Genomic DNA, 72,089 nt, shown 5'->3' with positions numbered 1-72,089 from the left:
TTAATTAATCCTTATTATAAGTCTTATTATAATAATCTCATAATATAAGTTTAATACTTATCATAAGTATTTTTCATTAATAATAAAAGTATTATTAATCATAAGTTTAATTAAAAGTTTAATTAAATCATAAGTAATTAAATAATGATATAATAAATATATATCATAAGTCTTAAATTATAATAATTACTTTTTATATCATAAGTAATTTAATAATAATGAAAATCATTATTTATATTATAAGTTTTAATAATTAACCATAAGTTTTAATCAAAAGTTCATCGGGTCATATCTTGAGCCCCGGGTGTCGGTTTTCGGCGAGCGTTATATATATCTCCGCCTAATCAACCCACCCGACACTTTGGTGCACTCAATAACACTCCTAGAACAGTAAGCAAGTCGTGATGATCATCCATTACACCACTTGAAACTTAAATTCATTCAAAAACACGTTTTAATCATAACGGGTGATCCGTGGCTCGGATTTCGATGACCCGAACATACTGAAGAACTGGATAACATGCTAAAATACTTTGGTGCACTTAAGAACACTCCTAGAATAGTAACCAAGTCGTGATGATCAGCCATTACACCACTTGGAACTTAAATTCATTCAAAAACACGTTTTAATCATAACGGGTGATCCGTGGCTCGGATTTCGATGACCCGAACATACTGAAGAACTGGATAACATACTAGTACACCCTAGAGACACCAAAGATGGTCACAAAGTCTGACCAATCCTGGTTCATTTCATTTTCATATTTCAATCTTAACAAAACACCATTTTGATCATATCTAGAGCTCCGGGAATCGAATTGACATGAAACCGAATTCTAAAATTAATGTATTGGTGAGAGGAACTCATATAAACATTTCAATTTCACTTTTATAACAGTTACAATATCATAAATGAACAAAAAGGTTGCTGTCCCAATTCAATCAAACCGAAAACATATATATTTGAGCAATTCTACGCATACAATCATCAATACAATAACATGTAGCTATCATACTATCAAAATAACATCAAAATACAGAAAAATAAAGAAAAATTAAAAATCTAGGGTTAGGGTTTATACCCTAATCGAGAATTGAAAGATGTAATAGTGTAGAGAACGATGCGGTGAATCCGGAAATGATGAAAGCCCTTTGATTTTCTTGCTTGATTGTTGAAGATGATGATGAATATGGTGGTGGTAGGCGACGGCTCAAAAGGGAGGAGAGGGAGAAGGAAAAACTTGAGAGAAAATATTAGGTTTGGTGGAAAATGCTAAAGAGAGTGTAATTACAAAAATGAGGAAAGAATGAGGCTATACACCCCTCCCTTGGTGTATTTCGGCCAAGCACTGAATGGGGTAGGCCCTACATGGCCCACAATGATAAATGTGTAATTGCTTTTAGCCCGAACGCCCGATCGAAGCCCGAAACGCGAAAACGCTACTACGCGATTGATTTTTCGGAGAGATAACAAATACGCGACGAATAAAATATATAGACACTATATATAATCATATGACATTAAAATATCATATTTAAAATAATTAGGACTTAAAAATCCCAAAAGCTTGACCGTTGGTTTGAAAATCGAAACGATTCGCCGAATAGAAATCCGCGACACGTAGAAACGTATAACTTAAAATATGAATATAAATATTCACATAGGGCATAATAATTAATATATTATTACAAAAATAATAATATATGTCATAGAAATGACGTGGCACGAATAACAGTTAACGGTCGTTAAATAATTAATGGCAAAAGATAACGGAAAAAGTAGGGTCGTGACAGTACCTTCCCGTTATGAAAATTTCATCCCGAAATTTAAGCAGGTACAGGAGTTGACTCAGCATCTGGGAACAAATGCGGGTACTTCTGCTTCATCTGATCTTCACGCTCCCAAGTGAACTCGGGACCGCGTCTGGCGTTCCATCTAACCCGGACAATAGGAATTCGGCTCTGCTTAAGAGTCTTAACTTCTCGGTCCATAATTTTAACAGGTTCCTCAATAAAATGTAGTTGCTTATCAACATGAAGGTCCTCCAGAGGAATAGTCTTATCGGCCTCGGCCAAACACTTCTTTAAATTCGATACATGAAAAACATCGTGAACAGCACTGAGTTCTTGTGGCAACTTCAAACGATAAGTCACGGTCCAACTCTCTCAATAATCTCAAACGGTCCAACAAAACGAGGATTTAACTATTCTCTCTTACCAAATCGTACCACACCCTTCCAAGGTGATACTTTCAACATAACACGGCCACCGACCTGAAACTCAATATATTTCCTTCTCCTTGTGGCATAGCTCTTTTGCCGACTTCTGGCAGTTCTCAATCTTTCTTTAATCTGTACGATTTTCTTGGTAGTCTCATGAATAATTTCTGGACCTGTGAGTTGAGCATCCCCAACCTCATTCCAGCAGACAGAAGACCTACACTTCCTACCATACAGCGCTTCAAAAGGTGCGGCTTAATACTTGCATGATAGCTGTTATTATAAGAAAATTCAGCCAGTGGCAAGTACTTATCCCAACCATTACCAAAATTAATGATGCATGCTCGTAACATGTCTTCCAATGTTTGAATGGTCCTTTCACTCCGACCATCTGACAGTGGATGATAAGCAGTGTTCATATTCAATTTAGTTCCCAAAGCATCCTGTACGGACTGCCAAAACTTCGATGTAAATCGACTGTCTCGGTCCAAAATAATAGATACGGGAACACCATGTCTAGAAACAATCTCCTTCAAATATAAACGAGTAAGCTTCTCCTTCGAATCTGTTTCCTTAATTGGTAAGAAATGGGCTGACTTATTGAGTCGATCTACAATCACCCAAATGGTATCATAGCCACCCGCAACTCTCGGTAATTTCGTAATAAAATCCATAGTAATACCTTCCCACTTCCACTCGGGAATCTCAGGTTGCACCAAAAGTCCAGACGGTTTCTGATGTTCAGCTTTAACCTTAGCACAGGTCAAACACTTAGACACATACGTAGCCATATCAGCTTTCAAATTAGGCCACCAATACAGCTCCTTAAGATCATGATACATCTTTCCTGAACTAGGATGAATAGAGTACCTAGACTTATGAGCCTCATCTAAAACAAGTTGTCGCAGATCACCAAACTTCAGAACCCAAAGACATCCCGCAAAGTATCTAATACCATCTGCTCGTACCTCAAACTTCTTAGCCATGCCTCTGACGTTCTCATTTACAAAATTCTCCTCCTTTAAGTCTTCTTGTTGTGCCTCAAGAATCTGCCTAGCGAGGTTTGCTCGGATTGTCATATTTAAGGCCCTAAACCTGCGAGGTTCAGCCCTTTCTTTATGACTTAACGCATCAGCCACAGCATTGACCTTACCTGGATGATATAAGAGTTCTCAATCGTAATCATTCAATGTCTCAATCCATCTTCGTTGCCTCATATTCAACTGTTTCTGATCGAGGATATGTTGAAGACTTTTGTGATCGGTGTACACAGTACTCTTGACCCCATACAAGTAATGTCTCCAAATCTTAAGCGCAAAAACAATGGCCCCCAACTTTAAATCATGAGTTGTATAATTCTGCTCGTGAATCTTCAACTGACGTGACGCGTACGCAATAACTTTCTTTCGTTGCATCAAAACATAACCAAAGCCTTGACTCGAAGCATCACAATAAACAACAAAATCATCATTACCCTCAGGTAGTGACAATATCAGAGCGGTAGTCAACTTCTTCTTTAAAATCTGAAAAGCAGTCTCTTGTTCATTCTTCCACTCATACTTCTTCCCCTTGTGCGTTAAAGCAGTCAGAGGTTTCGCTATACGAGAGAAATCTTGAATGAACCTTCTATAGTAACCTGCCAACCCTAGAAACTGACGAATCTGAGTAGGAGTTTTCGGAATTTCCCACTTTTCAATCGCCTCAATCTTTTAGCAGGATCAACTTGTATTCCCTGTTTACTAACAATATGTCCAAGGAATTGAACTTCTCTTAACCAGAAAGCACACTTAGAGAACTTAGCGTACAATTCTTCTTTCCTCAACAGATCAAGCACTAACGTCAAATGTTCTTCGTGCTCTTCATCACTCTTGGAATAAATAAGGATGTCGTTGATGAAAACAATAACGAATTTGTCCAGATAGGGTCTACACACACGATTCATGAGGTCCATGAACACAGCAGGTGCATTTGTCAATCCGAATGGCATAACAAGGAATTCAAAGTGACCATAACGGGTGCAAAAAGCAGTTTTCAGAACATCAGATTCTTTAACGCGCAATTGATGATAACCGGAACGAAGATCGATTTTTAAATAAACAGACGAACCCTGAAGTTGATTGAACAGATCATCAATTCTAGGAAGAGGGTAACGGTTTTTAACAGTAAGTTTGTTCAATTCACGATATTCAATACACCATCAGAACGAACCACCTTCCTTCATAGCAAACAAAACAGGAGCTCCCCAAAGGGACGAACTGGGACGAATGAAATATAGTTGCAACAATGAAGGAAGAAATAAATGGAGTAGTCACATCAGTGGCATAGATATATATAAGACAATTCTCTCAAAGGAGATAACGAGGATCATAAAGGAGATAACGAGGATCATGGACTTCAAAGTAAATTTTCATTACATTTCCGAAAGGAAGACGTACGAAAGGAGTGATATTTCAATGAGAGTGAACTTCCTTATACAATGAGCGAGGAAATCTAGGATTCATCCATATTCTTAAATTTATGTGCGGGTGAAAAGAACGCGAATCACGGGTTATAAAGAATGGCCGACTCCAGGTGAGATGAATCTCCAAAAATAATTTCGTGCACCTCAAAGTATTGAATCCTAGAATTGATGTTTACGAGGGTGTTGTGGTTGATAGCGAATATTGAGAGTAGAAACTCCTCAAATGGTCTAGTGTGATATCTATCTGTGATACCAATTATAACAATAGTTGGGGTAGAAACCCACCCAGTGCCTTTCCTGAGAACAGGGTAACCACTATACGTATCACAGAAAACTGATTTATCGGTCCGCGTTTCGATCATGTCCAACCATAAGAGGGAAAAATTTCATGAGCGCAAAGACTTTCCGACAATTTATAAAACCGCCAACCAAAGTGGCGTAAGAGTTTTTATCTATGAACTTAATGGTAAGTTTCATCCTTAAACGGAGGATGAGAAGAACTGTGATCCAAACACACTGTAGAGTAATGCATAAATTTTAAATATAATCCATCAAAGAAGTTTTGAAAAAGCTTTAAACATCTGTTGTGATCCCATAAACGGAATGAAGTTCTTAGTAAATTTAGAAGTATGTACAACGTGTACCATTCTATATAAAACAAATTGACTTAGTCAAACAGCTCAATAAATGAGTGGTTTTAAAATAATTTTGAAGGTATGATTTAGTATATACTAGCCAAAATAGGTAAGGGTAAATTTATTCATTTGAATCCATACGTACATATATGATTTTATAAATTGTATATATGACAAAATATTTCATTACTTCTATTCACCCATAAATCTCGTGAGAACCGCCCAATTATACAAATGTGTAAAACTCCCGATGATAAACAGAGTATCTGTATTTCAGAGGTTACAAGTTGGAGTAAGATCGTGGAAGATCGAGTAAAGGACTTGAATCGTCGTGCGACATTTGACCAACAAATGTTACGAGGTCATGAAAACCAATGAGTTAAATGTTGTTTTGACTATTATCAGGACATAAGTCCTTGGACCAAAACTGTTCCCGAGCGAAGCTGTTGCTAACAAGCGAGTTATGAAGGATAGGGCATGAGATAGATAATCTGGTTAAAACGAGCTTCTCGTATATCAACAAATAAGATAATGAATATTTTCCCTACCCATGTAATACATCGGAATTTCTAAATGAGTAGTGTAAAAATTTTCTTTGACTCGCTTTCTATTCCTCATGTCACAATATTGAGACTTCTTTATGAATTAACATAATATAATCACGTTGGCCTGATGCCATTATATTTCACTAATTCATAGTTCCATTCCAATAGCACTACATGAGGTCAGGACACGCGATCAACCTAGAATTTCCACACAATTTCTTTAACACAATTTCTTAAACAATATGCTAAGGATAGCACAAGAGACAAAAACATCAAACGTAAGAATAGGAGTAACGATGACATAAAAATGTCTTCGAAGTACCAAGAATTTCTAAAAGTCAAGAATGACGTTTTTCGGTTCAAAAATCAAAGCACGTAGGCACAACGGCACAAAGGCACGTAATATAGCAAGAATGTTATATACCTAAACATAATAGCTGACATTGAAATGCCGAGCCTTTAGAAGTCAAGAATGACATCTCGCGTAATATAACTCAAACGTTATATACATAACCATAATAGATGACATAGAAATATCGAAAATTTCAGAAGTCAAGAATGACATCCCTCGGTTTCACTACCCGAGGTGTTCTTATATGGATAAGTACGCAAGAGTCGGAGAATACGTTTAAATCAGAATGGGAGTTCCTCCCGGATTCAGAACATAATAGAGATGTATGTATGATAAAAATATACATACCAATACGATACAAATAATCACATATAATAATATATTATAGGCCGGGTTGTAGACTAGACTCACTAATGCACCCTATTGACTCGGGTAACGACATCAATGTAGCCTAATTCCCTACAACCAGAGCTCTGATACCAACTGTGATGGCCCCGTCAAAACACTTACGGCTCTGTCACTTGGTCCCACAGCTTGATCGAACTTAAATGAATTTAATAAACGACATTGCATTCTTTTATTTCAAAAGTTTCCCAAAAAGGAAAGCATACCAAAATATGTAGTTTAAAATAACCCAACATATTAATTAACCAAAAGTTGACACAAAACATTGCCAACAAACCCACAAATTTAAATTATCGAAAAACAGAATGCAAGCTTAAGTTTCATAATTGTTTCATAAAATCTGCCCAAATGCATGCAGACTCTTCTAAACACAGCGGAAGCATCACATAAACTCAAGTACCTGTGAAAACATGCGAGTAAACTATCAACACAAAGGTTGAGTGAATTATAGGTTTAAATAATTGAATAAACTATAGACCACAAGATTTAAAATGTTAGAAAACATTAAACATTATTCCATTATCAATGAGCCACCTGGTAACCACTTAACCCTTTATTTACCCTTGCCAAACACAATAAATGATATACACTGGACAGTGTATTTACAACAAAATACGAAGTACTAAACATTCCAATTATAAATTGCTAGCGCGACTAGCTCGAAATGGGGTTGTCAAACCCGATAGATCTATCCGTAGGATTCGCGTTCACAGTAGAAACCAGTGATTACAGTTACCAGACTAGGGAATATTTTTGTCCAACTCACAATAAATAATTTAAATTTAATTGTCACTTGTGTCTAAACGTGAAATAAAATGCATGTAATCACATCTCAAAAATATACTTTGAAAAGTATGTAAAAACGGGACTATAACTCACCTTAATAGCAAACGAAGTAACCACACAAATAAGCGAACAGTAAATGAAGTAAAGTGATCAGGAATGATCACAACGCCGACCTATAAATAAAGCAGGTCGATATAAATAACTAACTTAGGTCAAGTCTTAGTATGATAGCTATTGTACATGTTGCAAGTAGACATAGAACAATACTCAACATGCATCGGTTTGATCGGAACAGCATACGGACACACACTTTCTATTTTTAGAAAGTTTCTATTTTTAGCAGGTTTCCATTTTGGAAAGTTCCTATTTTAGGAAAGTTCCTATTTTTGGAAAGTTTCTATTTTAGGAAAGTTCCTATTTTTGGAAAGTTTCTATTTTTGGAAAGTTTCGTATTTAGAAAGTTTTAACTTAGGAAAGTTTCCTTATTTAGAAAGTCAACAAAAGTCAACTGAAAGTCAAAGTCAACCGAAAGTCAACTCAAAAGTCAACCTTGGTCAAACATAGTCAACATTTATTTTAAAAGTGTAAGTTGTAATAATAATATAAGTTATAATGTTAATTAAAGTTAAATATGTATAATTATGTCATAACATAAGTTTAATTGAAGTAAAATGAATTCTTAAAGTTAACATAAGTTTAAATGATATAATTAATATAACATAAGTATTTAATTAATTAATTAAATATTAGTCATAATATAAGTATTATTAATTAATAATAAATTTTAATCATATCATAAGTATTATTAATTAATAATAAATTATTAATCATGTCATAAGTTTCTAATTATAATTATTAAATCATAAGTATTTAATAATTAAATTATAATTAAATAATAACTAAGCCTTATAATAATTAAATAATTAATTAATCCTTATTATAAGTCTTATTATAATAATCTCATAATATAAGTTTAATACTTATCATAAGTATTTTTCATTAATAATAAAAGTATTATTAATCATAAGTTTAATTAAAAGTTTAATTAAATCATAAGTAATTAAATAATGATATAATAAATATATATCATAAGTCTTAAATTATAATAATTACTTTTTATATCATAAGTAATTTAATAATAATGAAAATCATTATTTATATCATAAGTTTTAATAATTAACCATAAGTTTTAATCAAAAGTTCATCGGGTCATATCTTGAGCCCCGGGTGTCAGTTTTCGGCGAGCCTTATATATATCTCTGCCTAATCAAACCACCCGACACTTTGGTGCACTCAATAACACTCCTAGAACAGTAACCAAGTCATGATGATCAGCCATTACACCACTTGGAACTTAAGTTCATTCAAAAACACGTTTTAATCATAACGGGTGATCCGTGGCTCGGATTTCGATGACCCGAACATACTGAAGAACTGGATAACATGCTAAAATACTTTGGTGCACTCAAGAACACTCCTAGAACAGTAACCAAGTTGTGATGATCAGCCATTACACCACTTGGAACTTAAATTCATTCAAAAACACGTTTTAATCATAACGGGTGATCCGTGGCTCGAATTTCGATGACCCGAACATACTGAAGAACTGGATAACACACTAGTACACCCTAGAGACACCAAAGATGGTCACAAAGTCAGACCAATCCTGGTTCATTTCGTTTTCATATTTCAATCTTAACAAAATACCATTTTGATCATATCTAGAGCTCCGGGAATCGAATTGACATGAATCCGGAGTCTAAAGTTAATGTCTTGATGAGAGGAACTCATCTAAACACCTCAATTTCACTTTTATAACAGTTACAATATCATAAATGAACAAAAAGGCTGCTGTCCCAATTCAATCAAACCAAAAACATATATATTTGAGCAATTCTACGCATACAATCATCAATAAAATAACATGTAACTATCCTACTATCAAAATACAGAAAAATAAAGAAAAATTAAAAATCTAGGGTTAGGGTTTATACCCTAATCGAGAATTGAAAGATGTAATAGTGTAGAGAACGATGCGGTGAATCCGGAAATGATGAAAGCCCTTTGATTTGCTTGCTTGATTGTTGAAGATGATGATGAATATGGTGGTGGTAGGTGACGGCTCAAAAGGGAGGAGAGGGAGGAGGAAAAACTTGAGAGAAAATATTAGGTTTGGTGAAAAATGCTAAAGAGAGTGTAATTACAAAAATGAGGAAAGAATGAGGCTATACACCCCTCCCTTGGTGTATTTCGGCTAAAAACTGAATGAGGTGGGCCCCACATGGCCCACAATGATAAATGTGTAATTGCTTTTAGCCCGAACGCCCGATCGAAGCCCAAAACGCGAAAACGCTACTACGCGATTGATTTTTCGGAGAGATAATAAATACGCGACGAATAAAATATATAAATACTATATATAATCATATGACATTAAAATATCATATTTAAAATAATTAGGACTTAAAAATCCCAAAAGCTTGACCGTTGATTTGAAAACGAAACGATTCGCCGAATAGAAATTCGAAACGTATAACTTAAAATATGAATACAAATATTCACATAGCACATAATAATTAATATATTATTACAAAAATAATAATATAGGTCATAGAAATGACGTGGCACGAATAACAGTTAACGGTCGTTAAATAATTAACGGTAAAAGATAACGGAAAAAGTAGGGTCGTGACAATATGAATTAGCAGATACGCTAAGATATGAATTTTGTCTATACAATATTCATGCAATCAATGCAGTAAGATGTGTCTAGACTAAGAATGATAAGCAGGTAATTTTCGACAAGAAATGATAAGCAAAACTTTTTGATATGCAGACACGGTCGAAGTCCAGACTCATTAATTTATCTTAATATCTATCAGTTAGACACACTAATGCAAGACCTGGTTCGCTAAGACCACCGCTCTGATACCACATGAAGTGACCCATCCTAATCTATAAGGACGAATACAATAACATATGGTTACATTGCAAGGTATTTGACCTCTATATGATACATTTTACAAACAATGCATTCGTTTTTAAAAGACAAACTTTCATTACATCGAAAGTTGACAGGCATGCATACAATTTCGTAATATCCAACTATAAATGACCTAATCTGTCATTTACTTAATAATAATCTTTATTGAACTCAACAAATTGAATGCAACGTCTTTTAAAATATGCCATGAATGACTCCAAGTAATATCTTTAAAATGAGCAAATGCATAGCGGAAGATTTCTTTAATACATGAGAATAAACATGCTTTCAAGTGTCAACCAAAAGGTTGGTGAGTTCATTAGTTTATCATAAACAATCATTTCCATTAATTTAATAGACCACGAAATTTTCATTTCCATTTCTCATAAACATCATCCCATATCAGACATTTCGCACTGCATAGAGATAAAAATCATTCATATGGTGAACACCTGGTAACCGACCTTAACAAGATGCATATAGAATATCTCCATCATTCCGGGACTCCCTTCGGACATGATAAATTCGAAGTACTAAAGCATCCGTAACCTGGATGGGGCTTGTTGGGCCCGATAGATCTATCTTTAGGATTCGCGTCAATTAGGGTGTCTGTTCCCTAATTCTTAGATTACCAGACTAAAAAGGGGTATATTCGGTTTGATAATCCAGCCATAGAATGTAGTTTCAATTACTTGTGTCTATTTCGTAAAACAGTTATAAAAGCAGCGCATGTATTCTCAGTCCCAAAAATATATATTGCAAAAGCATTTAAAAGAAGTGTAAATGAAACTCACGATACTTTATTTCGTAGCAATTATGCATATGACGGCACTGAACAAATACAGGGTTGGCCTCGGATTCACGAACCTATATTAAGTATATATATTTATATGTTGGTCAATATCTGTCTAACAATTTAGGTCAAGTCGTAGTGTATCACAATCCTAATGCTCGAGATTATCATGCAGAAGTTAACAAAAGTCAACTTGACCCAAAATGACTTTCAAAATCTATACATGTTTATTATATAACTTAAATATAGTCATTTTATATATTTAAATATATTTATCAGATTTTATTAGAGTAAATAATACAAGTCATTTATTAATAAAAGTTTATATTAAAATTTATATATGATAAAAATATATTTTTTTTATATCTCAAGTAATAAAATTTATTAAGTTCACTTAATACCATAAAAATATAGTGGTATGTATTATTATATTACGTGTGATAGAAAATATCTTTGTATCACATATTTATTTAATAATATTGATAATAATAATAATAATAATAATAATAATAATAATAATAATAATAATAATAATAATAAATAAAAGTTGTATTATTTTGTAATAATAATTATTATTATTATTATACTACTAATAATAATAACAATATTTATATTTACTAATGATGATATAAATTTTAATTAAATGATAATTCTAATCATGATAATTTTAATAATAACGATACTTTTTAATATTAACTATAATAATAATAACGTTTTATATAAAAATAATAATTCTATTCAAAATGATAATTTTTAAAAATAATAATGCTAAAATGATAATAAAAATGATATTTTATAATAACAGTGGTATTTCTATTAAAAATGACAATTTAAATAAAAATGATGGTTTTGATATAAATGATAATTTTAATAATAATAATAATGATAAAAATAATGAAAACGATATTTTTCTCTTAAATCAAAATCTTACAATATTTTAATTTCATCATAATACTCATACTCATTATTTTCTAATCGATTTGTTTAATAGCTTTTAGTCCTCTTTTATATCGCATTTATAACAATGATAATAATAGTAATCATAATAATTAGATGATACTAATATTAGTTTTAATGATAATGATACTAATAATAATTATTATAATAATACTAATGATAATACTAATAATTATTATAATGATAATGATAATAATGATAATAATAATAATAATAATAATAATAATAATAATAATAATAATAATAATAATAATAATAATAATAATAATAATAATAATAGTAATAATAATAATAATAACCTTAGTGATAATAACGATAGTATTTAATAATAATAATAATCTATCATAAACTATTTAATGACGAAATTAAGCATACAAGCATGCATAATCATATATACTCGAGCACTAGTCAGGGATACACTATTAACATATAAAAAATAGGATATGAGTGCTCACGTATCAATATTGTGATTCAATATTGCAGGAAAGTACGTAGACGCAACGGAGATGATAAACACTAGTTTGACCTCATGAGCAATACCCCTGAACAATACCCATAACCTCCATAGCTATAACCCATAATTTCCTTAGCTCTATCCCACTTGAAAACCAGTTTTGAAATAACTTGCCCATAACCTCGTCGTAGTATTTTATGTATAATAATACTAATAATAATACTACTACTACTAATAATAATACGATTATTAATAATAATATTAATCTTAATAATAATAATAATAAATATTAATATAGATAGAGATCGAGAGATTGAGAGAAGAGGTAGATGGATTCGGCAGAAAAATGTGAGCTTTATACACAAATCCTGAAACTGACACATTCACGATCGCGGAGGTTTTGTGCTTATATGCTTCGCGATTTCGGAGCTTCTCTGTCCAGCTCATTCCCAATGATTTCAAGGCTGCCGACGGTTTATATAATAATATATATATAATATATTTAATTTATATAATTAATTATATATTATATTATATTCACGTGCATAGTTGACTTGTAAAATTAGTTCCGATGACTTGTACGTTGACGCTCGACTTATGTCTCAGTTCCGGTTTCTCGAACGCTATTTCGTACGCTTAGAAAACTAGCACTTTACGTTTCGCGATGTGTACCTTTATCAAAAATTAGACTTAATCATCGATAAATTATATTATAAAAAAATGTAACTTATATATTTGAGTGTTGTGGTCATTTGCTTCTTTAATTTATCGTCTCATTATATATACATATACATCAACACGTTTTATAACTAAGTTATTATTATATCTCATTATATTGTAAATATATATATATTTTCATTTTGAACTATATATTTGAAATATCTATTTAATAATATAATATTTAGTTTTTCAAAACTAATTATATTCAAAGCTTATTATATATTTTGAAATCGTTTAAATAATGGAAAGTATTATTTCGTAACGTTTGCATTTTAAAGCTTAAAATTGATATAACTCATTTATGCACAAAAGTTTATTAAATAAGAACATTTTAATAATTAAATTATATCATTTTATTAAAAAGGTTATAATAGTAGAAGTTGTTATATCATAAAACGTTTTAGAAAAGTAAGATTAAATATACTCATTATAGGTTTCAAGTTTTTAAATTACCGTTTGTTGGTGAAGCGTGGGATAAAGTCAAATGGTTAATATAGACGTATGAAATCAGCTTAATGTAATTTGTCGATTTACTTAACTTGTCGATATCTATTGTCTAAGATATCTATATTCCATAATTTCACTTTCGCATTAAATAATATGAAAGCTAATAATTACTGTATCAAAAGTCACAAGTAAATTATTGTAAAGCATACTTTGAAAATTAATCATGAATCTCCACTATCTCTTGTCTAGTTCTCGCTAATTGACACTTTGTTCTTACATGTAGACCACTTTACCATTTATTCCGAATATCGTTAAAAAGAAACGATTTCTTAAATCACAATGGACCTCACAACAGAGACCCGTAATCATATTACAATGTATATGATAATTCAATCATTGGATATCATCTTTTAATTCCGTCGATAAATATATTAAAACATGTATTGAAACAAATACGTTCATGTAAAGTATTATTCTTCTAATACTTTGTTAACGCTTTCAATTACTATAACTATATAGTATATATACATATCTATATACACATAAATGTTCGTGAATCATCGAGCATTGTCAAAGGGTAATTGATTACATGAATATAGTTTCAATGTTTTTGAGACTCAACATTACAGACTTTGCTTATCTTGTCGAAATCATATAAAGATTAAGTTTAAATTTGGTCAAAAATTTCCAGGTCGTCACAATATATGTTATGTGTATTTTGACATTATTAAGTTATTAAGTAATGCTAATAATCTCCTTTTCAATTGTGTAGTTTTACTAAAGCTAATGGTCAAGCTGATAATAGCGAAATCAGCCGCTCAATCACTGGAATTTTGAAGAACTATTACTGTGGAGCTTGGCCAACATGGACAAGTGTTCCTATTGTTGACAAAAATAGGATGTTTTAGTTAATTTGTGTTATTTCAGAAAATGTATTCTTGGGATCCGGCGATTGATCAGTTTGTTCATCGCATAGTTACTGCGTCAATTGCAAGACGATTGTCTGATCGTTTAAGTATGGATCGTGATCTAGCATATATGAAGGCTGAAGCTGATGGTAACCCAGTTATGGATGATGATTTATCTCCCATTCTCCTATATAACCCAACCTGTATGAAGCAAGAGCATTGGAGGGAACTTGTCACGAAACATTGGAATACAAAAGAATGGATAAAGATTTCGAATGCGAGCAAAACAAATAGGTCTAAATTTGTAGCTGGCCACCATTGCACAGGTTCTGCTAGATTTGTTGCATTTCGAGAGAGCTTTTTAAGATATTTAATATTTTGTGGTTATTGTATAACCTTACTTTAATTCTTTTATGCTAATCGTTCCTGATATAGCTTTTGTAGGAAGAAAAAATGGGCGGCCCATAATCTTCTTTAGCTTTTCTTATTGCACCATATACAAAAAAAGGGATGATAATTGAGGGGGATGGTAGCTCCTCATCTAATAATGCTTTGATAGATGATAGGGAACTCGAGGCTGTAGTAAGCTCTCTTTTATCTAATTGTAGATTTTTTTATGGATTTAAATTTACGATAATATGAAAAGGTAATGCTTAATGGTAATTATGTTCAAATTTCTATATAATAGGAATGTCTATCCGAATATATGATTGAGAGCTATGACACGGATGTTTCCACTCACCCAAAGTATGATCAAGAGTTATGGGAATGAGCTACTGGCGTAAGGAAGAGCGTATTGTTCTGGTTCATCTTCTGATCCAAGTTTCGTACGGACAGGCACACCTTCTGCTGATAGCGGAAAATCGTATGCTCAAACTCGGTTTGAAGAGGTATGTTTCTCTTTAACTTATGGGTTTTTTTTTCTTCACAAAATCTCGCTGCTGCAACTAAAATAGCCATCCAATTTCTATTGTAATTATTCGCATTCAGATTTGCTGTAAGTTCTGTTAATCTGCTGCTGTAACCTGTGTTAATCTGCTGCTGTAACTAGTGTTAATTTGCTACTATAACTAGTGATAATCTGTTGTTGTAACTAGTGTTAATTTGCTATTGTAAGTAGTGTTAATCTGCTTATGTAACTTGTGTTAATGTGCTGTAACTTGTGTCACTTATGTTAGGTTTTTTCCCTTCAGTTGCTGCTATTTGGTGTAATGTAGGGATGAGAAGTGGTCCTATTTATATGCATTAGATTGATTAAGAACTGTAACTCAAACCTTTCTCATGACGAATGATATAGATGAACAGATGTTGATGATGAGGTACAACGAACAGAAAATAAATAGATTAGATATTGATAAATGATAGATGTTAGTCCTATTTTCATGCATGAGAACTTTTTTGCTGATGGAATTTTTGATGTAATGGTCATATTTACATTTTACACAGTGGGTCACCCATGATGATATTCGGCTAATGTTTGCATATTTTTTATATTACTTCAATTATTATCATCCATTTTTTCTTCAAGTGCATCTTTGTTGACCAATCAAAGTGTAGTTTTATCTTTTATTTATAACTTTGTATTACTTTTTTGCAGGTAGAAAAAGTGAAAGAAACAATGGAGAAGATGCGTGAAGAACATGAGAAAAAAGAAGCGAGATGGAAAAACGCGAGGAGCGTCTTCGAAAAGAAGTTGAGGATAGTAAAGCTGCGACGGAAGCAGTTTGGAGAGAAATGGATGAAATGAATGAGAAGTGGGCTGAAATTTTGAAGCGTCTACCAAACCCCGATGCTTGAAATACTTATCTAATATTTGAATCTGTCTAATTGGTTTTGTTGTTTGTAAGCGTTAAGTTGTTTAGGTATCCTACTTTGTTTTTTGGCAACCAATGTGAATTACTTTGGCATTTATGATGTTTAATGAAAGAACTTGTTTTTAGGAAATTTTGATTTTATTTGCAGATTATAAAATAGGCAGGATTCCGAAAAAATGCAATTTTTTAGGAAAAACTTTTAATGAAAAAAATAAAATTAGCGACAGATTGGTGACAGAAATTCCGTCAGAAACTTTCTTACAGGGCCGTCGAAAACTGTCGCTAACATCTATCTGTAATCTTTTGGTAAAAGGATGTCCTAAATCCGTCGTAAACAAGACCGTCACAAATCCGTCCCAAAAGTCCGTCAGAAATCCATCGGTACACGGGTCTGGTAAATTAGCCGTCTTAAATCCGTCGGTAAAACTCAACGCAAATTCGAAGGAATTCCGTTGCAACAAATGTCGTCGAGAATCTGTCGCTAAAATCAGGGGCCGTCTCAAAATCTGTCGGTAAATTTTACCGAGGGCGATTTTAGGGTTCGCTCGATAATCCGTCGGAAACAACATTTGGGACGAATTACCATCAGATTGTGCCGTCGGTAAAGCTCAGTTTTTTAGTAGTGCAACTAACTACACTCGAAACGGACTTCCTTTTAAAAATCTAACCAACTCTGATTAACTTTCATACATACATAAATATACACATACAATAAAGAACCCAAACTAACTGTACCATGTGAACGGTCTAGAGCAAATGTTAAGTTCATTAGCTTATAAAGGAAAAGACCTGCCTTTGCCCCCTTCTGCCCCATTATTTTCTGCAATTTTTCTCCTCAGTTTTCACTCTGCATTACTTTTATAAAAGACGTTAAAAACGTGCATGACATTAGGTATACTATGTAATAACCAACGTATATCAAAATACGTCCGCAACAACGCGCGGGACGAATTTTTACGAGTTTCGTCTAATTCAGAATCACAAGACTCATATTTATATAACTAGATTTTTTTTATTTTTCCGATGGACGGTGAATATTTTATTTAGACTCAAAATTTATTGACAAATATATCATAGTGAAAAATTACACACTCAAAAATAAATTGATATAAATTCCTTCGGAAAATCATACTAATATGAACACTGAAATTTGCATTTCAAGGTAAGAATACTAACATTATGAACTTAAATAAAGTAGTGTTGTACCTTATTTGGAGCAATAAGAAGTTCTCATGATGTATATATTTATATGGTTTCATAAATACAACAAAACTAGTGAAATAATTCGTGAAACTACGAGTTTGTTTAAACGAAACAGTTTAATGATATGTTTTAAGTATTAAGTGAACGTAAATACTAAAGTCATTTAGTTTAATGACCCGTGAAACCACAGAGTTCGACTAAGAAACTCGTCAGCTGAACATTTCATCAAACACCTAAAATGCATATTAAACAATCCACATCTAATCATAAGAGATAATATTGGTTGTCATTGTATTTTAAAAGTGTAAATTAAAATATAAATTTAAAATTGGTTTCCTTCTACCTTGCTTTTATACATTCTCGTACTCAGTTTAAAACAATTAATAAAAATAATTCAAAATTATTTAATTTTAATAATTGAAATAATTATTAATAAGATTTAATAATAATAATTAATTAATAAAATTTAATTTTAATTCAAAATTATTTAAATTAATGACATCATCCACCATGCTTAGATTTTTTTTCTTTTGTTTTTTGATTTTTTAAATAAAGAAATTAACTTAATAATAACATCATCATTATAGAATTTTAATAGAAACTATAGATTTCAATATACATGATCCTACAACATTCTAGAAATAAAACCACGCAGACTTGCCTGAGTGGTCACCGAGTTGCCCAATGAAGCACACCACCCGTGTTCAATCCTTGGCTATGCCAAATTGTTCAAAAAGGGAGTGTGACTAGAGGGTGCGCATAATGCGCAATTCACCCGGTACCAGGTCTCGCGCTCGGGAGGCTTGATTACCCGAGGTTTTACCTTCTATGAGGGAGTCAATGTGCTCATTCATAGGAGGGTTTCCTTGTTTACACAAAAAAAAAAAAAAAAACATTCTAGAAATAAAATTACACAAACATTTTTCACATAATGCTCTCCAATAATTTTTTTTTTTTTTTTTTAACGACAGTTTATTTAAGGCTTCCAGCAAGAAGTAAAGACAATTACAACGGCTTAATTAGCCAATCATTCCACGAAATACAATCTTTACATCTACTAATTAACCAAGCATGCGAAAATGATCTAATAGAATCAAAGATCTCCTCTTTCTTCGCCCTATTCGTCGAAAATATAATATTATTTCGGAACCGCCAAATAACCCAAAACAATGTCGCCACAATTACCTCCAAACGAGACTTTGATCTGTGATCCATCACCATACTTTCAGCCCAATAGATCCAGTCAGCCCATGACTCAAAATTATTGATGTCTAAATCAATCCAAAGCCCAACTTTCCTCCAAATTTCCTTTGCCAAAATGCAATCAAAATAATAATTAATGTTAATGATTTAAGTGTTATCAACCATCATTTCAGTTAGTTTTAAGTTACTTGAAAGCAAATGTTATTTTAATTATGCTTAATGATAGATTTAAAGAGTGTGAGGTGTACACTCAAATAGGGATGGCAATGGATGTAAAAAAATCCGAGATCCGCGGATACCCGCACCTGTGATAGGTGGATAAAATCCAAAATCTTTACCCGCGGGTGGGCGATGGATGTAATTTTATACCCGCAGACGGGTCGCGGGTGGGTGATGGATGTAATAGATCCGTTGCGGGTAAAATCCGATCCGAAAATCCGTAATACCCGTTTAAATAATCCGCGAATATACCCGTTCTAAATGAGTGAAAATAACTCTAGTAATTCGTCAACGTACTTTATGATTAGTTTTAGCAACTAAATTTTAATTGTTAATTTTAAACATTCTAACTTCGCATATATTAGTAAGAAAAGTATAACTAATATTATATGTTTTCTCATTTTATTATATCATAAACATGAATATATTATTGGATGATGTTTTTTATGTCACTTTGAATTACGTAATGATATTTATTTTTGAATATTTTAATTTACATATACTTCATGAATAAGATCTGCGGGTAAACCCGTGACCCGCGAATATCCGTGAATACGGGTGATGGATCTAAAAATAAATCCATTAACCAAGATCCGTGGATTAATGAATCGTAAAAAAATCGGCGAGTGCGGGTGATGGATGCAGTGGATCCGCGCCCACGACCCACGGGTGCCATTCCTACACTCAAATTTATAATGGTATTTGTTATAATTCAGTAGGCTTATAACTACCTTTAATGGTTATAAGAATAAAGAGAGAAAAAGAGAGAAGAAGGAGAGAAGAAATATTGATATTGATATTTCAAGAGAAATGGTACACCTTAAATGGCTACCATACATGTCTATTTATAGCATAAAATATTACTATGCAAGAAATATAATAATAATAAAATTAACATCCAATCTAGATATTTTATAACACTCCCCCTTGGATGACAATTTTATTAGAGAATAACTAGTACTGCCTCGTTAAAAACCTTGCTAAAGAAAACCCATTGGGATAAAACTTTAGTTAAGGGAAAAAGAGTGCAGCATAGAGTTGACTCCCCCTCAAGTAGGCAACGTCTGAGTTGTTACATCTTCTGAACATGCCTCATGTCAATATTATGAACGTGTGTTCTGAAAATAGCAGTTGGCAGTGCTTTGGTATAAAGATCAGCAGAGTTGTTGATTGAACGTATCTCATTTTAATCTGGTTGTCTTTTACGAGATCTTGAGTATATGAGAAGAATCTGAGGTTTTCATCTGAAACTGTATCATCTAAATCTTTTATGTACAAGTTTAGCCCCTGTGATTTGTCTACAGTCTCCTTCATGGTTTGCTCAAACCCTTGTTTCAATTCCTATTCCCTTGTAGTTTTTTCTGAGCCATACCAACATACCATTCTTTTCCATCAAACTTATGACCGTTAAGACCGTCTATGGCTTTGGCGCCTCGTCAGTATTTATATTTTGTTCAGTCACTTTTGATACTCTTCTTTCATTTGTATTATGCAAGCTGCATTATCTTCATATATAGTTGTTGGTGAAGATAGTTGTTAGTCTTTAATAGCGTTCTAGTCCACAAGAATCAATAATGATTTGTGTCATTGATCTCAACCAAACACATTTTCGAGTAGTTTCATATAATGCAATCACTTCGTCATGATCTGATTATGTTGCAACAAGTGTTTATTTTAAGAACGCCATGATTTTTGTGGTACCTCCATTTAGGAATACATATCGAGTTTGAGATTTATCTTTATGAGGATTTGATGAATGACCTGCATATACATAATCAACCAAATCTTGTTTTGAAACGTTAGAATAAAATAATTTTAAATTAGCAGTTTCTCAAGGGTATCAAAATATGTGTTTATCCCATTCCAATGTCTTTTTGTAAGGGCTGAGTTGAACCTTGTCAACAAATTAACTGCAAAAAAATGTCAGGTCTTGTACAATTTGTAAGATACATAACAGTCCCAATTGCACTAATATATGGAACTTCTGATCCGTTAATATCTTCATGATCTTCACGGGGATGAAATGGATCAGTGTCAATATTGAGTGATCTAACAACCAATTGGCTTTATCTTTAAAAAAAATGTTTTAAAATCTTTTCAGTATAAGTTGTTTGATGTACAAGTAGACCATTAGGCATATGCTCAATTTTCAATCCAAGGTAATACTTGGGTTTTTCAAGATTTTTTATTTCAAAATAATTCTTTAGAAGTTGAATTATTTCATAGATTTCTTTATTTTGTTCATATGATGTTAAGAACATTGACATAACCATTTGTATAAACCCATTTAGAAATCTTTGTGATTTAATGGAATATATTCCCTTGGGTTTTACATTAGATGCTTATGATACCTTAACCCTTTAGGTATATTCATATATATCACTATTAAGTGATCCATACAGATAAGTAGTAACAACATTCATGAGATGCATTTAAATAACTACCAGGTTGATTAAGTGTCTAATAAGTAATTGTATCCATTACAGGAGGATAAGTTTTCCTCCTAATTCATTTCTGGTCTTTGTGGAAAATATTGAGTTACAAGTCTAGTTTTGCCTTGTAACTTCATTTGCACATTTCTTTTCGGATAAAAATTCATTTGTATCCTATACGTTTCACATCTTTAAAAGTGATAACGATTGATCCGAAAACTTTTCTTTTATCGAGCGATTCTAATTCAGCTCGTATTGCTCCTTTCCATTGAGCTCAATCATGTCCATTTTGTATATTCAATGACAGATTTTAGTTCCAGATCATCATCTTTATTCATGATGTCATTGTAACATTATATGAAAATATCTCATAGAGATTTTAATTTCATTTCGGTTCCATAATATTGCATAGTTTATCGCAATTTTAGTATTTACATTTATCAATATCCTCTGCAGAAGGAATATTGATTTGTGGTTCTTCTTGAACACTTTCTTTTACCTCATTATCAGCTGATTTTCTTTTTCGAGGATTTTTATCTTCGGAACCAATTGATCTTCCACGTTTGATGCGTGGCAAAGACTCAACAGTGACATTATTGCCAGCTTTTGGAATTTCAGTTCGAGCTGGAGCATTTATCGCTGGTATATATGATTTAGTCACTTTTTTTATATCTGTAAATGCATAAAGTAATTAATTTGCAAGTTCTTGCATATGCATTATTTTTGAACTTTCGTTTCACATTCTTTTGTGCGAGTTCAATATACCTTAATTGATGTTCACATCATGAAGCATCATTTTATTTTTTATTTTTTTTTCTTCCCCTAATCTAGGGAACAATGTTTTATTAAAATGACAATCAGCAAAACGTGCTGTAAAAACATCACCCATCATGGGTTCAGTATATCTTATGATTGAAGATGTTTTATATCCAAAATATATTACCATCTTTCTTTGAAGAACCATTTTATTGTGTTGTGGTGATACAATTGGAACATACACTGCACAACCAATGTTATAAGGTGGAAAATATTTGGCTCTTGGCCAAAATCAAGTAGTAAGTGAAAATATTTATGACTTCCACATGGTATAATGCGAATTAATGTCGCAGCATGTAAATTTACATGTCCACATATAAATATCGAGAGTTTTGTACTCATTATCAATTGTCTAGTTATTAGCTGCAAGCGTTTATCTATTGATTCAGCTAAACCAATTTTGTGTATACACATGAGCAACTGGATGTTCAACAACAATCCCTGTAGATATATAATGATCATTAATTGCTTGAGATGTTAACTCACCAGCATTATCAAGTCTCATCCTTTTAATGGTGTAATCAGAATAATGTGTTCTCAATTTAATAATTTGTGCAAGAAACTTTGCAAATGCCATATTACGGCTTGATAACATACAAATATGAGACCATCCGCTAGATGCGTCTATTAGAACCATGAAATATCAAAATGGTTCACATGATGGATGAATTGGTTCATATATCTTACCTTGAATTCTTTCAAGAAACATTTGTGATTCTTTTTCACAATATACTTTTCATTAATCACCATATGTGCTTTCCATTAATCACCATATGTGTTTTTTTTTTTTTTTTATCATATATCCTTTTCACCATATACGCTTTTAATCATATGCGCTGTGTTTTTCACCATATGCGCTTTTAATCATATGCGATTTTCATCATATGCGTTGTGCTTTTCATCATATTCGCTTTTTATCATATGCGCTTATCATATGCGATGCGCTTTTTATCATATGCGCTTTTTTATGTGAATAGTAAATTAATTAATTTCGTTTTACTATTCATATGAATTAATTTAGATTTACTATTTTGTTAATTGAGTAATATATATATATACATCATATACTTGTGACTCCGAAGGCTCAAATGAATTTGACCATATAGTTATACGTTGTACCTTGCACATTAATTTTCAGTAGAAGCTTTAGATGCATATTATTTTCAGTAGAAGCTTTAGATGCACTTTTTTTTAATCACCAAATACCACAAACACTTTGTTTGCGTTTGTTCATAGTCATCAATGAAAACCATTTTCTTTAATTTTATTTTATACAATAAAATTAACGCATCATTTTTCTTTTCAAAAACAATAATCTATTGTTATTGTTCACTTGTGCCATGTTTAACAACAAAAGTCAACAACCTCTGTCTTGTTTGTTGTGGCAACCAAAAACAACCTTTGCTTTTGTTACCGAGAATCCAAGACCAAAAAAAACAATTAATTTTTAATTAATCTTTTATCAAAACCATAAATGATTTTATTGATCTACGTTGATATGGCCATAAAGAATTGACGGCTGACCTACTTTTGTAAGTGTATTTCGGCTATCATCCCGAAAACGCACAACGACCTTTTTTTTTTATGAACTATTTGTTTCATATCTAGCTTAGGCAATTATTGTGAACATTTGGTCCCTATAAGAGCATTTATTTTTTAGACTTTTAGTTGATTTGTACTTGTCACAATTAGGGATAGCACCCGCGGGTCGTGGATGCGGATCCATTGGATCCATCACCCGTACCCGCGGATTTTTTTAAGAGACATCCAATTGAACCCTTGTTCGTTGAAACAATTTGACTATATTTTTACTCCCCATTATTAAACGGGCCATTTTGATGCACACTCTTAAAAAAATAATTTGTTTTTTAAGTTTTATTATTCAACCTCCTTTTTTCAACGGTCACGTTTTTAACAAAACATTTGACAAGTTTGGAAAAAAGTTTTTTATTGATTATCATCAAAAGTTTTCTATTGTCACTCTACTGGATGGAATTATGGCATACAACCAAAATTGCAACCCAACACTACATAAGAACAAAAAGGTTGTTTTAATTAACATTTGTATTATGTATATGTGTTAAACTCGGAATAATAATAACTTATTTTAGAAAATTAACATAAGACATGTTGAAATATTTTTGTCACATTTAGCTCATCAAGTCTAATACTTATCATTGATAGATTTTATCACGTCTAGGAGATGTTTACTTTTTTCTTGTATTAAGTCCTACTTTCATTTACCTTTGTTTGGAAAAAAGTTTTTTTTTTACTTTGCTTTCCCCCTTTCTGTAAAACTCATTTAAACACTTTCTTTGTTTTTTTTTTTTTAAAAAAACTTCCTTTTTTTTACGTTACCCGTAAATTATAAATATATAAAAAAAACTTTTTGTTTAAATTTTTTTTCTAGTTTTTAAAAGGCCACTTGACCAATTTTTTAATTCTTTCACAACACCTGATATCGTGATCGTGACCTTTCACCAAAGCAAGAGATATTCTTGATAAACTAAACACGGACTCGTGTTTGAAATTGTCGGCCACAAAAAAATTCATTTGATAAAAGTATATATATTTTTTTAGTTATAGAAGGAGACCACTTCATTTTCAATACTTCATTTTTGACAAAAAAACTATTCCATTTTACCATCCCTTTTTTTTTACTTTAACTTTTAAGATATACTTTTAATAAAAATACAAACTACTTTTTCTTATTTTAACTTTTAAGATTTACTTTTAATAAAAATACAAACTACTTTTTGTATTTTAACTTTTAAGATTTACTTTTAATAAAAGTACAAACTATTTTTTCTTATTTTAACTTTTAAGATTTACTTTTAATAAAAATACAAACTATTTTTTTATTTTAACTTTTAAAATTATAAATTTAAGAATAAACATTAGTATGCATGAAATAAATAATGATTAATTGCATAAGTAATCATAAATGTTAGATAACATATAAAGACCCCGTCGTATTCGTATTGATCGGAATTAATCTCGACCCATGGTACCGTGTTGTCAAATGACGTGTTGCGTACATAAAGTACCGTGTTGTCAAATGACGTGTTGCGTACAATCATGAGGTCTTATTAACATAAATATAAATGTTAGTGAAGTTAGTAAAAGTTAGATTACAGAAATATAATTCAGGTGGTATAACCGACCATATATAACTTAAATAACATAAATATAAATGTTAGTGAAGTTAGTAAAAGTTAGATTACAGAAATATAATTCAGGTGGTATAACCGACCATATATAACTTAAATAACATAAATATAAATGTTAGTGAAGTTAGTAAAAGTTAGATTACATAAATGATAGTTAGGCGACAGTGTCGACCATATATAATTTAGGTGGCAGAGCCAACCATATAATAAGAACAATACAAATGCACTAAGAACTTAATAAAAATTAGTAGTTCAAAATGTTAGTAGTCCAAAATTTGATATGTCCGAGTCTGAAAATTATTAATAATTTCATACCTTGATTAGTGACTCGTGATCGTTTGAGATATCCTTTGATTACACTAAGCTCTTCGTGCTGATAACGTGTTATAATTCAGTAGGCTTATAACTACCTTTAATGGTTATAAGAACAAAGAGAGAAAAAGAGAGAAGAAGGAGAGAAGAAATATTGATATTGATATTTCAAGAGAAATGGTACACCTTAAATGGCTACCATACATGTCTATTTATAGCATAAAATATTACTATGCAAGAAATATAATAATAATAAAATTAACATCCAATCTAGATATTTTATAACAGTATTGATTTTATGAAATTGCACGAGCAAGTTAGATATGTTAATATGAGTTTATTGTACTCCGTATAAGACACATAAATTATTTTATTATTAATTAATAAATAAAATAATAACTTGCCGTTGTTGAAAGAGAGGAAGGATTGCTTAATCCAATTAATTTTTTTTTTGTAAACAGAGAAAATTATTATTAACGTATGAATAACTATTAAATATTTTTTTTTTAACTAATAGGTCATAAGAATAATAAAAAATAACTTACCATTGAGAAAAGCTTGCTTAATCCAATTAAACTTTTGTAAAAAGACAAAATTATTATTAATAGATAATTATTAAATTTTTTTAATTAACAGATGATATGGAATGCGAATTGTAAATCGTAGTATGCCCATCTATCACATAATTATGTTTTAACACAAATTATTAATATTCATATGAATAATTATTAAAAATCTCAGGGATATTGAATGAATATTTTTAATTATATAATTTCACAAAATAATAGCGTAAAATGAATATAGGATAGCGTATATAATCAACATAAATAATATGGAGTATAATTTAGGAATCGATATGATATAGTTTTTAAGGAAATACCAGATAGATTTAAAAAATCATGGATTTGGGTGAAGTCATGAGGTAACAGCTAAAATTTTCAAGAAGCTACAGAAAGACATATTGTAAAAAAGCTTACATGTCGAGAAAAAAATATATATATATACCACATAGACTTTGATAGATACTCTTTTTAGTTAGTTATATAGTTGGATTATATGTTGGTATGAGGATAAAGCATATGAGCGATACAACTTTATTTAAGAGAACACTCTTGTACTTAATTTATTATTTAGTAGAGTACATATCTCAATATGTAAACAAAGAAAACAGTTTATACTTGTTGATAGTGTATCTCTCCATCCAGTTATTAACCGAAGCTATGTTAACGAAAGTATCACGCTTATAGAGGATTGATGACATAAGAATTGGTCACAAGAACACATATGTTGAATATAAGTCATGAGCGGGATATCCACAAACTCAAACAATGACACCCAAACGATAAAAGAGGAATACTCCCAAAGTGTGATCCTAGTATTCAGGATCAATAAGAAATCGTATCCGTTATACGAAGATATGGTAACGGAGGAACATAGTAACGAAGGGGATCACAGTTACCAATGGACAAAGACTCATCCTGAAGTCACAAGAATACATAGGCTGAAGGAGAGAAGTAAGCGGGTTGACCAACTCGCTTCTACTAACGTCCAAATGACAAAAGAGGAATGCTTCAAACTAGCTTTCTTCAACTGCAGGAGTTACAGTCGGCCAAAGGGAAAGTTCCCTTTGTCTTATCAGAGATTGTCTTGGAGACCGATCCCCACATAGAAAGCTGGTGATAGAGCTGTAAAGTAGCCCTATAAAAGGAGAGCATGATAATTGGCATTCGCTCCAAAGCGCAACAAACACACACATACAACTCACCATGAGTTACTTTCGTATCTTGATGGCGTAAAGTACGGTACCTTCGTACTACCTTCGGGGAATCGCCAACAAGCATACATTCATCATCATACACCTCAATACCACTCATCAAGTGATCAGATCTCAACCCACTCATCAAGTGATCAGATCTCAACACCATTGTTCTTTCAACAAGGGTCGCCAAGAATTGTACAAAAACTTATTATCTACACAATTGTCTAAATACAAACTAGTAGCATAGGATCTTCAATACTTTAGTGTAAACTTAAAACAACACTTATATTACAACGTCACAACAGTTATTGATTACTTTGAAAAATGTTAAAACAATTCTTATACATAACATCATAAAACATACACCAGAGTCTAATCAAGAAACCAAAATATACAATACTCCATGATTTGTTGACTATCAAGGGAGCAATAACCATCCAAAAACCGACAATTAACCCAAAAATCAAGCTAACAATGAAGCCCCAATCCACTCCATGTGGTACATGGAGCTCCACAAAGTTTGTTGCCAATGAAGCTGGACTTATTTGTAACATCCCGCGTTTTTCCGTTAAATTATTTTTAACGCCGTCTTTTTTTTTATTTTATATCCTCGGTATCTCGATTCGTATCCTCCATTAGCTACATTCTTACAATATTTTCGTTATTGGATTATAACGTCTCCCGTACTCTCGTGTAACTTAAAATAATTCGTTTGGTTAATTCCCGCACCCGATTACAAACTAGAGGGACTAGACTTGTCAAAAGACCAAACCTTTGACTAGGTCAAAGTGGTCAAACCACCTCCTCCATTCATTATCCTCTCCATTTTCTCTTTTTCTTTAATACTTCCCTATTTTTTTTAAATTCTCCATTACAAAGATTCATCATCCATTCATGATCTAGCAAACTTCAATCAAAACAAAATACATATTTGGAATCCTCTCTTCATCCTCTTCAATTTGATACCAACTTCATCTCATTTGGGTAACTTTCTAAAATCACTAATTCTATGTGTTCTTGAGATTTTTGAGTTATAAAGTTGTTAATTAGTGTCTATGGCTCATTGTGATGTCGTGTATGTAATTTGTATGCTCGATTTGTTGTTTTTGGTGTAACTAGCTTGAATATGAAAAATGCTTGCTTAATCTTGTGTTTTGGATGCTCATATGTTGTTAGATTGTTAAAGTCCATGTTTTAATTGTGTTACTAGTATCATTAGCTTCGTTTTGGTGTATAGGTTGATTAAGAAAACTTCAAGAACATGATTAGTGATTTTGTGAACTTGGATTAGGATTTGATAAGCTTTATATGAACTTTTGGTGCATCAAATGCTATGAATTGTTGTTGATAAGTGTTTGGTTGCAATCTGTGCTTGATTACCTTCAAAACGGCATATCATACATGTAAATTGGTTGCCCGAATCATGAAATGCGTTTTTAGAACTTGAAACTTTGATTATGAACGTTTAATGCGGTTTTGGGTTGTTGTAAGTGTTGAATTGCTTGATGAAATGTGTCTAGGTGTTTTCCTCGTCAAATTACCTTTCTGATGATATAAGATACATGTTCTAATTGTTTGCGGATCATAAGATGTGGTTATTTGGTTTTAGCTCGTGCATACTTGTGAAAAACAGAAAAGTGTCTGCCCAGATGGTGGCGCGGCGCGCCCCATCCCCGCGCGGCGCGCGGATTAGCCTGGCCAGATTCTGCTTCATTTGGCACATTTCACGCGAAATGTTTGACTAGCTATCGACCTCCGATTCACATGAAACTTGTTCTAATATACTTATATATGAATAATTAGCATAGAAAAATAGTCCGGGACCCGATCCGAACATGTTGTCTTTTTCGTTGACTTTGACCCGACCAAAGTTTGACTTTTTGTCAAACTTAACCAAATGATTATGCAATCTTTCTAACATGATTCTTTACTTGTATCTTGCATGAAACTTGACAATTTGATTCACATGCTTTATAATCGAGTCGTAACGAGCCATAGGACTAATTGAACATCTTTGACCGTTTGTGTTTACCGTTATTGATATAACATATATGTTTAGGTCAAGACTAGCTTTGTCTTTGCACGCGTTTACTTGTTGAAGTACTTTATTAATTCTTGCACTCAAGGTGAGATCATAGTCCCATTTTTTTCAATCACTTTTATTCTTTACATCGTGGGCTGAGAAACACATACATTTCATACTTATATACTTTTCATGCTTTTACATTGTGAACAAATACGAATACAAAGATGCATACGAGTTTGAACAAAAGTCCTCAATCCAATTATCATTAGTTCCACTTGCAGGGTGTAAGTGTAAGCGTGTAATTATGTTGTGTGGCCATACGGGTTTAACAAACCCTCATTCAGACGGTTCGCTACCGTTAGTGAATGAAATATAATTTCAACAATGTATAGTGTAAGTTCTAACACTAAATTCAAAAATTCAGAGGGAAGATTCAGTTAAGCCTTGATAATTGGGTGCTCGTGATACAAATACTATTTTGGAATGTGAACGATTTTGGTTAAGCAATTCATAAAGAACCTTGTGGTTCAATACATTTTACTTACTAAACCTATGATTTCACCAACGTTTTCGTTGACAGATTCTTCTATGTTTTTCTCAGGTTTTGAATGCTTAAGTGATACATGCTTCCGCACTCTTTTGATACTTGCTTGGATGTCGAGTATACATGCATATTTGGAGCATCTTTTTGGCTACTTTTAAATTGTGTCGCATAGGTTTCAATTGTACGTTTAACATTGTAATGTAACTAGCCGTCGAACTTCTTTTGTAAACTTGAAACACCCTTTTACATTGAAATGAATGCGACATATTTTGGTCAAACGTTGTCTTAAAGACTTATGACCATGTAATGGGACCTACGTAGTCGACGCCGTCACTTGACGATTTGTCGGGGTCGCTACATTATTGAAGCTTTGAATCCGAGTACTTGATGGAACTTTCCCTCTAGAATTTACAAACGATCAAACTTCCTAGCTAAACTAAAATTACAACCACAACCACAACAAAAGCTCGCGATATGAAAAAAAACCCCATATACTACCAAGATCAATAATACTAACTACATGCAATCTAAACCACAACATAGATACGAAAGAATGTGACCAATCTACCCAATCGAATGAGATATTAGAAATCGTCTTGATCGAAGCTTCCAAACAAAATGAAACTGAGAACCCCGAGCTCAAATATCTTAAATAAACTCGTCAAATTCATCCATCTCGACATTCTGAGCCTTTTTTTTTTTTCTGACGGCAAAAGAAATGTATATTAAAGAAGCTCCCTAGCAAGGCGCTAGGAGAGAAAAATACAACGGCTCCCCAGCATGGCGCTGAAAGAGAATTACAACGGGCTTAGAAGCCATGTGTTCCAATTAGAAACACGACCTCTATTTTTAAGCCAACGAAAAGAAAAAAGTTTAATGATATCAATTAAATTACATCTACTAATAACAATATCATTAGAAACTATGTCGTTCCGATGTCTCCAAATGATCCAAAGTGAAGTAACAATGATTGCACGAATCCGAAGCTTTGACGAGCTCAGCATTGTAGCTCCCTCGATCCACGTATCTACAATGATTGAACCTTTTTTTTTTTTTATTCTTTTGTATTTTATTTTTAATCGACGCACTAGGAAAATCATTAAATCGCAAGGGTTAATAAGACTTTATAAAGATGAATAGTTATAGTTGGACATTTATAGCATCTTTAAAACATCAGTATTTGTTAGTAAGAAAAGTTAATCTGAATTTCTCTACAAAATAAAACTCAGGAAACACATTAAGGAGGTATTACTTTTTCTTCACTCCCTTTCTTTTCTTACTAAAACAAAATTCGGAACAAGGTTTGAAAAACTTGTAATACCAAAGACAACTTCCACGGTTCCTTGTAGTTATACTCCTATAACTACTCGTAAAAAACTTGTTACCAAATTCTACAAATATCACTAATTTACGATTTAAGATCTAAGAATAAAAAGTGAGAAAGTAACATCGATTCCAGGCTTTTGTAAAAAAGAAACATTGAAACCAAATTTGCGTAACTTGCTTTCGTAAATTAGCGTAATAACAATAAATAATTATAATTATTCCGTATAAAATAAGACACAATTTCGTTTGTTATTTGCTTCTACAAACAATTCCCTCTTCTCTCTGTCTCTCTAAAACTTCCCGGATCTTCTTCTAATCATGACAGGTTTAGTATCTTTCTATCTCTCCATGTATGTATGTATTTATGTATAATTTATATATTGACATTGATGATAATGATTATGCATTTGCACCATCACACACATTACATTTTAATTTAATAAGATCTTTTTTGTTACATATAAATTAGGACTCATGCATTTTACGATGAATACTTTGTGTGGATTTTTTAATTTAAAATCAACAAATGGATTTAAACGTAATTCTTGTTAGGGTTGTCGTTAATGTGTATATATTAGTATGTTGATGTCGTTAATATACATTAATATGTTGTACATATCAATTTTTAATAGCAGTTATTGAAATGTACAAGTCTTTTAAGTATTCAAACACTCGATATAGAGGAGGAAAAACCTTATCCGTGTTTGGTCGCGTCAGTAATTTAGAAGTTACATATGGGCATATGGAGCACAAGTGAATTTGAAGTTGTACTGTAGACTTCGTAGGTTATATACTACTTTATATCAATTCTGTAGGCAGTAAATCAGTAATAAATCCGAAACAATTCAAATTTCGGACTTTAGTTTACGTACATAAGGAAATTAAGGGCTGTATATGTTCCTCCAGTTTGGATGATTTGTTGGAGGTATTACATAGGATAATGCATACAAGAACTTTATCTTTCAATGTTTTCGATTCGTACACAAGATGATCACAAAGATGTTTGAATTGTATAGCAACCTTTTAACTATTTGTTCCTCATTTCATACATCTGTTAAGGTATTTGTTTTCTTGATCACAGATAATGAAGATCAAAAGGCTATAAAAGACGAAACGCAATCAAGCCTTCCACCAATCAAAAACCTCAAACGATGGCAACGTTGGTGGTTAGTCTTCCTCAACATTGGTTTCCTCCTTTTCGGTCAAGGAACCGCAGTACTCCTTTCAAGATTTTATTACGAAAAAGGCGGAAATAGTAAGTGGGCCACCACTCTCGCTCAAAACGCCGGGTTCCCTTTTCTCTTTATACCCTTTATTCTTTTTCCTTCAATCAAAGAACCATCAACCAAATGTCCTAGGATTGTTGTCTTGTCGGTTTATTTAGGTCTTGGCGCCATTATCGCAGGTGATAGTTTATTGTTCTCTGTAGGACTTGCATACTTATCAATGTCCACTTACACACTCATTAGTGCAACTCAATTAATCTTCAGTGCCATTTTCTCATTTTTCTTAAATAACCAAAAATACACAATTTTAATAGTGAATTCCATCGTTGTTCTTACGTTATCCGCCTCTTTAGTTGGTGTCGAGCGTTCAGAAAACCATAACGTCACTCGAGGAAAATACATTCTTGGGTTCGTTTCAACAATTTGCGCTTCTGCTCTTTACGCTCTTTTACTTTCACTAACGCAAATTTCGTTCAAAAAAATCATCAAGAAAGAAACTTTTGCGGTAGTTCTTGAAATGCAAATTCATACATCAATCGTTGCATCGTGTATTTCAATTGTGGGACTTTTCGCTAGCGGTGAGTGGCGTTTATTGGAAGGTGAAGTTGATACTTTTGTTGAAGGGAGGTTGAGTTACGCAATGACGTTGATAATGACATCATTAGCGTGGCAAATGTGTACGGTTGGTGTAATAGGTTTGGTGTTTGTAGTGTCACCTTTGTTTTCGAATGTGATTTGTATTCTCGCGTTGTGTGTTTCGCCTTTGGGTGGTGCTATTGGTTTTAATTATACGATGAGTGGTGCTAAGATTATTGCGGTTCTTACGGGGATTTGGGGGTTCTTGACGTATGTGTATCAGAACATTCTTGATGATCTTGAAGAGAAAAAGAAGAATAATGTAAATACTGAAAAATCCCCTGAATGTTCTTGTTGATTTAGAGGTTTTTTGAGTTGATTTTTAGTGAATTTTTCAAGATCGACTGTTTGTTAGGTTTTTGTGAATGGGTTTATAACTTTATATGATCATAGAAACACATTGTGTATAGGTTTATAAGTTGCAATACAATACAGTAGAACTAAATAAGTTGTAAAGATTTGTTGATAGTTGACAAATTTCTTCTGTATGTTAATAATATATTTTCATATATATTCCATTTAATTATATTACTATGTTACACACAATGTTAAACTTCATTTTTCGAAGTTGTAATACCGCATATATCGATTGATGCACAGTATAATCTGAAGCAGTAAGCATGTAGAGTCATTGTACAAAGCTATAACAATAAGCAAATTGATTCTTTTAGTTACACACTTGATAAAATTGCAAGAAAACAGTTTCAAGAAGAATATTCAAATGTACCAATGTATTTGCTTATGATTTTTTATTATCAAAACACGAGAAATTTGTCAGTTTACTTCAAACACATTCCTTCAATACATAAGTTGAAATAACCCTTGCCCTCCGTTTTACGGTGTTTATCTGTTCGAATTTCAGTTTCATTGTATTCAGTTTTGAAGTTTTTAGGAGCAAAACTAAAAAACCAAAAAACTGAAACGAAATTGAAACCAAACTGAAAATAAAAATTTGAATTCAATTCGATTTCGATCAAATCGAAAAAAATACTCCGTAGTATATATATCAAGATAATCATAAAAAATCGACCTTGAAGTCTAATTTTAATTTAGGAATCGGTTTGTAGTCAATATATTAATAATTTAATATAATATTAGTTGAATTCAGTTTTGTATTCTGGCTCATTTTACTTCAAATTTAGTAAATTTTTTATTTTTATTTGTGTGTGTGTGTGTGTGATTTTGCGTTCGAATCAAACGCTAACACCGAATATTCGACACCATCAATCCATTTATATAGCAAAATGTGAAATGAATACTGAAAACTGTACAAGTTTAGGAGGATCACAATAGCAATAGCAATACAAACAACGTTTATGAACTTTAGCTTCCGTATAAATACTGAAAACTGTACAAAATATACTTCAATACATTCCTTCAAGGAATGGTTTCTATAATCCACAAAAAAAGAAAAAAATAAAATAAAATAAAAAAACACAAGTAAAATAAGATTATGCAATTATGCACTAATATTCGAGTACACAACCCTTTTTCCTTCAGTCACATTAAGGTGATCACAATCGTAATAAAAAGAATCTCGACATGCCACATCAAAATGCCATCATATATGACTATATCTTATGCAGGTAGTGGCTCCTCCATAACTGTAGTTTTGTTCATTCAATAATGAAAAGGAAATATGATGATATTGTCAAACTTTGCCATTGAATTCAACAGTAAAATAACATAATAATTAAATTAATAATTAACAAAAAAATGTAAGGTGTTGTTTGCTAGGAGTTTAAGAAGTTTACTAACTTCGGCCCATTTACCGCGAACAAACCAATTTGGGTAAAGATTAATTTAAACAAGTCATATGGGTAAAAACTGAATATACAAAAGCAACACGGTCAAATTAGTAGAAAGTAGGCCAAAAGTGTACTTTTAAATTGCTTACAGCTTACTAAATCATTTTACGCATTAATTATAATAGTAAGTATTTTAACTCTAAAAAAAGGACTAAAAGTATTTCAGGTAAGCCCGGCCGACATGTTTAACCTCTACCAAAAACCGCTCATTTTAACACATTGCCCACCCTTCAAATGTTGCTACCACTACTAAGACTAATACAAAGGCGCTGAATTACTAACAATTTTTAACTTTTGAAGACTGTGTCTAATTTTCTAGATACATGACGATGCACGTGAACTATTTAAGGCTTTTAATCAAACTGATTTGTAATAAATTCTTATTTAAATTCAGCTGAAGTAAACAAGTACATATATACCACATGATGATGATGATGATGATGATGAGAGAGAGAGAGAGAGAGAGAGAGAGAGAGACCTTTTGTTTGTGAAGCTTGAGGTTTATCAGCAACAATATCAGAAGCAACTGGTGGTTTAGTTGGTACATCAGGTAACTCCAACGTCTCATCATCTTTTGTGGAAGACGGATCGGGAACAGGGGTTTCTGGCAGATCGTCAATTGTCATCTGTAACAACAACAAATTATATACCATAAGATCAGTGGCGGATCCAGAATTTTATTTTACCGGGGGACGTAACTTTTATATAAAAAGTTTTCGTTCATAGTAATAAAAAAGATCCTTCAAACACTAGTAAAAGCTTTTAAACTATATCAATATCAATATCAATAAATAACAAAATAGTTTAAACTCATATTTTATATTTTTCTCATATTATATTTTTAAAATTTTATATGTATTTAACAGTTTTATACATATTTGTGTATATAAACATATTTTTTACGTTTTATATATTTGTATGTTAATGTTAATAATAAGCTGAATTTTCATATCTTTCAAGGAAGTTAAATTGATATTTTATAAAGCTTAAGGTTCAAACTGGATATTAAAATTGAAACAAAGGGCATATTCTTAAATATAAGTGGGGCCATTACTTCTTTCTTCTCCCCATTAAACTGCAACCACCATTTCATCCATTAATGTTTCAAGTTATTATTAACTGTGACTATCGCTGAATCCAGTTTTAATTATAATAAACTCACACATGAAAACATATAAACAGATTTTAAGCACCGGGGGCGTGTGACCCCAGTTGCACCACATTGGCTCCGCCCGTGCATAAGATGCAGATGCAATCCGTCAGCCAAAAAAATCAAAAGAGGTATACTACGAATACTTACGAGTTACGATATAGCTTCAAGAAAAAAAATTATTTCGTTATACTAATGTCTAAAGTTTTCTAAAGCCTTAATACAGGATAACCCCTTTCTAAAAGGTTCCAACTTTAGACTGACCTTTCCATTTATTACTTTCCACACAAAAGTAATAAATTATCACAACAGTCAAAATTTAAAATTTATTGCCTCACGGTTTCGAGAAATTAAGTTAGAAATATTAGTATATTACTTCTAGTTGTGCATTAGTACATCTCAATGCATGTGAAAAAGGAACATGTTACAATGATCAAATTTATCCCTTTCCTCATAAGAGAAGATCGCAAAATATAATTATGCATTTCTTACCCAAAGTGAAAATGATCATGTCATTTTCATACAACACTCTATACTTATATATCCAAAAAGTAAATAATACTACCATGCTTATCCCTAAAAACTGTAAATATTTGGTCCCCGCAGCTTTGGCTCAGTGGACATGTGGTGGTGCCTAGCACCCGGCGCCCGCCGGGCTAGAGGTCTCAGGTTCGAGCCTCGTCACCTACAAAGGATATTATTTGAAAGAAATTCCTTGAGGGTGGCCCAAAGGGAAGGTTTTACCGACCCGCTCCGGGACTAAGGTCCGGCCCGCCTGCCCCGTATGGGATGGTTTAAGGGTCGGATCCCCTGAGTGTGGTTCGGGTTTCCTGCCCGAACGCGTGTGTGTGTGCAAATGATGACTAGGCTTCGGTCCGGACTGATGCAAGCTTGCTGTTCAAAAAAAAAAACAAAAAACAAAATACCAATATTTGCCCTGTTTAACAAGTTTTATAGATAGAACTCACTTATTAGTCTATTGAGATTGCTTATGAGGGTACTTAAGACATTTCACAACTAGTTACGCACTATACACAGTGGAATGTTATAGTATATACAAATTGTACAAACACATTGAAATAACAGCGTACCTGAGCTTCTAGGCTTTCAAATTCTGCTAGAACGTCCTCTTCATCTTCGGCTGATAACTTCTCTCCCAAAATCTCGTTAATTTCCTGACCACAAACCAAAGTGTCCACAAGTTAAATATATGGTTATAAAAATAATAACAAACATACTATCAAGTATTAACCATTAGCCGATTATACAAACGAAGATAAAGGGTTTACAACTCTGACAAATATCTGTATTGAAATTGACTGACAATGCCCCTACGTTGGCTTACCAATCAAGCTGGAATACTTATGTGTATCATCTAAGATGTCCATTTTCCAAATAAAAATTTGGTAAATTCGATAATCATAAAGAAGAGAAGAATATTTTAGTAAGTCAAACTCTATCAAACTCGGCCAAAAGTCGGGATTATTCAGAAAATCGGCCAAAAGTCGGGGTTACTCAGAAAATCGGCCAAAACTCGGGGTTACTCGGAAAAATGGTCAAAATTGGTCAAAACTCAGTCAAAATCGATCAAAGTCAAAGTTAGTCAAGATCCGAGTACTCCCCGACTACTCCTAAGGTTTCCGAATACTCCCTAAAAAGTCCCGACCGAGTACTCTCTGAGTAATGATTTTTGCAACCTTGCATAGTACTTTTGTCACCTTCAATATAGCATAAAGCTCCAAAAATCATGATACACAATTATGATTGCAAATAAAACTTTAAATTCTGCTTTTATTTTTGCCATATTTATAATTTCAGTCTACTACAAATGTGTAATGGTAACTCACATCTTGGTAAGCTTTGGCTTCGGCTGTATCATCCATCAATTTTTGTACATCATCCAAGTTAATTTCGCCTTGGATTGCCTTCATTGCATTATTCCCCGCTTTCAAACTCTCAAAAACAGACTTTTGCTTACTTGCTAGTTCAATATCTGCTAACTATATCAAATTGTGTTATTTAGGGTTAAACAAACAGTAGGACGCTATATTACATTACAATAATAAATAAAGCAAAATGACTACTTACTTGTTGCTCAACGTTAATAAGCCATGCATCAACTTGTTTGAGTAAATCTTCTTGTACTTTCTTCTTCTTCAATGCTAACAATGCCCTTTCTTTCTTCTTTTCACGAAGCAAATCTTTTGCCGCTTGCTTTTCAGCTTCTATAACTTTATCAAGCTACAAAAATAATTTAACAAATTCTTTAACTAATGATGAAATATCTAGAAGAAACTCGGATAAGACAAAAATGAGAAAACGTGTAAATCAGAGTCAAGCTTACAAATATTTTGTAACAATAGCTAGTAGGCACATAGGTAAGGATGAAGAAAGGTAAACCACGTTTTTTGGAACAACCCAAAATCAATTCAAACGACAATTTTCATCATTATGTTGGTGGTATATCTTTTTTGGTTCACATAATTCCCCTAACTAGTAAAATTAAATATTGTGACCTTTTTTCTGAACGGGGGTATTAAATTCACTGACGCGGCCATTAGCCACCCACCCGATCATATCCATGAAGTCATGGGTCATGCTCACTTCCTACCCCCGTTAGGAGGAAACCCCTGAGGGAACCTTGTTAGAAATGGGCAGAACCCACCATTTGCAAGAAACACTCAGAGGACTTCATAACCAACTGCAAAGCAATTGCATTATAAAAATCCCCAATGGAGGCTCAAACTCGAGACCTACACCCAGGAAAGGGCGGTAACCACTCAGCTAAATGGAGATGGTTGTGTATTATCACCTTCATGAGTACTAAACCACCAACGAGCTCTTCATCACATTAACTGGGATGTAATCTATTTCTGGTATGATTAATCAACATGAAATATCCATAATTCATCCATAAAACTTAAGCCTTGCACCATGGAGCAACGAAGAAAACCTTCAATATTCTAAAAAAACTACAAGCATCAAGCCAAAAACACCATGTCTCGTTTATAGGTTGACTATAGCGCTTCCATATAACTTAGATTCAGTGGCATCAAACCCATGATTGACAGATTGTTTCTATAACATTGAAAGGTTGAATTCCAGACAACATAACAATTTTCTAAACCATACCAAACTTTAAAAAGTTTATATGTTTTATTACACCTTTCTTTACAGTTGACACCCACCCTACATTGAACTCGTACAATATAAGTATCGATATATCAATAGCAGAGGCGATTCTATGCTTTGACCCGTGGGGTCACGAGACACCACTAGTTTAAAAATTTTGTGTAGAAAATACCCTTTGAAATGTGTAGGACACCACTAAATTTAACTACAGGACCCTATATATTTTTCGAATTTATAGCATTTCCTTTAAACTCTATAGGATATGATACCACTAAATTTAGCTAGTCGGACTCCATATATATTTTGAAATATTATTAGTACTAAAAAAATGGGGAACCATTGAGTTTTGTTTCCGAAATCGCCACTGATCAATAGTGTGTCTCATATTTCGACAACGTTCTACATACCCATCCATGATCATAGCAAAAGCATGCATTAACAACCCTAAAGATAAAACTTCCCAAAATGAAGATCAACAAAATCACGATATAACTTCGAAAACTCATAATTCTCACTACTTTACATTCTAAGTATCCAACAAACTGCCATTCAGCTACTTATCCAGCCCACATTATTAGGAACAGTACATAATAACAAAGGTGTACATAAACATTTATATTAAAAATAATAATACCTGTAGCTGATATTGAGCAAGTTTACGTCTTTGAGTTTTAAGAGACAAAATTGCTCTGTCAACTTCAGTGATCTTTGGTTTTTTTACAAACACATTCCCCATCTCAGTTAATTAAATAAATTTTATTATACCACAATCTCAAACCTTAAAAACTGGAATCAATTGTTTGAAAATATTAGAGTTCGATTGGGGGTAATTTAGGGTTTTGAATATCTCCAGGATGCAATACAAAGTAGAGGGATTTCGATGTTAGGGTCTTCCGATTGGCAATTGATGTAATTTGGGGATAGAGAACAAGTCAAATTTTGGTTTAGAAGATGATTTTTAAATCTATGAAATGGAACCGGATCCGGATAGGAAAGATGATGGTTTTGAATTTGTGTTTTGAAAGTAGTTCATACTAATTAGTTTTAATTTTTTTTTTTTTTTTTTTTTTTTTGGCAAATAACGAAAGCTATATTAAAACAAATCACCACAACAGAGACAAGAATACAAAAGAACCACCACAAAAAGGCTCGAAGACATAAAACAAAGTTAACCTAGACAACTCGAAATGCTATCTAAATCCGAACCTGAAAGAGGACAAAATAAAATACAAGAGAACACAAACAAAACAAAACAAAACAAAACAAAACAAAACAACATAATAAGAACCAAATGTCAAACCAACAAAAACCTAAAAAAGAAACCAAGTTTGAATCATTACCACCCACATCCGCACTAGCCTTAAACGAGATGGAAGGCTCGATATCACTCCCGTCGTCATCCAAACCTCCATTCCTAAATTCATCAAAAAAAACCTCCATCATCTAAAGGTTCGCCCGCCCTCGTGCCAACGCGCTTCCCTTCAACACTCACAAAAGTAAACCCGCGTTTATCATTCCGCTTACAATTGCCCTCAATCTTATCCTTGTCACTCGAATCGTGCAACTGAAACGCCCCATCCGACACAATCTTCTTCTTATCCTTCCCTTTCCTCTTGCACGTCCCACTCGTAACACTCTTCTTACCCCCATTAAACCGAAACTTGTTAGCTTGCACGTGCCAACCCTTACAGCGACCTTTGCAATTCAAATCTGCACAAATACAATATTTACGACCCGCATTGTTACCGATAGCGACGTTAGCCAAGTTGTCAAGAATACCACTAGTGGAAGCACTACACACCATTGTTGTCAAAACCTCGTCTATTCTCCTTTTTTAGTTTTTGAACCAAAGCCATTATCACAAAGAGCATTATCAATCTCGACGAAATTGACCGAATAAGGAGAACACAAAAACCCATCGTCACCAACACTGTATATTCCCTTGTCCTGCGCACTGCCCTTATCAGCCTTATTTAAACCCCTATTTATCCCCACCAACCCGTCATCCATACTCTTCGTATGAACCAAACCATCACCTCCACAAGAAGCATCCAAGCAACCAGAAGCTTGAATAACCGCATCCACCACGTCCATTCCATCCTCCACTCCTGTGACACCCTCTCGAAAACCTGTAGTCTCATCCACACCAACCGAAGCACCAGAAAACGGGACCTCTCCGATAACCGTTTCCGGAAACGAACCAAACTTAATAGCACAATTAACACTCGCTGTCACCTCCTTCTAAAAGAAATCATCAATCAGACACCTAAAATCGACCGAATTACCAACTTCATTAACCCAAATGTCTTTGGTCAAGGTCGACACCCCTTCAAGTCTAGAAGCAATTAACTCATGAATATGTTTAACCCGCTTTGATTTTATAAACACAAACAAAGAACCAAAATTACCTAATACAGAGGAAGATTTAGCCACTTGTAGAACGTCGCCAAACATTCCGGCCACCTTACGAATATTCACGTCCGAAACATACTTGGCCGGAATTCCCCTGATCTCCACCCACAACAAACGAAAAAACTGATCAGCCATGTCTTCAAAAGGAGATACCAAGACAAACTCATTCAAATTCTTTGTTGCCTCCAAAAACCCTGTAAAACCCCTCAATCTCCGAACACACAATTACACATCCAAACAACCCCAATTTACCTATATGATCAACCGAAGCATTAGAATGAACTAACAATTCTTTCACTTTACCTTCATCCAAAGGCACAAGATCCACTATCAAAACAGACCTCTTTAAACTGCCATCAAAATCAGAATTAGGAACCAAAGAACATTGCATCTTATTTGCTGAAAAAATAGAGGACTTCCCAGTAGTCTTCCTAACCCTATTCCTTATTGGCCAACCCACTAAAATGGGTCTTCCAAACACATTCGAACCATTTAACGTCTTCACAGCACTAGCAGCGATCGATTTCTCCACATAAGAAACGAAGGAGTACCTTCTTAATTCCCAAAATTTGATATCAGAAATCGTTCCTATTTTTCCGGACACACTTTCGACCATACCTCTAGTAACCTCCTTATCTAGCCTCCCAATAAAGACAGTGGCACCATGAGACCCACCATCGAAACCAGACTCCGTCACCGGAGAGATTGTCGGAGTAGTAGTACCCTGCTCAAAACCCTCAGAATCCTCGGCACCCGTGCATGAAAAAGGAGTATGATTAGATCCAAAAGGAGTTTGAAACGAAAAGGAAGAAAAAACTTTGTCAACCGACCCCGAAGTATGCGAAATTGGTGGAAAATCAGAAAAGAAAACGCTGAAGGAGAGGTCATCTTGAAAAAAAGAGGAAAAAGGAAGGAACACTAGAGAAAAAGGGATCAAAAATGGTCGGCGACGATGAAAAAAGATGAAGATTAAAGGTGGTTTACGGTGGCAAAGAGTGAAAGAGGAAGACAATTCAAAAGAATGGATCTGCACGCATGCCGAGGTGAGAGAAGAAGAACTCGTGAGGTGCGTTCGGGGAATGTATTCATATTAATTAGTTGAAAATCAACACTTCTTCGCCATGATTAACACTACCAACCATAAATACTTACTCAATATTTTTAAATACTTTTTTAGTATTTTTTTTAATTTATAAAATTAAATAATTAATTATAAACTAGTGAAATGACACGTAGAACCACGAGTTTATTTAAATCAAACATAATGATATGTTTTAGATTTTAACTGAACGTAAATACTAAAGTTATTTAATTTAATGACCCGTGGAACCACAGATTCGACTAAAAAACTTGTCGTTATTTTTACAAACATATTGATATACTTAACTTGGTCAGAATAAATGAACTACATTTATTCTCTCACCACTTTCTTTCAATTTTCATCACAGTTCTTATTTTTCTTGTAATAAAATCACAATATTTTATTGAGACATGTATTTCCCAAAACACCAAACCCTAAACCCTAAACCCTAAACCCTAAACTCTAAATCGGGCTAAATTTTACTTCACAAAACATGAAAAAAAACGTTCATATTCTTCACGAACAATATTATCTTGAATGTTATTTTTGTCGATCGTTTTCCCGCCTAAATAATAACATTCATCACGAAGTGTCTCTTCTAAATGTTCATATTTTCGTGTGATCTTGATGCCGGAAAAAAAAATTCCAAAATAAACGAAAAAAAAAAATTTTGCTTCCCCCGCTTGATTACTTCCCCATTCATCATGCCCATATATATATATATATATATATATATATATATATATATATATATATATATATATACACACAAAATTTCACGGTTGGTCCTTGAACTTTGTTCAGAATTGCACGTATGGACCTAAAGTATTTTTTTGACACGAATGGACCTTGATGTTTGCACATGTTGTGTGGTTGGTACCTGACTCTAACGATAACTAGTCAAAGTTTGTTAAGTCACCTCACATGTCAAGCATATGACGATATTTTTGTCATTTTATCGTCTTCATCACCTCCATTTTCATCTTTCAATCTCTACTAAAAGTTATAAACCCTAAATATCCATCTTCAATAACATCTTCAATCTATTAATACTAATCAAATCAAAATATCTAAAGTCAAATTCAGATTAAAACGTACAAATTAATAAGCCTACTGCACTTCAGTTTCAAAAATACTCGATAACTCGATGCACTACAAATTAATAACCATACTCCGTTTCAAGTATGCTTATGAGATGGCAGATTCAAATAAGTTATCAAAAACTCAATTCCATCGTAGGTCAAATACCAGTAGTAATGCATCCAAGCAATTGCTTCCTTCTCATATTCCTGGGATTTAAAAACTTTGCATAAGCTTAATCACCAGATGCTTCGCCAGTGTGCATCCTTCGTACACTTGCAGCGGAAATCACAAACAAAAGCCCTAAATTCGATTCAATAATAAAAAATGCAAAAGTGAGTGTACGTATACCATATACATATTTTTATGTAGGATCCAATTCGTTAAATATATCTTTTTTCAGTTTGACCTAATATATTTTAAGCTCATTGTTCATGGCGGTCGGTGGTGGATGACGTAGACTTTCGGTTCATCTCAATTTTCCGGTTCTGTTATGATGTGATAATCAGATGATATTGTTTACAATATTGTTGGTTCCGTGACCTGGGCTTATAATTAGTATTTTTGGAAGTTAATTTAAAGTTTAATTCATTGTGTTAATTAATCTGTTACCCATTTATTCTTTCTAATCGACTGGCTGTTGAATTGAATTTAGAATAAAACTTGGTTGTATTTTGAATTTGAATTGGGGAAGAAATAGGTGTAACTTTTTCTGGGTTTGTTTATGCAGTAGGATGAAATAGGGAAGAAATATGTAAATGACATTTTTGCCCTCATGTGTCAAGCACATGATTGATTTTAGCGAAAAAAATATAAGAATCGTTAGAGTCTGGTACTAACCGCGCAACATGTGCAAACATCAGGGTCATTCATGGCAAACAATTACTTTAGGTCCATGCGTACAATTCTGAACAAAGTTCAAGGACCAACCGCACAATATTGTCTATATATATGTGTATATTGGATAAAAGGTTTTACCTGGTAAATATGATACAAATAAAGAGAACGACCACAAGCGCACCTTGCGGCCTCACAAAAAACCAAAAAAAACCAAGGTAGAATCTACATACAAAAGGAACTAGCGGAACCAAAACACCTAACACCCACCTAACCAAGAACACAACCTATAACCAGCCTGATTCGCTGCCATAAACTCGGTTGTTTCTTCTTTATCAGATCAACTTCGCTCTCTTCATCAATAAGATTATAAGCTTCTTTATTCAGGGCTTCAGACGAGTTTCGAATCTTCACTTGTGGACCATTACTTGTCCCAACTTCCGAATTCTCTTGTCATTAGTTGCGACCTTTGGCAAGACATTAATAGAATCGATGTTTTTCTTAGGTCTATAAACCAATTTTTGCTTTGGCTTGCCACACAAAAACTACCTTATGTTTGTTTTTACCTTTAGTCACCTCTTTAGCCACTTTCTTGCCAACTATTTCAAACTCATCTTCATCTTTAAAATGATTACCCCCAATACAGTCACCATTTTTGGACACTCGAAATCCATGTGCCCAAACATATCACAACATTTAGACTGTGGGGGGTTCTATTCATAATCAACTTTTTAAGTACATACGGTTTTACTCTTCCTATCAACACTCGGAATCGCCAATTTAATATTTTCCTCGAGCTCCTTATCCGACGATACTTCAATTATTGCTCGAGCAAAACTAGGCCTATCACACAACTCAAGACACATTATGCTTGTGTATGAGTACAATCTCATTGGAGAACCAATGCTCGATGCTATGACACTCAACCTGATTTTTATAAAACCTGCAAGAGGAATCTCATGAATTTTCACCCAAATCGGGACATGTGTAAAACCCTTGTTTGTTAAATGAACATCAGGAGACCATGCATTGAGTATGTAGGGATTGAACGAATAATCCACGGTCCTGATTCTAGCCCTCCTTGTAATCCAGCTTTCATAGCAAACTTAAAGAAGAAGAAACCACTAGAACTCATTATTATTTTTTCCAGATCGGATTTCTTCCATTCATTTGTAACACAGTGTGATGACCCGGATTTTTCCGACTACTTGATTATACTATTTACATGATTTAATAATTTCGGCTTGATAAGTAATGAATTTTAATAAGTCTTGAACCTCCGGAAAGAATTTTACATAAGCAGTTGACCACCCTTTTATTCTTACGATTCACGAACGTCATAACTTGTATTAATTATATATATATATGTGTGTGTGTGTGTATATATATATATATATATATATATATATATATATATTTAACTTGAAAATATGATAATTAAATATCTCATTAAGTATATTAACAAAGTATTTTATATATATATATATATATATATATATATATATATATTCATACTACTAATTTAAAGAGTTTTTGAACAATATATATGTTACTATTTAAACGACGTAATTAACTTATGTTAAAATGTATTTACATATAATGTATTACGAGTATAAATACATTCTTACAAGTATTAAATACACTTTGTAATATACCAATACATATAAAGGATAGCTATACTTGTATTTTCGTTCAATTTTCTCAAGAATTCTACTCGCATTCATACGGCATTTTTACCCGTATTATACACAGCTTCTAGAGGTATTTACTATTGGTATATACCAATAGAAATCTGCAATTATTTGTCTAATATGTCATTCATGACCTAATCAATTTAATATGTCATCCATGACATAATACATTTTAACTTATCTTAGATATTTTCACTAAAAACCAAATTTTCAAACCTATAAATAAGCACCATTTCTAACTCATTTTTACACATTCATTTTCCAAATTTTACTTCCAATTTTCACACACACTTGCAAGAACTCTCTCAAGTTTTGTTCTACTACTTCTTTCCAGCAACTTTACTTTCTAAACTTGAGGTAAAAACTCTACTTCAACTATTGTTCAATTCATATGTTTATAGGTATCTATATAAGAGTTTATAAACTAGAACATAGTTTAGTTGATTCTAAACTTGTTTGAAGAACTAATCTAATCTTTCTAAATTAACTCTAATAACACTTATTTATATGTATTATGATGTTATATTAAGTTAATATAAGAACTTATAACTTGTACATATGAAGAACACCTTGAAACTTAACATATATCGTTTAATCTCCATTCGGTAAAAAGTGGGCTGTTTTGGGTTGGGAATTAAAAACCTATCTTAGACTTTAAGTTCGAGGCTAAGACTTTGGAAATATGTTAATATATGTAAATAAGACTTCCAGTATTTTTTTCATGATTTTAGACAAAGTGGAAGTATTTTATCAAAAATCATATATTGGGTGGGTGCCGGGATTCTTCCAAATCTGTCCACGGGCAAAAAAAGAGGGTAAAACTCTGAATATTAACACATGGGCTGAACTTTTCGAATTGTTTTTGAAAAATTAACTTCTTAAGGAATCCATATCAATTTGATTCACTTTAAACGGAGTTGTAATGAATATGTGGCGAGCAAAACAAAATCTGCTAAAATTAACGTTGTATGGACGAAATTTATATTGTAAAGTGATGTGTGTAGAGGTGTATACAAAATAGTTATATTTTTACAAGGAAAATACTATTAAATACGATACAATTTTACACAAATTATTTATTTATTTATTTATAGAGTGGATATACCTAAACCTTGCTACAACACTTATAGGCAGTGTACCTAATCGTACAGTAGGGTAGTTTTTAGTAAGTCCGGTTCGTCCACAGGGAACTCGCCAAGTTTAACGCTATATTTTTAAAACTATATTTGTAAATATATAAATATATATAAGTAGTATTATTATTATAAAAGGGGGTTTTTACCGTTTAATGACCGGTTTGTCGATTTTAAAACTTTAGTCGCAGTTAAAACCTAATGTAAAAAAAAAAATTAAAAATGTAAAAGACTTAATTTAAAGCGTAAAGTAAATAACGATAATGAAATTGCGATAAATAAAAGTGCGATAAAGAAAATTGCGATAATTAAAAAGTATGATAATTGAAAGTGCAATTAAATATGAAATAAAGGAATTATGCTTATTTAAACTTCCGTAATCATGATGTTTGACGTGTTGATTTTAGTTTATTACCATGGGTTAATTGTCCTTTGTCCTGGATTATTCAATATGTCCATACGGATTTGTCCATAATAGTCCATCAGTCATAATCATAAAATGCGAAAGTCTTCGTCAAATTATTCTTATTCCCGAAGTCAAATATTCCAACTAATTGAGGACTCGAATTGTAACAAGGTCTTAATACTTTGTTTAATGAATACACCAGGTTATCGACTGCGTGTAGTCCAAGGTTTTACTACTTTGTTAACAATTACACCAATTACCCATGAATGTAATCCACCCCTGTTTCAACAAGTCTATTAACTATTAATCCAGTTCCATGTCCAGTAAAATGAACAATGATTGGTATTTATAGATATCCCGCCCACCGTACCCGATTAAGCGTATGTGGTTATTTATAGATACGTCAAATTATAACCTTTATATTAAATTAACGAGGTATCGTTAAGTTAATATAAAACCCATTAATAGCCCATAGTCTAATTTCCACAAGTGTCGTTCTTTTATCCAAACCCCAATTATGGTACAAAGCCCAATTACCCAAATTTAATATTTAGCCTAACATCACGATTACCTCGGCTTAAATAAGCATAATAATAATTTAGCTACGAGACATTAATTTAAAATGGTTGAACATAACTTACAATGATTAATAATAGCATAGCGTTACACGGACATAATTTCGACTTACACCCTTACAACATTCGCTAACATACCCTTATTATTAAAATTAAAGTTAAAATTAAAATTAAAAATTATATATATATATATATATATATATATATATATATATATATATATATATATATATATATATATATATATATATATATATATATATATATATATATATCGTAAGAGATAGATTGATAAAAGTGTAATGAAATCGATCGAATGCGTTGCCTTTTATAAGCCCCATTTCTGTTTTGATGTGCTCCGCGATCTCGAAGGAATTCTCCTTCATAGCTCCGCGATCGCGAAGTGTTAGATTCCAGCTCACCAACTTTGGCTCCTAGCTTGCCGACGGTTTATAAATATATATATAATATATATATAATTTTAAGAATTATTTATATATTATATTATATTTATGTGCATAGTTGACTTATAATTTTAACTCCGTTGCGTCGCGCGTTGAAAGTTGGTTCATGTCCCGGTTCCGGATTTTCGAATGCCTTTTCGTATAATTTAATATCTTGTACTTTGCGTATTGTAACTTGTACTTTTGTAATTTCTAGACGTTTCTCACCAATAATTTAAACCACTTGGATTGTACTTTGTACTTTTTAGCTTTTTGGTCGTTTGCGTCTTCAATTCGTCGAATCTGTCTTTTGTCTTCACCTTTTATTATTTAAACGAATATCACTTGTAAATAGAACAATTGCAACTGAAATCTTGTTTTTCTTGAGGGATAATGCTATGAAATATATGTTCATTTTTAGCATTATCAATATTCCCACACTTGAGCGTTGTTTGTCCTCAAGCAATATAGTCTTGAAAATAAAAATACTAGAATCACTTCTTTATTCTTCACACTTTGTACATCAGTGATTTCTATACGGCGGTATGAACAATGGTAGTAATGTTGTGGTTTACAGTCCCACATGACTATGAAAATTTAGATCCTTAAGGAAATTAGATCTTTATGAAAATATTTGATCTTTTGAAAATTCAATCTAGCTTTTACCCTAGATAAGTTTTCCGGAATAACCTTTCACCGGTGTTTGCAAATTGTTTTTGTGGGTTTGGTGGGTTTCAGATTTGAAAATTTTAGCTCAAAAATTGCGGTTTTGTGTCACCCACTTGCTAACCTTGTATTGGGAAAGCAACACGTCCAGTATACTTGCTCCGTATATTTCCTTTCGGTAAACTACCGTCCGGTTGTAAAGGAAAGCGTTGAACAAGCAACTGTTAAGGCAATGTCCCCTGACATGCTTTTAATTATGGTCTATAACGTGTCGGATGCAATTACTATCCTTGGTAGGAGCAATAGTAAAGCTCACCATATGGTTTTTCGGTCTGGAACAAAGTACTGTCTTCGACCATGCTATGCAACCACCGTTCTTACGGTTGACACCCGATTTGGTTCAGGTGACCTAATGAATTCCAGGTGAATTCCTAGGATTTTACGTTCAATGGTAATGAACGCATTAAAAATGGGTTTTCAGAAAATAAATCGGTTTTAATTTAATCAAAATATTTTCTCGTTCAAGCTCGAGTTTAGATATCATCGAATTCTATGAGTTTGTAATTCTCAATCTTTAAAAATCAATCTCAAGGATTGAGTAATATCAGTCTTAAAAGCTGATTTTTGATCTTTAAGGAGATTATCCTTTCTGTGGGTCTGATTCATTAGTCTTATCAAGCTAATTTGCACGGCGCTCTCTCCATTTTACGAGATAAATCCTTCTTATGGTTAGGATAAATCTGACCACTTGACGACCCTGTTTGATGCTGAGGTCCTTGGATTTCCTGCTGATTTTAGAAATGACTTTTCTAGATTTTTCGTCAACCTACAGCTGGTCTGGACGACAACTTCCTGACCTAAATCAAGAAGCGCGTGTCTTTTTCAGAAGACTTTACTTCCTTTTAATGATGGAATTGATTCATCGTGTAGATCCATCTTTTCTTTCAAATATATTATAAGAAATTGGGTAAAACGGTTAATTTTGTCCAAAACAAAAGTATGTTCAATTATTTGTACAAAAATATGTGATATATGTTCTAAATATCTTGGTAAATTTTTCCCACACTTGGCTTTTATTTTCCTTTATTTGCCTTTTTATTGTCCTCTATTCCATTTTAAATGAATTCTAACATTTTAAGTTGTTTCTCAATTTATGTCCTTTGCGAGGTAACAATAATTTCGGTGTTAACACCTAGTTTTATCGTTCATAAATACGTATAAACATGATTTTAAATTCATTTATTTGAAAATTTTGAAATCTTTTTACTAGAATTGGGTAGTCCGTATATAAGACTAGGGCTGTTCTTTATTATCAAAGAGCACTAGATTCTAATACAACTACTGCGTTACTAGTATTTTTAATGGTAACCAAGTGTATAAGTCATAAATTTTAAAAATCCGAAAGAATTTAACCCTTTCCCACACTTAAGATCTTGCAATGCCCTCATTTGCAAGAAATCAGTAACAATTTAAATTATTGAGGGTGATTAGCGTAGAAAAATGATTAAATTTTACCAAAGTTTCCAAACATATTGGCGTTTGTTTGTTGAATCATAAATGGTGCATATCATTTGTTCATTCCTGCAGTTGTTATTTCACATATATTTTGCATCTTGTCGTCAAAATTAGTTACTTTTGCTGAACTTAATGCCAGTCTTTGAAAATGCGCTGTTTTACCCTGTTTTGTACATGAGATAAACTACAAGCATATATATATATATATATATATATATATATATATATATATATATATATATATATATATATATATATATATATATATATATATATATATATATATATATATATATATATATATATATATATATATTTGAAGTTGGGTATATCACCCCACATTCAAAAATTAATAAAATCTAATAATAAAAGTTAGAAAATTATAAAAACTATTACAATACCAACATAAGTATTAAATGTAGCTACATTATGAATAATAAAATAAATAAAACTAAGGTTGATGCTGAAACCAGTAGGGGTTCCATTCATAGCCGTAAATGCTGTAGAATGCTTGAGTTGGGTTATATGTAGGGTATGGTGGTCGGCTCTCTATAGTCCAGGGAGGAAATATGGGCATTGGAGTAGGAATGTAATTTCGACTTACATGTGCACAATGACTTATGATTTAGCTTTGATGATACTGCCAATCTTGAAATGCTCGTTGTCTAGCCATTTCATACTCATGTTGAGCCATAAACCTTTCCATTTCTGTCATCTGATTTCCCCGTCCCGCATTACCTTATTATTGACCTCTTTCTACCTGTGGATGATTCCCTTGATATGGTTGTGCAACATTATTTCTTTTCAATAAAACCTTTGCACCAGCATATACCCGTATATCAATCTGATCACGAGGAAGGGGTACTTGTACTAACTCCCTTCCCCGAGTAATATCCACACCGAGGTACTCGGCAATTAAAGTCACAAAAATACTACCTCCTATAATACTATTGTTTCGCATTCCCTTTATCATTTCCGACAAATAATAACCCATACAATAAGGAATATTTACAAAGCTCTGTGGGTGTCTAATACACATCAGATAAAATAAATCTCTTTCAGTCACTTTATCTTTATTTCTACCCCTTTGTGTAATAGAGTTGGAAATGAATCTATGGATTACCCTAAGCTCAGCTCTATGTATATCAGTATAAGAATAAGGACCTCCACGAAAATGATTATAGCTAGTCATTCTACTCCACAACTCATTCTTATCAAAATCATGATCAACCCTTCTACCATTACTTATTAACTGTCTACAATCATCAGTTAATAGTTCTTCAGGTGTATAAATACACAAAGCTTCAGCCATATCTAATAAAGACATACGGCGCATCACACCTCCTAATAAAAATCTAATAAAACTTTTATCCGTTAACCTAGTTACTTCATCATTTAGTTCAATAGTACTTACTAACTCAACGCACCATTCCTTATATACAGGTCTACGTATAGTGAATAGATTAATCCAATCATTGAAAGTAGAATTACCATACATTTGTGTAATTAATTCTCTTATTGGCTCGGCCAATCCCACTGTCTCTAATGGTGCCTAATCTATCACCCTGGACACTTCAACATCTTTGGGACAAAGAATGCTCAAGTTCCTCTAATATTTTGGATAGTCTATCCAAAATCTGTCAAATCGTAAGTTAGGGTGTAGATTTGCTTCAACTGCTCGTGACAATGGAATAAAAGGGTGCGGTTGATTTTGTTTGTATTGTTCACTGAGATCTTGATCCTCGTCACTTTCATTATAAGTATTCAAGTTTTGTGGCGCGGATGAAGATTCACCTCGTTCATTCTGCTAAACACATTAAACAAAAAGGAATTTGTGCATCCAAAGATGCATTGGTATTAGCAAAATAACAATTAAAAATAACTAACATGACATGTTTAATTAGAATCAAATTTATACACATTTTCATATTTTTATCAATTCTATACTTTTTTAAATGAACAAATATGAGAATGTATACAATGTTCATAAGTATGTAACTTCTAAAACATGTCAAAAAGAGTCATTATAACAATTAAACGAGTTCCAATTGGCATTCATATCAAATTAAGCAAGTTCATTCAATTTTTTACTTAAAAAGTCAACAAATTGTCTCAAAAATCATGTTTGTAATCAAAGTTTGGATCATTTAACACATCAAACATGTTACACTACTTAATTTAGCATCAATTCATAACAAAAATCGGGCATAACTCGTTTATATCAAAAAGCCCCAATTTTACTCAAGAACACAAATCCTAGATTTCTAAAAATTTTGAAGTTTTTGGCTTCAAATCATGTTAAATAGCATCAATCTAGGTTATACATGCATAATATATCATCAATTTAACTCTAATTACACTAGAAATTAACAAAATCAAGTTAGGTAAATTTAGTTCAAGAACAAAAAAAAAAAAATCAAATTTAAGAGTGTTTGGATGTAGGAATTACCATTCTTCTTGAAAGGGATCTAGGTAGGAATCTCCACATCAATATATAGCAACAAATTTGATGAAAAATGGTGTAAAATGGCGATTTGTGTGTGTTTTTTGTGGGTTTTTCGCAAAAAAAATGATTTGGGGATGGAGACTGGTCTGTTTCGACCAGTTTATCCTTTCTGTATTTTCGTCGCTCCGCGATCTCGAAGGTGGATACCTTCCTTCTCCGCGATCTCGAAGCCCCTTTTTTTTATATAAAAACCTTATACTTTTGAAACATAAATTAATAAAATTTTAAAATTTTGTTTCTATTTATGAGTGAGGGCGTTTTGGATCGTTGTCCTAGTCCGTCTCTCAACAAAGTTTTAAAATTTGTTACTTTTTAAGCGCCGTTTTAAAAGCAAAGATTTTTGGGTTTTTTAAATGTTTTTGGCATACTTTAATTCAATAAAATTAAAAATAATGATAATAAAAGTTCTCGTCCCTCCCTTAGGTAGAGTAATTTCGGTTCAACGACCTAGTTTTCAACTCACGACGAATTTTTAGAAATCAAATTTTTAACTTAATGAAATAAAGTAAATTTTTGTTTTTAAATTCACACCAAACTTAAATTTAAAATGCATAAAATTAAAAATTCATACCAAATTTATATTATATTTTTGTTTTTATACATACAAACTTATATTAAAATAATTAATTTTTCAAATATTTACAAACTAAAATATATTGATTTTAAAAAGTTTACAATATTAATTTAATATTTATATATTAATTTTAAAAACATGGTAAAAATTAAAAATTAAAAATCTTTTTGGTCTTTTATCCCACTTTAATCAATCAAATATTATCAAAAATATACGCCTCTCTTTTCGGTAAAGTAATTTCGGTTCAACGACCTAGTTTTACTCCTGACGAATTTTTGAAATATTTTGGGTTGATTGATTAAAGATATTTATACCTTAAAAATAAACGGTAAATTTCGCAGTGATGTAATAAATTTTTGTATGATATCAATAATTTCGGTTACGCACACCTAATTTTATTGAATACCAATTTAATACTTTATAGCGAACGATTCAGCGTTTATTATCAAAAGGTTAAAAGTAATAAAAAAAACTGTACATACTTACCTTTGAGATAGAATTCTCAGAGACCTGCTTTAGCCGACTCATAAGAGAGTCGTGTGATTTGGTTTTCCATAACTACGTAAGCATAACCTCGAATCTTCAATCTCTTTTCTTCTAAACATATAAACGGTCCTTCTCTGCATAGAGTAACAAATTCGGTATTTGAATATGTTTGATTATTTGAACATTTACCTTCGTGTGACCATTTTCCGCATTTATAACATTTTTCAAGGTGTCTTGCTCTTCTTTTTGTTGCGGATTTTGATTTTCCTTTAACTAAAATGTATCTTATAATGATCTGTTCTGAGTTTATTCCTTACTTCGTCACATATGCTTCTTATTACTGACACCAGGTTACTCGGGAGTGTGTCATTATTACGTTTAGTAATCAAAGCGTGTAGCATTAGACCATGGTTCAGATAAAAGGAATTCTTCATCTCGTAAAACCTAAAAAAAATAAAAATTCAGAATGGGGGGAGAAGACTAGTTCTTTAGGGTCTGCTAGGGAAAGACCATTCGGATTCCATTCTCGGAAACTACACGAAAACAGAATATCTAACTCTAACAGAAATATAAATAACCCTAAATAGATTCGATTCTCCCCATACTTAGTTAGATTTGGTGTCGAAATTGTGATTAACTTCGTTTTCAATTGGACTATCAACAACTTGTATATCTTTGACTTTTACTGCAAGCCAATTGTTAATTTCCTCTGTAACTTTCACAAATTCAACTAACATTGCCTTTTCTTTTGGCGATAAATTGGATACTAATCGGTTACATAACTTAAAGTTTCCCTTAATCCTAGCATCGTGAATTCGTTTATAAAGTTTCTTCGTTGAACTGTTAAAAACAGGTTCATCTAATTTCGTATCATCAACGGGGTTCTTTGTGATCGGATCATCATTAAGTGTTTCTTCATCTTCCCCACACTTATGTGTTTTTATTGGTTTAACAATTTTGGTTGGTGGAGATCTAAACTTTCGGTTCACAAAGGTGATCGATTTATCACCATCCCTGAGTGTCATTCTACCTTCTCTTACATCAATGAACACCTCGGTGGTTGCTAAAAATGGACGACCTAAAATTAGAGGAATATCAAGGTTTTTCTCCATATTAATAACTATGAAGTTTGCAACAAAGGTCAAACTTCCCACGTTAACAAGTAAATTATTTGCTATTCCAACCGGGTGTTTAATGGTTAGATCAAATGATTGAACACCTATTTTGGTTGGTTTTAATTTACCCATACTTAATCTTTTGTATAAGGAAAGAGGCATAATATTTGCACTTGCTCCTAAATCTGCGAGTCCATTATATATAGCACCATCATTAAGCAAGCAAGAAATGATAAATTCGCCCAGGTCTCCTACTTTAGTAAGTCGAGTTGGTTTGTAAACCTTTTTCGGTTGTTCTTTTCTTGGTTCTTTCATTTTTATTTGAACTTCTTGTTCACATTTTTCTTCGTTTCTTGAAATGGGAGGTTTGTATAAGAATTCTTCTTCATCACTCCAATTTGAATCCTCCCTATTTTCCAATTTTGATTTTTCATATGTTGTTGATAACATATTTATGTTTTCATTTTGAGGGTTTTCTTGAGTGGTGAAATTATGATTGACTTCATTGTCAACTTCCACCGGACCATGTATGTAATGTTTAATTCTGTGACCATTAACTTTAAATTCAATCCCATTTGAATCTATTAACTCTATTGTTCCGTATGGGAAAACTCTTTTGACTATAAATGGTCCAGACCATCTTGATTTCAATTTTTCAGGAAACAGCTTGAATCGTGAATTGAAAAGAAGAACTTTGTCTCCTTCTTTAAATTCTTTTGAACTTCTGATTCTTTTATCATGCAATTTCTTCGTTCTTTCTTTATAGATTAACGAATTTTCGTATGCTTCATGTCTCAATTCTACTAATTCGTTTAGTTGACTTAACCGTAGACGTCCGGCTTCATGCAAATCAAGATTACATGTCTTCAAAGCCCAAACTGCTTTATGCTCAATTTCTACTGGAAGATGACATGCTTTTCCGTAAACGAGTCTAAAAGGTGTGGTTCCAATTGGAGTTTTGTAGGCTGTTCTAAAAGCCCAAAGTGCATCCTCCAATTTCATGGACCATTCCTTCGGATTTGATCCTACGGTTTTCTCTAGAATACGTTTTAAAGCTCGGTTGGTATTTTCAACTTGTCCACTTGTTTGTGGATGATAAGCGGTTGAGATTTTATGAGTTACTCCATATCTTTTGAGAACTTTCTCAAGTTGATTATTACAGAAACGAGTACCCCGATCACTTATTAAAGCTTTCGGTGTTCCGAACCTTGCAAAAAAACGTTTTAAAAAGTTGACTACAACTCGTGCATCGTTAGTTGGGAGAGCTTGTGCTTCCGCCCATTTAGATACATAATCAATGGCAACGAGAATGTAGAGATTATTATGAGATTTTGGAAAAGGACCCATAAATTCAATAACCCAAACGTCAAATACTTCACATACTTGAATGGCATTTTGTGGCATTTCATCACGTTGACTTATTTTTCCGGCCCTTTGACAAGCATCGCAGGATTTGCAAAGAAGGTGTGCGTCTTTGAAAATTGTAGGCCAATAGAATCCAACATCGTAAACTTTTCTTGCTGTAAGTTGAGGCCCATAATGCCCTCCTGTTGGTCCTGTATGACAATGGTTTAAGATTTGAGTAGCTTCATCTCCGAATACACATCGGCGTATTATTCCATCGGGACAACTTTTGAATAAATGTGGATCTTTCCAGAAATAGTGTTTTATATCACTAAAGAATTTCTTTCGTTTTTGGTACGAAAATCCTTTTTCAAGGAATCCACATACTAAGTAGTTTGCATAGTCTGCAAACCATGGAATTTCATTATAATATATCTTCAATAGATATTCATCATGAAAGTTGTCTTGTATGGCCGAATCATTTAGAACTTCTAATTCAAGATTTTCAAGACGAGAAAGATGATCAGCATCTTGTTTAGCATCTTGTTTCGAAAATAGATATCTAAGAGCAGAATGGTCGGTATAGACCACCGTTTTAGCTAGAACGAGATATGAACGAAATTTGTCAAAAGCAAAGACAATAGCAAGGAGTTCTTTTTCAGTAGTTGTGTAATTTGTTTGTGCTCCTTGTAACGTCTTACTAGCATAATAAATGGGTTGAAATCGTTTTTCAATCCTTTGTCCTAAAACGGCTCCCATTGCAAAATCACTTGCATTGCACATTAGTTCAAACGGTAGACTCCAATTTGGAGTTATCATGATCGGCGCATTAGTGAGTTTTTCTTTAAGAATATTAAAAAATTTAATGCATTCATCTGAAAAGATGAATGGAGCATCCTTTTCTAGGAGTTTATTCATAGGAGTGGCAATTTTAGAAAAATCTTTTATGAAACGTCGGTAAAAACCGGCATGCCCTAGAAAACTCCTAACTCCTCTAACATTGGTGGGATGTGGAAGTTTAGCAATTACATCTACTTTAGCTCTATCCACTTCAATTCCTTCCTTTGAAATTTTATTACCAAGAACGATGCCTTCTTTAACCATGAAATGGCATTTCTCCCAATTAAGTACTAGATTTGATTGTTCGCATCTAATAAGCATTCGTTCAAGATTAACTAGACATGATTCAAAAGTATCACCGAAAACTGAAAAGTCATCCATGAAAACTTCCATGCATTCTTCTATCATGTCGTGAAAAATCGCCATCATGCACCTTTGAAAGGTTGCAGGGGCGTTACAAAGTCCAAATGGCATGCGTTTGTAAGCAAAAGTACCATAAGGGCACGTGAACGTGGTTTTCTCTTGATCTTCGGGTGCTATTGGAATTTGAAAATATCCGGAAAAACCATCAAGAAAACAATAGTAACTATTTCCGGCTAATCTTTCCAACATTTGATCAATGAAAGGTAAGGGAAAGTGATCTTTTCTGGTGACGTCATTTAATTTTCTATAATCAATACAAACACGCCATCCTGTTACAGTCCTAGTAGGAATAAGCTCATTTTTTTTCATTTGTGATGACAGTCATGCCACCCTTCTTAGGTACACATTGAACTGGGCTTACCCATGGACTATCAGAGATTGGATAAATTAAACCTGCATCAAGCAGTTTAATAATTTCTTTTTTAACAACATCTTGCATATTAGGATTTAGTCTTCGTTGGCGTTGCACATACATTTTATGACCTTCTTCCATAAGGATTTTATGTGTGCAATACGAAGGACTTATTCCTTTAATGTCATGAATCTTCCATGCAATAGCTGGTTTATGAGCTTTTAGCACAGAAATGAGTTGAGATTTTTCATTTTCAGTAAGAGAAGACGATATTATTACAGGTAATTCAGATTCACCATGTAAATAAGCGTATTCCAGATGGTTTGGAAGTGGCTTTAACTCTAATGTCGGTGGTTCTTCTATCGATGATTTATATCGATATATGTCTTCCTCTTTTAGAATTTGAATTTATTCTGTTGTTGGTTCATATCCATTAGCCATAAGTGTAGCTAACATTTCAGTTTCATCAATTGGTTCAGTTCCTTCTCCTAAAGAACATTCTCTTGTTCCTTGTAATTCTGGAAATTCTTCTAACAATTCTGCATGTGAATCTATAGTTTGAATATAATAACATGTATCATCTGCAGATTGCGGTTGTTGCATGGCTCTATCAACAGAAAAGGTAACACTCTTGTCCTCTATATTTAGGGTGAGTTTCTTACCGAACACGTCTATTATTGCTTTAGCCGTGTTTAAGAATGGTCTTCCTAATATGAGAGGAACTCGAGAATCTTCTTCCATGTCCAGAATAACAAAATCTACTGGAAATACTAAAGTACCAACTTTAACTAGCATATTTTCCATTATCCCTCTAGGATATTTTACTGATCGATCGGCTAGTTGTATGCTTATTCGTGTTGGTTTCAATTCTCCAAGGTCTAGTTTAGCGTATAGTGAATACGGCATTAAATTTATACTAGCACCTAAGTCTGCCAATGCTTCTATTGAACTAAGACTACCCAGAAAATATGGAATCGTGAAACTTCCTGGATCAGATAATTTTTCTGGTATCTTATTTAACAGTACTGCAGAACAATTAGCATTCATAGTAACAGCCGAGAGTTCTTCCATTTTCTTTCTATTTGTGATTAGATCTTTCAGAAATTTAGCATATCTAGGCATTCCTGAAATCACATCAATGAAAGGAAGATTTACATTTATTTGTTTAAACATATCCAAGAATTTGGATTGCTCGGCTTCAAGTCTTTCTTTTCTCATTTACTCGGATAAGGAAGTGGTGGTTGGTATGGTTTAACATAAGATTTAGCTTTAACTGTGTTATCTTCATTAACCTTTTCAACTACCGGTTCTGTTTCCTTATCTTGCTCAGGCTGTGGTTCTTGTGGAGTAGGAATAGCTTCATCAGAAATTACAGGTATTTCAGGTGGTTTAAGTGTAATACCACTTCTTGTGGTAATGGCTTTAGCTGTTTCATTCCGGAGGTTAGCATTTATATCGCTAGGTAGACTTCCCGATTTTCTTTCACCTATCAACCTTGCTAGGTTGCTCACTTCTTGTTCCAAATTTTGAATAGAAGCTTGTTGATTTCTAAATGCTTGAGCATTTTGTTCATTGGTTTGTTTTTGAGATGTGAAAAATTGAGTTTGAGATTCAACTAGCTTCGACATCATATCTTCTAAATTTGGCTTTTTATCATCGGTTTGTGGTGGTTTGTTTTGAAAAATAGGTCTTTGCTGATTGTAAGTATTATTGGATACTTGTTGATTGCTAGGACTTTGTTGGTTGTTGTATGGAACATTTCGATTATAATTCTGGTTTTGATTGTAGATTGGTCTTGGCGGTTGATAATTATTCTGATAATTATTTCCAGGCCTTTGGTTTAGATATGAAACATTCTCTCTTTGTTCCATTGTTTGTTCAATACTGAGACAATCTTTTGTTAAATACGGTCCTCCACACTGCTCACAACTAATTCGTATTGAGTGAATATCCTTAGTCATCATTTCCATTCGTCTCTCGACAACATCTATCTTTGCAGAAATGGAATCAAAGTCATGGATAGAATCGGCTTTAGCCGCTTTAGATGATCTAATGATATCTTTTTCTTGGTGCCACTCATGTGAGTGGGAAGCAGTGTTATCAATAATTTTATAAGCGTCAGTTGCGGTTTTCTTCATAATGGAACCACCAGCTGCTATATCGATGTCTTTTCTTGTAGTGATGTCGCATCCTTGGTAGAATATTTGTACTATTTGACAAGTGTCTAAACCATGTTGCGGACATCCTCTCAATAACTTTCCAAATCTTGTCCATGCTTCATATAGAGTTTCATTTGCCTTTTGCGTGAACGTAACAATTTCTCCTTGAAGTCTCACGGCTTTAGATGCCGGAAAGAATTGTTTAAGAAAATTTTCAACTAAAACGTCCCATGTATCAATCGCCCCTTCAGGTAACGATTCCAACCAATCTTTGGCTTCTCCCTTTAAAGTCCAGGGAAATAACATGAGATATATCTGTTCATCCTCAACTTCTCAGATTTTGAATAAAGTACAGATCCTATTAAAAGTTCAAAGATGTTCGTTTGGATCTTCCTTCGGCGCACCACTAAATTGGCATTGATTAGTTACCATGTGTAGGATTTGTCTTTTGATTTTATAATCTGGCGCATTAATGTCAGGTTGAGTAATTGGGTGACCTTGGCCAGTGCGTTTAGCTCTCATTCGGTCTTCCATACTTAGAGGTTCCAGATTTTCAATGATTGAATTTGTTGAATCTGAATCACTAGAGGATTCTGATTTAATGGGTTGTTCCTCGACAATCTCTGTTTGAATGATTGGTGGTTCTGGAGAAAAGATTAGTGTTTGAGGATCTCCGAATTGTCCCTGAATATCCTCTGGATTCTCAATTGTGAGGTCGGGTTCAAAAAATGGATTATCGGAAATTTGAATTGGAGTACTTGGTTGACTTGATGATGATTCTAAAGAAAAATCAACGGTGACAATATTGGCTAGATGTCTTGATCGAGTTACAGGTGGTGAACGTATAAAAGGTGGTGAACGTTTTGTTCGGTGCATTCACTGAATAACCTATTAGTTATAAAAAAATTAAAAATTATATAAGTTATCAAATTAATAGACTTTTCTGCTTTTGTCCACGTTTCGAATAGCCAATAGATGCAGCAGGGAGCCAGAACCCTTTAAATCGGAAGCTCACAACTCAGCCACTAACAAATCCAACTATTACTACGAAGCAGAAAATTTGGACGTCTATCAATTTAACCACTTAAAATAAATTTTCGTTGAAATTTAAAGAAATTTTAGAGAAGAAATAGAAAATTTTATGTCCTAAAAACTAGAGCGGCGAAAAATAAAAAAGAAAAAAAAATGTGTCGAAAAACGTCGAAAAATAAAAGGTCGAAAAATAATAAAAAGAATGTAGCGCGTCGAAACTTAAAAGTCTAAAAACTAAAAATTAAAAGTTACGTCTAAAGGTATTAAAGCTTAAAAAAATACTATATCTAAAATGGAAATAACTTAAAAAGGTACTAAAATATAAAAACGGCGTCGCAAAATTCTAAAACACCTAAATCTTAGTCTAAAGAAAAAGTACTTAAGGGATTTTACGGCAAATCCTAAAAATCTAGAAATAAAAATAACTACGGCAAAAACTATGACTTAAAACTAATTACGAGCGAAAAATAACAAAAATAAGCTTTAACGATTAAAAAGATACGAAATATAAAAATAAACTTAAAGTTGTAAAAAGTTCAATTTTTATAAAAATATTATTTTTATATTATTTATTTTATAAAAGTATTAATTTTATAATTTATTAAAACTAATTAAAAAAAATACAAATTAAATAAATAACTTAAAACTAAATAATTAAATAAGTAACCCTAATTAGGGTTTTAATTAATAATAATAATAATAATTACACCGTAATTAATGCTGAATTGAGTCAAACCAGACGTGTCAGAATAGGCTACGCGATCTCGTAGCTTTTTGCCTTGTCTCCTCCGAGATCGCGGAGCTCAATAGTACCGGACAACGTATTGGGCTAAAACAGTTCGGCCCAATTCGAAATTTAATTAAAAATAGTTTTGGGCTTCGTATTAATCTGGCCCAGTTCGATTTTTATTATTATTTTTTTCTGTTTTTTATATATAAAATATTTATATAAATTGAATAAAAACTTATAATTAAAAACTAAAATGGAAATAAAAATACTTTATAATTTTATATATTTTGAACAAATTCTTAAAAATAGATATATTTTGTTTTTCTTTTTATATATTTTTTTTAAAATTAAAACGTATTTTTACAAAAGTAAATTAATTTTTTTTATTTATATATAGCGTTGCGCTTTTGGCGTTTAGACTCCCCGGCAGCGGCGCCAAAAATACTTGATGTGCGTAGAGGTGTATACAAAATAGTTATATTTTTACAAGGAAAATACTATTAAATACGATACAATTTTATACAAGTTATTTATTTATTTATAGAGTGGATATACCTAAACCTTGCTACAACACTTATAGGCAGTGTACCTAATCGTACAGTAGGGTAGTTTTTAGTAAGTCCGGTTCGTTCACAGGGAACTCGCCAAGTTTAACGCTATATTTTTAAAACTATATTTGTAAATATATAAATATATATATAAGTAGTATTATTATTATAAAAGGTGGTTTTTACCGTTTAATGACCGGTTTGTCGATTTTAAAACTTTAGTCGCAGGTAAAACCTAATGTAAAAAAAAAATTTAAAAATGTAAAAGACTTAATTTAAAGCTTAAAGTAAATAACGATAATGAAATTGCGATAAATAAAAGTGCGATAAAGAAAATTGCGATAATTAAAAAGTACGATAATTAAAAGTGCAATTAAATATGAAATAAAGGAATTATGCTTATTTAAACTTCCGTAATCATGATGTTTGACGTGTTGATTTTAGTTTATTACCATGGGTTAATTGTCCTTTGTCCTGGATTATTCAATATGTCCATACGGATTTGTCCATAATAGTCCATCAGTCATAATCATAAAATACAGAAGTCTTCTTCAAATTATTCTTATTCCCGAAGTCAAATATTCCAACTAATTGGGGACTCGAATTGTAACAAGGTCTTAATACTTTGTTTAATGAATACACCAGGTTATCGACTGCGTGTAGTCCAAGGTTTTACTACTTTGTTAACAATTACACCAATTACCCTTGAATGTAATCCACCCCTGTTTCAACAAGTCTATTAACTATTAATCCAGTTCCATGTCCAGTAAAATGAATAATGATTGGTATTTATAGATATCCCGCCCACCGTACCCGATTAAGCGTATGTGGTTATTTATAGATACTTCAAATTATAACCTTTATATTAAATTAACGAGGTATCGTTAAGTTAATATAAAACCCATTAATAGCCCATAGTCTAATTTCCACAATTGTCTTTCTTTTATCCAAACCCCAATTATGGTACAAAGCCCAATTACCCAATTTTAATATTTAGCCCAACATCACGATTACCTCGGCTTAAATAAGCATAATAATAATTTAGCTACGAGACATTAATTTAAAAAGGTTGAACATAACTTACAATGATTAATAATAGCGTAGCGTTACACGGACAGAATTTCGAGTTACACCCTTACAACATTCGCTAACATACCCTTATTATTAAAATTAAAATTAAAATTAAAAATATATATATATATATATATATATATATATATATATATATATATATATATATATATATATATATATATATATCGTAAGAGATAGATTGATAAAAGTGTAATGAAATCGATCGAATGCGTTGCCTTTTATAGGCCCCATTTCTGTTTTGGTGTGCTCCGCGATCTCAAAGGAATTCTCCTTCACAGCTCCGCGATCGCGAAGTGTTAGATTCCAGCTCACCAACTTTGGCTCCTAGCTTGCCGACGGTTTATAAATATATATATATATAATATATATATATATATATATATATATATATATATATATATATATATATATATATATATATATATAATTTTAAGAATTATTTATATATTATATTATATTTATGTGCATAGTTGACTTGTAATTTTAACTCCGTTGCGTCAAGCGTTGAAAGTTGGTTCATGTCCCGGTTCCGGATTTTCGAACGCCTTTTCTTATAATTTAATATCTTGTACTTTGCGTTTTGTAACTTGTACTTTTGTAATTTCTAGACGTTTCTCACCAATAATTTGAACCACTTGGATTGTACTTTGTACTTTTTAGCTTTTTGGTCGTTTGCGTCTTCAATTTGTCGAATCTGTCTTTTGTCTTCACCTTTTATTATTTAAACGAATATCACTTGTAAATAGAACAATTGCAACTGAAATCTTGTCTTTCTTGAGGGATAATGCTATGAAATATATGTTCGTTTTTAGCATTATCATAAAGCCTATATTAACCATATCCTTGTTAACTTTTCCTATATCATATATATATTTGGACATGTTATCATTAGTATAACAAAATATTATAATCTTAGTTAATTCCGAGATTGTATATATATATATATATATATATATATATATATATATATATATAATCTTGGTACATTCCATGACAATAAGTATACAATACGTTTTGATAAATCCTAAGACAATAAATATACAATACGTTTTGATAAATTCAAAGACAATACGTATACAATACGTCTCTGGGTTGATGCAAAGACAATACGTATACAATACGTCGTGGGATAATTCTAAGATTATATATATACCGATTATTGAACTGTTGGACATTTCGGACTATTTTGGACTACTAACAAAGGACTACTAACATAAAAATGTTAAAAATTAATATATAAGTATTCTATGAACTTGTTTTATTTTATTCACATGTCGTATTATTATCTGAATATTATTATTGTTATAGGTTCGTGAATCCAAGGACGACGGCCATATTTTTAATAAGCTGAAAACTTATTATTAATATACTTTTACTACCGTGAGTATATAGTCCCATTTTTAAACTCTAAAAATATTTTGGGATGAGAATACATGCATTTTATGTTTTACGCCATGGACACAAGTACTTAAAATAAATTCTACGTTGAGTTGTAACACCATGCATATCTTCCCTAATAGCTTGGTAACTAATATTTACATGCTGTAAGAACATGTAAGCGCGAATCCTATGGACAGATCTATCGGGTTTGACAACCCCAACCGGGCTAGTCGCTCTAGTATCGTAAACAGTTGCATAGTACTTCGTTTTTACTACACTTGGTACAGTGTAGGGAGATTTCATAATAAAGGGAATATGCCACATTAATGGTTAAGTATGGTTACCGAAGCGATCAACAACTTATAGAATATCTTTATTGAAATATTTATAACTATGAAATCTTATGGTCTATATTTATATCGATGCTAACTTTAAACCTATATATCTAACCAACCTTTGTGTTGACTGTTTAAGCATGTTTATTCTCAGGTCCTTAAAAAAGTCTTCCGCTGTTGCATTATCTGAGCAAGCTGTACATGGAGTCTCATGCTTTTGTTTAAATGAAATGTTGCATTCAATAAAACCTTTGTCATGTATTATATTCGAATGTTATGTCACGTGTGTAGTATTTAGAAACCGATGTATCATGGGGATTTATTCTTAAATAATCGTCCACTTGTTTAAAAACATGCATTATGTATAATAATGGTGTGCTTTTCATGAAACGAATGCAATATTTTCTAAAACGTATCATATAGAGGTCGAATATCTCACTATGGGACCAATGAATAACGTACTACATTTATAGTAATATGGACGGGTCGTTTCAGTTGGCATCAGAGCAGAGGTCTTAGCGAACCAGAAATTGCATTAGTGTGTCTGACCGGTATTTGTTAGGATACATTAGTGAGTCTGAACTTTGACCGAACGTGTTTTTGGAAACCATTACTTATCATTTTTGGTCGAAAATTGAATATCTTAACATAAAAATATTAAGTGGTATATTACTAATGTGGTAGTTAATGTGTGATAGATGTCTACTTCTAGCACCAATCTCATTATCACATTCAGCGACTCCGAAGTTGAATCTCCAGCAAAAGTACCAATCATCGACTTATCTGATAACGAAGATGACCTGAAGAAAGATGTATCAATCATCTATATAACTGATGATGATGATGATTACCTGGAGTCGGATGCATTTTGGGAAGATTCACAATTTCCGGAAGAACCGGAAGTGAAAGAACCTGAAAACAATCCTGAGGAGGAAGAGGAAGTAAAAGAGATTACTGAGAAAGAATTTAAAAAAGGAAAGGAACCTGTAGTCACCAAACCGGAATTTCCAAATCCAGAAATTAATAAAGCAATTGTTGTACAAAGTGCTCATGACATTTCTACCCCTAGTCATCCTTGTCTTACCAACTCTATTGAGGTATCAAGTACCTCAGAACCCCGACCAAGATATAAACGTACCGCTCGAATAAGCGTTATGCCAATACCTGATAACAAGAGGCCCCGCCGTTTTTAAAACCATTTCTGCCACGATATCACTTCACGCATCGTATAATATTATTTAGTGTGCTTTATTTTATCTTACATATGTATTATGTAAAATAAACCTATGTGAAATACTGGTATTGTATTGCTATATCATGAATAAGCATGAAATGATTATGTGTTTTTACTTTAAATTTTTCATAATAGAATATTATTTGGATTGTAGTAGTTAATTTATGTACTAGGTATTAAGTATGAACTTTAACGGGTAGGTACTACCCGAGCTACAATTATAAAACGCTAAAAAGAAGAAAAGGCTTTTATAATAATTGGTTCATATTATTAATATGCCACGATGTACCATTAATTACTCACTACATCTATAATATTCTATGTGATTAATTATCTTATATGTTTATTGAAGAAACATGGCTCGATTAAATCGAATGACGGAACAAGAAATTGAGGAGCTTATCAACCAACGCGTAAATGACTGAATGCTTGAAATGTCTCATTCACATTAATTATAAACATTCCATATTAATTGATTTCGTCGCGAGGTTTTGACTTCTATATGAGATGTTTTTCAAAGACTGCATTTATTTTTAAAACAACCATAACCTTTATTTTATCGATAAAGGTTTAAAAAGCATTACGTAAATTAACAAATAATGATAATCTAAAATATACCGTTTACACACGACCATTACATAATGGTTTACAATAAGAATATATTACATCAAAAATAAGTTTCTTGAATTCAGTTTTTACATAATATCATACAAGCATGGACTCCAAATCTTGTCCTTATTTTAGTATGCAACAGTGGAAGCTCTTAATAATGACCTGAGAATAAACATGCTTAAAACGTCAAAAAAATGTTGGTAAGTTATAGATTTAACCTATATATTATCAAATCATAATAATAGACCACAAGATTTCATATTTCAATACATCCCATACATAGAGATAAAAATCATTCATACGGTGAACACCTGGTAACCGACATTAACAAGATACATATAGAATATCCCCATCATTCCGGAACACCCATCGGACATGATAAAATCGAAGTACTAAAGCATTCCAAATTCCAGAATGGGGCTTGTTGGGCCTGATAGATCTATCTTTAGGATTCGCTTCAATTTGGGGGTCTGTTCCCAAATTCTTAGGTTACCAAGCTAAAAGGGGGCATATTCGGCTTCGATCATTCACCCATATAACGTAATTTCATTTACTTGTGTCTATTTTGTAAAATATTTATAAAATTGCATGTATTCTCATCCCAAAATATTAGATTTTAAAAGTGGGACTATAACTCACTTTCACAGATTTTTACTTCGTCGGGAAGTAAGACTTGGCCACTGGTCGATTCACGAACCTATAACAAATATGTACATATATATCAAAGTATGTTCAAAATATATTTACAACATTTTTAATACGTTTTACTGTTTTAAGTTTATTAAGTCAGCTGTCCTCGTTAGTAACCTACATCTAGTTGTCCATAGTTAGATGTACAGAAATAAATCGATATATATTATCTTGAATCAATCCATGACCCAGTGTATACACGTCTCAGACTAGATCACAACTCAAAGTATATATATTTTTGGAATCAACCTCAACCCTGTATAGCTAACTCCAACATTACTGCATATAGAGTGTCAATGGTTGTTCCAAATAACATATATACATGGGTCGATATGATATGTCAAAACATTTGCATACGTGTCTATGGTATCCCAAGATTACATAATATATTAGAATACATGTATAATACATGTATAATACAATATGAGTTAGCTAGGATATGATTAATATAGATTTGTTACCAATTTTCACGTAGCTACAACAAGCAAAAATATCCAATCTTGTTTTACCCATAACTTCTTCTTTTTAAATCCGTTTTGAGTGAATCCAATTGCTATGGTTTCATATTGAACTTAAGTTTATAAATTTATACAGAAAAAGTATAAGTTTATAGTCAGAAATACAGGTTACAAGTCATTTTTGTAAAGGTAGTCATTTCAGTCGAAAGAACGACGTCTAGATGACCATTTTGGAAAACATACTTCCACTTTGAGTTTAACCATGATTTTTGGATATAGTTTCATGTTCATACGAAAAATCATTTTCCCAGAAGAACAACTTTTAAATCAAAGTTTAACATAGTTTTTAATTAACTAACCCAAAACAGCCCGCGGTGTTACTACGACGGCGTATATCCAGTTTTACGGTGTTTTTCGTGTTTTCAAGTTTTAAATCATTAAGTTAGCATATCATATAGATATATAACATGTGTTTAGTTGATTTTAAAAGTCAAGTTAGAAGGATTAACTTTTGTTTGTGAACAAGTTTAGAATTAACTAAACTATATTCTAGTGATTACGAGTTTAAACCTTCGAATAAGATAGTTTTATATATATGAATTGAATGATGTTATGAACATCATTACTACCTCAAGTTTAGTAGGTAAACCTACTGGAAGTGACAAGGAATAATCTAGCTTCAAAGGATCTTGGATGGCTTGAAAGTTCTTGAATTAGGATCATGACACAAAACAAGTTCAAGTAAGATTTTTACTCGAATTAAGATAGTTTATAGTTATAGAAATTGAATCAAAGTTTGAATATGAATATTACCTTGAATAAGAAAGATAACCTACTATAAATAACAAAGGTTTCTTGATCTTAGATGATTACTTGGAATGGATTAGAAAGCTTGGAAGTAAACTAGTAAACTTGAAAGGATTTTCGAAGTGTTCTTGAAGTGTCCTTCCTAAGATGATTATAGCTTGATTCTTGAAGTAATTTTTGATGAAGATGATGATTAGCTACTGGAAAAATTCATTCATAAGTGTGTGTGTGTGTGTTGAGAGAGAATTAGAAAGAGAATTGGAAGTGAAATTGAGTGAATGATGAGTGGTAAGTGGTGAGTGGTGAGTGGGGTTAAAAGGAGTTCTAGTTAGTTGACTAGTTCATGGTAGAAGTTAAAATTGATTAGTCATGCATGACATAATCAAGAGTGGAATCCCATGCTAGTTCCTATTGGTATATACCAATAGTAAGTACGTCTAGAAGCTGTGTATAATACGGGTATGAATACGACTAGAATTCTTGATGAAAAAAGAATGGGAATGTAACTGTAACCATTTTCGTTAAGTATGAGTGTTTTGATATATGTCTTGAAGTCTTCCAAAATTATATTAATACATCTAAATACACTACATGTATATACATTTTAACTGATTCGTTAAGTCATCGTTAGTCGTTACATGTAAGTGTTGTTTTGAAACCTTTAAGTTAACGATCTCATTTAATGTTGTTAACCCATTGTTTATTATATCTAATGAGATGTTAAATTATTATATTATCATGATATTATGATACATTAATATATCTTAATATGATATATGTGACGATCGCTCCAAATCCATATGGACGACACGTCATTCATCGATTTCATTGCGAGATATTTGACCTCTATATGATACATTTTGTAAACATTGCATTCTTTTGAAAAGGCACACCATAAATGAATATTTAAATCAAAGGTTTTTGACATCTGATGATTTCCACATATAGACAATCACCGTAAATAATAGTTTACAATAGTAATTTCGTTGACAATGCAGTCAAAATAAGATACATGGTGATGATTTGGTGAATGCAACGTTTCCTTGATAAATATGCCATGTAAGAATCCATGCACATAGCTTGTCTAACATATAAGCAAACAGCGGAAGACTTCTAGGAAACCTGAGAATAAACATGCTAACAAGTGTCAACACAAAGGTTGGTGAGTTCATAGTTTTAATGTTGCGCATAATCTGTATATAAAGGTGGATCACAAGATTTTAGTTGTTCAATCCAGAAACATTTATCAAAATATTCTACGAAATTGAGCACCCTGGTAACTAAACTTAACGTATATATAATTTGTACCATTTGTATAATCATCTTAATAATACACGCAAACCAACGTGTACGCTTCTCAAATAGCATACGTTCGTTAAAACTGGCAGTTACTAGTTACCAAAGCTAAGGGATTTTCGGTTCAAACTCAGTGTAGAATTTAGTATGTACTTGTATCCATTGCGTTTAAAATAAAGTGCATGTATTCTCAGCCCAAAAATATATTGCAAAAGCAATTAAAAAGGGATCAATGAAACTCACCTTAGCAGCATATAAAGTCGTTCACCAAAATGTGATTTAAACTCGGATTACCAAATAACCGTAGATCTCAACCTAGAGAACATATGTTGGTCAATAAATGTTTATCAAGTTAGGTCAGGTCATAGTGTATCACAATCCTAATGCTCGAGATCGACATACAAAAGTTATTCAACGTCGTTTCAAAAAGTCAATTTTGATAATAGTTCAACAAAACGAGACGTACCTTATATAAGGATTCATTTATTCGGTTGGTAATATTCAAAAATCCAATTTATCAATCTTACAAACAAGTTGTTTAAATATTAATTGCAGATTCAAAAGCAATTCCAATTAACGTCAATTATAATTCAGTTGATCATATCTTTTAATCCGTTCATCGAAACTATTCGATATCTAAATGAAAAGTTATTGATTTTTCACTAGCTTTCCAAAAACATGCATATCATATACCTTTTATCAGTAATATATGTATTTAAACAGTGATTCATCATAACTGTTTAACGACAAAATTTAGCATACAAGCATGCATAAATATATATACTCGAGCACT

At 32.4% G+C, this 72,089-nt stretch overlaps 2 protein-coding genes and 1 non-coding gene across 3 annotated transcripts; 2 read left to right on the top strand and 1 right to left on the bottom strand.

The window, feature by feature from the left end:
- The first annotated feature begins 32,488 nt into the window (after nucleotides 1-32,488).
- Nucleotides 32,489-33,649, top strand: LOC139900811 (probable purine permease 11). Its single transcript, XM_071883564.1, has one exon. It carries the CDS (start codon nucleotides 32,489-32,491, stop codon nucleotides 33,647-33,649), a length of 1,161 nt encoding a protein of 386 aa, XP_071739665.1.
- Nucleotides 33,650-34,633: 984 nt separating this feature from the next.
- Nucleotides 34,634-40,437, bottom strand: LOC139897206 (vacuolar protein sorting-associated protein 20 homolog 1-like). Its single transcript, XM_071879872.1, has 6 exons — nucleotides 40,076-40,437; nucleotides 38,398-38,550; nucleotides 38,157-38,309; nucleotides 37,401-37,484; nucleotides 35,638-35,785; nucleotides 34,634-34,955 (listed from the first exon to the last, which is right to left on the bottom strand). The coding sequence occupies exons 1-6, from the start codon at nucleotides 40,175-40,177 to the stop codon at nucleotides 34,930-34,932; spliced, it is 666 nt and encodes a 221-aa protein (XP_071735973.1). The 5' UTR covers nucleotides 40,178-40,437; the 3' UTR covers nucleotides 34,634-34,929.
- Nucleotides 40,438-61,146: 20,709 nt separating this feature from the next.
- LOC139903304 (small nucleolar RNA R71) lies at nucleotides 61,147-61,253 on the top strand. The gene has a single exon (XR_011778133.1). It is a non-coding gene; the product is annotated as a small nucleolar RNA R71 (small nucleolar RNA).
- Nucleotides 61,254-72,089: the final 10,836 nt, after the last annotated feature.

Source organism: Rutidosis leptorrhynchoides, chromosome 3 (genome assembly GCF_046630445.1).
Source record: "Rutidosis leptorrhynchoides isolate AG116_Rl617_1_P2 chromosome 3, CSIRO_AGI_Rlap_v1, whole genome shotgun sequence".
In the NCBI taxonomy this organism is placed as follows: Eukaryota; Viridiplantae; Streptophyta; class Magnoliopsida; order Asterales; family Asteraceae; genus Rutidosis; species Rutidosis leptorrhynchoides.
This window is presented reverse-complemented; position numbering and strand designations above follow the sequence as displayed.

What these genes read in the sequence shown, in the direction of transcription:
- LOC139900811 (XM_071883564.1), top strand. Translation starts at nt 32,489, where the DNA reads ATGTTTGAATTGTATAGCAACCTTTTAACTATTTGTTCCTCATTTCAT.
- LOC139897206 (XM_071879872.1), bottom strand. Translation starts at nt 40,177, where the DNA reads ATGGGGAATGTGTTTGTAAAAAAACCAAAGATCACTGAAGTTGACAGA. An exon ending in TTGCTCAATATCAGCTACAG is followed by an intron (nt 38,551 to 40,075) that starts GTATTATTATTT and finishes TTATTTTTGTAG; the next exon opens with CTTGATAAAGTTATAGAAGC. An exon ending in TCAAGCTTCACAAACAAAAG is followed by an intron (nt 34,956 to 35,637) that starts GTCTCTCTCTCT and finishes ACAAAACTACAG; the next exon opens with TTATGGAGGAGCCACTACCT.